Source organism: Cupressus sempervirens, chromosome 10 (assembly GCF_028749045.1).
Source record: "Cupressus sempervirens isolate cs-2001-9-10 chromosome 10, ASM2874904v1, whole genome shotgun sequence".
NCBI classification, from domain to species: Eukaryota; Viridiplantae; Streptophyta; class Pinopsida; order Cupressales; family Cupressaceae; genus Cupressus; species Cupressus sempervirens.
In genome coordinates this window covers 331,344,596-331,416,684 of record NC_143127.1, presented here as the reverse complement: position 1 = coordinate 331,416,684, position 72,089 = coordinate 331,344,596, and the positions used below count along the sequence as shown (strand labels likewise).

The window sequence follows — 72,089 nt, the reverse complement described above, 5'->3', positions numbered from 1 at the left end:
GTTCATTAACACAATTATACCATTATCATTCTTATTCTTATTTTAGAGACTTTTTATTCATGTGTTGTATCTATGTATTCATGTATTTTGCATGTTGATATTATATGGGATGATTTATTTTATTTTCATGTATTTATATTTATTATTACATACACTACAACATGTCTAGTGGATGTGCTTCATTACGTTAGTTGTGCTTATATATCTTCTTATGATATTATGTCTATGTTTTGATCATGGCTATGGACATTATACTTAAGATCAAAACTAATTAATAAAAATTTCTTAAATGTGACTCAACATTAAGGAACCCTTGAGGAAAGGAAACTATATTTGTAATTTCTTATGTGTATTTGATGTGTGTGCATATGTTTCTTCTGCATTGTTATCTTATGTTGTATAAACTTTAAAAGAAATGTTCACTAAAACATTGTAAAATAGTAGGTTAACTTCTCATGGGATTTTGAGAGGAGTGCTACAATCACCAAATAACCTAGCCTATACATACATAGTGAGCTTATAAGAAACAAATAAGAACATATACCTTTATTGATAAAGGAATGATCTTATATCTAACATGAACACATTATAAGCCTTATAAATATAGATGATAGCTATGATATTTTTGATCTCATAATGAAGAAATGGAAGTAATAGAGAAATAAGTATTTCTACCTTTGATCTTCATAGCTGTCAATATTAAAATTATTTAAAGTATAGTAACATTTGTGAATTCCTTTTTTGTAGGATTTTTCATTTTCTTAACCTTAGCTTATTAGATTATAATAGTTGATTGATAGAATAAAACTTGTATTGTGTGTATTCATCGTGTATGTTTTGTATCTATAGGTGCTTATGTATTTACTATGTGTACACTTCACATTTTGATTCATTAATATATAAACTCCATGCACACATGATGGATTCTTACATCTTAGTCTACACCTTGTATGTGACTTTACAAGAAGATGTAGGTGTAAACATTCATTTCTTTAGGACAAGAAATTAGAGAATGGGTGGTTTTTCATGTCCCCTAAGTGTGACAATATAGATAAATAGATATATGAGGCAAAATACTCATAAAAATCATTTTAATGAATATATAATGAGATTCTATATCTAATAATAACTATTATATAATAAATTTTAGTAGGATTAAATAACTATATATAAATCATATTATCATTTCATTGTCAATAACTATAATTCTACCAATTATATATCAGTTAAAGAATAAATAATGATATATTAGTAATATAATAATAATTATAGATTATAAATAATATAATAAGGTCAATTAACTATAATAATAAGTAAAGATATAATATAGTAAATAATAATCAAGATTACCATTATTTTGCATATATTAATAATATTTCAATCTTAGTAAAAGAAAAATATCTTAATATAATAATTAGGCTTAATTGATAATAAGTATATTGTCAAATATATTAATTAAATCACGATGAGTCATGACTCATGGGTAAAAAGATATAAGTATCAAGAGTAGATTACACATCAAGGGGATATATGCGAAAAAAGGAGGATAATATGAAGGAATTTTGATGTAGTTCATACCTTATTAAGGTGGATGAGAAAATACATATAAAAATGGAAAGATATAATGAGCATAGCATACATCTATTAATGAGAAATAATAAAAGAAAACATATTTAAATGATAATTTTAATAGAGATTGTCTTAAGGACATTAACCTTAGCTTATTAGATTATAAGAGTTGATTGATAGAATAAAACTTGTATTATGTGTATGCATCATGTATGTTTTGTATATGCAAGTGCTCATGTATTTACTTTGTGTACACTTCGCATTTTGATTCATTAATATATAAACTACATGCACACATGATGGATTCTTACATCTTATTCTACACCTTGTATGTGATTTTACAAGAAGACTTAGGTGTAAACATTCATTTCTTTAGGACAAGGAATTAGAGTAAGGGTAGTTTGTCATGTACCATAAGTGTGACAATATAGATAAATAGATATATGAGGACAAATACTCATAAAAATCATTTTAATGAATATATAATGAGATTCTATATCTAATAATAACTATTAGATAATAAATTTTATTAGGAGTAAATAACTATACATAAATCATATTATAAGTTCATTGTTAATAAATATAATTCTACCAATATAGATTGGTTAAAGAATAAATAATAATATATTAGTAATATAATAATAAATTATTTTTTTGGAGAAACATTATATTTATAATAATAATAATAACTGGTTCAAAAGAGCTCCTGAAGAAAAGAACCAGAAAAGAAAAACTCTGATCATTGCTTCATACAAAAAAAGGAATGCAAAAGAAGAAATACTTCATCAAGAGAGAGTATCTATCCACACTAATGAGTCTTGTCATAGAGATTCTCAGATTGAGAATATAGTAACTACAAAGAGCCAAAAACTCATATGAATACAATTCATTAATTGGTGCTAGAGACAAGCCCCAGAGCCCAACAAAAAATGTCACAGAGATTACCATCCCTATGCTACATCCAAAACTTCAATTAAGACCATGATATTAGAAAGCCATTTGATGCAAGTGTAATCCAAGACCTTGACCTACATATAATGTCTCAAAAGAGCAAATGAGATCCATAAAGAAAAAACATATGAAATCATAGAGAATTCATGGTTTACTATCAAATAAAAAATGAGGAGGACTCAACCTTATTCTAAACATATTTTTTTGTCATAATAGTCACCAAATTGGGGAGATCAACGAGGTTAAGTGGGGAAAGTAAAGAGTTAATATAAACCCCATCAATACCCAAATTAGCCAGACAATCAGCTAGAAGATTGCCTCTCTATAAGTATGCATGATGCAAAATTCAAAGATTGAATCAAGAAGAGACCATACTTGATGTAATATATATTGTATGGACCAATTACATACATGACAGTTAATACATGTATTAATAATAATTGATGAATCTCCTTCAACATGTAGCTTAGATATAGAAAGTGATTTTGCAAGTTCCAAATCAAAAAGCAAGGCCAAGGCCTCAGCTTTGTTATTAGTACACTAAGGGAGAGAAGAAGATTTTGGTGCAATCACATGACCTTTAAAATCTCTAATGACTATGCCATAGCTAGAGCTGCCTAGATTTCCTTTAGAGGCCCCATCGAAATTGAGTTTGAAAAAACCCTCATTTGGAGGAATCCACTTGGTTTGTGCTCAGATAAGAGGAATCGTGGATGGACACAATGGAGAAGGAAGATGAGGGAAAAGTAAACCCTTCCACCACTGAATAATATAGCCATCCCAAGGAGAAAAAACATGTTTACCCTTATATTTACTTATTGAAGCATTATAAAGCTCAACAATTGATCTCTCTAATCCTTCCAAAAATTGAGATATTACAAATGATATCTATCTAAAAATTCTCTTATTTCTTTCCCACCAAATAGCCCATCCTAAAAATGATGGGATGCACTTCCAAAGACATGAAAACATTGATTTAGAGTATAAGATTGGCCGTGCTTGGAATAAATCCCAAAGAGAATTAGGTAATGACATATAGAAATTAAGCTTATCAAGGAAAAAATGCCAACAATCTTGGGCAAAAGGTTAGTTTAAGAGGAGATGGTCTATTGATTCTATAGCTTGCAATCAAAGTACATAGTTAAAGGGATCAAAAATGTTCAATCTATGAAGATGATCACTAGCTAAAACTTGGTTCTTAAGTGCAAGCCATGCAAAGCATCTAGCTTTTGGTAGAACTGAGCTATTCCAACAGAATTCAAAAGTATGATATGTGGTATGATTATACTAGTTGTATTGGAGAGCCAAGTATCCTAGTTTAATAGAGTATTTACCATCTTTAGCTAGAGCCCAAAAGAGGCAATCTGGATGATTAGACATAAAGACATTCCTTTTAGCAAGAGCTTGTTTAAAAGAAGTGGCCTAGTTGTGGGATATAGGAAGAGATGAGAGACAATAAATAATATAATAAGGTCAATGAACTATAATAATAAGTAAAGATAGAATATAGTAAATAATAATCAAGATTACCATTATTTTACATATATTAATAATATTCCAATCTTAGTAAAATAAAAATATCATAATATAACAAATAGACTTAATTGATAATAAGTATAGTGTTGAATATATTAATTAAATGGCAATGAGTCATGACTCATGGGTAAAAAGATACAAGTATCAAGAGCAGATTACACGTCAAGGGGATATATGGAAAAAAATGAGGACAATATGAAGGAATTTTGATGAAGTTCATACCTTTATTAAGGTGGATGAGAAAATACATATAAAAATCAAAGGATATAATGAGCATAGCATACATCTATTAATGAGAAATTATAATAGAATGCATATTTAAATGAGAATTTTAATAGAGATTGTCTAAGGACATTATAGGCATAATGGATACATGTGTAGCTATGAGAGGGAGAGTTGACATTCTTCCTAAAGAAGATGGTCCATAAAATGAGTCAATATTATTTTAAGAGATAATTGATGTAGCCCAAACCCCTTTCAAAACAATACTCAAAAAACAATAACACAACACATATTTTGAAAATATCATATTCTTCATTCAACTTCTCCAACTCTATTATACCTTACAATGAAATAAAGCACATACTTATTACAATTCATAAAATTACCATATTTGTAGATTTTGAGAAAAAACTAAAATTTTCCATTTTTGGTAATTTCCAAAATCCATCCTATGAATCTCGATTTCTCCCAAGAAAAGCCCTCAACTAAGGCAAGATGAATTGACAACTAATCTATGAAATAAAGAGTATGATTTAAGATTTATTATAAAAAACAAAAATTAAAATAATAATAATAATAATAATAACTAGAAAAAAATACAAAAGCTCAATTTTGGAGGTCAAGACAAAATTTTGGGCTCCTAGAAAAATGTCAAAATGGCTAACTCAAATAACTCCCACTCATGTGACTGCCTATAAAATTTCAGCCAAAAGCCATATTTGAGTCAAAAGCTATGACTTCCAGAACTTGATGCATCAATAATGAATGATGCATCCTCCACAAAATCATAAAGTTTATGTAGAGTCACACACCTTTTACTTAGAGGTTGAACATGCCTAGCCTAGAAGAGAAATCATACAAAGAAAAGGAAAATATGTGCAGGTAAGAATGTCCTAAATTTAAACTCTCAAACTACATTCTATTTGTCATTAACGATAATTATATACGTATCCTTTGAAAAGAAAGGAAACAATCATTTAAGGGTAATGCAAATCCTTAAATATAGCTAAATGAAGATAGAAAAGAGAGTATCATTTTATTTTTTTGGTTCAAAAATTGAATAACCCACTCTAAAGAAGGTGGTATCCAAAGTTTGTCAAGATATGCTAGCTCAAACACACCAACACCCAAAAGATGAAAAGGAAGGTAAAAGAATTGATCAAAGTTATAAAATAAAAGGGTTTATGACCCATAAATCAAGCTACATCAATTATGTGGCATTCATATAACACTGAATATAGGGTGGACACATTTGTTAAAACAAAATAAATGTGAAAGGAATTGATAAGAGCCAATGAAATATATTCATTATATATTAGTCCCTGTTAGGAGACTTTGAATCCTTGTTAAGTGATTCCAACCCTATTAGGACTTAAAATAAGGCATATGGACCCACTGTTCAAAAAAATTTAGGGGAAACACCACTGAAGTCAATTTCTAACCAGCCTCTATATTAATCCTTTCATAATAATAGAAATATAACTATCTCAAAAACTCAAACTCTTTTTATATCCTCTTTCCATACCTCTACTACACCAAAACACTTCTCAAATCTCAATTCAACATATGCAAACTTGCATCATAATAATCCCTTTGATCACTTACTCAAATTTATCAGTACACTTATCACATACACTTGATCGCTCATTCACCAATTTTATTATCTCAAGGAAAATAACTTTCCTTTATACCACGTCCTCAAAATAATTTATTGGTTTAGCCTTGAGGCTTTCCTAATTACAATTATAATAGGACCTCATTAAGATAATACAATACATTACATCTTTTCTAATTACAAAACATAGTTGTCTGATAGTCTTCAAAAGTTCTCACATGTGTGACCTCAAACTTCATGCACAAGCACTGACATCATCATTAGGTTGTCCTCTATCTTTTTCTAACTATGCTCATTTAGATCCTATCCCTATTAGGAGATATAATCTAAACATCAAAAAAAAAAAATCTCAAGAACTTTGTTTGTAAGTTATCTTCTATAAATTTTGAATAATTGCTAACAATCTTTGACTTTTTATATGTTCTCTTACCCATGTCATCATGACACAGTGTAGAACATGTCCCCAACTACACTTGATCTCATCTTCAATACTCGATCTATGTGACCTCAATCTCTATTTTATAGTCTATCAATCTTCTTAGTATGTTAACATCAATGACAAATATAGTAATGAATGCAACATACATATACACTACCAATCCCTCCAATATTCTACAAATTCTAGTATAGCCCCCCATAAAAATATAATCATTATTCATGCTAACAAGTATATAGAATAAAAGTTACACACCAAGACCATATATTATGGGGTTCATTAAAGGTGATGGACCTTGATCCCACCAAGGTAAGTTGGGTAGTATGTTGATTTTCTTTATATATTATTATTGAATTATATATGTATATAAATATTTTCCTTTATCTTTTCCTCTAAGAAATTCCTTATAGGAAAAGGGAGATTAATATCAAATTCAAAGGGAGTTTGACACTTCTTCACAAACAACTTCGGATAAGGAGCTCGGAGGGAGTTGGAGAGTCATGTGTGTCACTGTATGATTTTAATGGGCCTACTCCTTATGTACACCATGAGGAAGTGATGACTTCCAAATGATTATCACTTTTATTTGCAAAAGTTATTGGAAGGTGACGATCTTAGAATAATTTAAATCATGAGATACATTTTATGTAAATGTTCAAATATATTATGATGGATTATATCTTGTAAATCAACATCTAAGTGTTAGATATCATTCACTTGACGATTTATGAGTTGTTTGAAGGAATTCGATGAATATCATGTGTTGATGTTTTTCAGCCCATTACCTAAAGTATTTGGCAAATATCATTAGTTGATATTTTGGAGGCCAATAATTATGATATCAAAATTATGGAAATCTTCTAATCAATGATATCCTTAAAAAAATTCTTTCCTAATATTCCCAATAGTGTGGTATGTTTATCATCCCAAGCTAAGAGGGATTGTTGATGTTTTATAGCTTTAGTTGAATATGACAAAACATAGAGAATATCAACACTTGTGCGCACGCGCGCCCACACACACACACACACACACACACATGCACATGCACACACACCCACCCACACACACACACACACAATCACATGATACACGATATGTTATGTACCAACACACTTATGAAAGGACACATCTCTTGAAAATACATGTCTTGTTAAATCATATATTTTATTCTCATTAGGTTGCTCTTATAACATATTGTAAAATACTGCAATACTATTATAAGTAGAAACCCTCTCTATCATACCACATCTGATATAAGATCCTCAAAACAATACACAAACACACATCCCCAATAATAGAAAATATTCAAACAACAAAGGTAGAGAAAACCAACACTTAAACTTATGTAGAACATTATGTTTGACATCAATGAAAAAAAATAGTATAAAATAGATGTCTCTTTTGTTAATATATACAATGAAAATATCCATAGGAATAATATCTTGATTTATGAAAATATAAATTAAATACTATACTAAGACACCAACATATACAAGCACCCTCATATAAAGAAACTATAGATATTTTCTTACATAGCTTTGAAATATGTAGAGGATATTGAGTGTGAACAATAACAATTTGAAATGAATTTGGCATAGGAAACTCCTCTTATAAAATCACCTAAGTGTGAAAATAAATGCAATAAGCTTTTTTTGTTCATTTTGAACTCAAAAATGTAGAGGGAAAAAATCAATCATGTCAAGCTGCATTTATTGGCCATTTATTACTTATTTTTATGATGGAATGAGCACTATAGTTCTAAATTTAATTTTATAACTTTATTTATTTACTAGTACAAATGCATGAAGATGTAATACAATGTGTGGGAGAATGTATATACTAGAATATACATAGCTTTTACAACTATTGGTATTGTACCATATATTAAACCAATCATTGTAATGATGTCTATTGGGATGTACTCATGAGAGCACATAAAATTTATCATTATTTTTTTATTATAACAAACAATTTGATAGACTTTGTGCACATTGGCATTTAAATTGGGCATATCATAAAATTTGAGACCCTATTGAATAAGAATTTGAACACTTTAATCCAACTTGGTGTATATTATAAACACAAATATACTAGTAGTTGGTCAATTATATTATTCAACTATGTCATAATGGAATGAATGTCTATATAAGTGTATGATGCAATTATCTATTGTGTACCTTGTGTAACAAGAACTCTAATAGAGCTTGAGTCCTTGCATTTTGGTTTGATTCTTAAATTGTAGTTATGAATAGTGAAAAGTATAAAAAATAATAAAACGACTTTAAGCATCAAATATTTGTTGTAGGATTAATGCTATCAAAAAAAAAATTAAGTTGCTCAACATTCTATCAATCAAGCTTCATCCAAGAAGAGAAGGGTGCATGTGAATCATTTTTCAATTTTTTTTTTTAGCAATTACCTGTGTTTCTCATTAGTTGTTCTTAACTTCAGTTAAGTTATTATAATTTTTCTATGACAAATAAAGATACCACTCATAATATTGTATGAAATTATTTATGAATATTTTTCTTTTGTCCTTTAATAAGTAATATAAAAATGAGTCTTCTGGATGTTTCTTAACAAAATTGTGTTTATTAGTTTGTTAGTAATAAATTTGGAAAGATATGTGAATTGTTTTTTTATAGATTCAATTTATATTAAATCATCTATTTAGAAATAATTATTTTGGTTATCTCATTAAGATACATACAACATGTGTGTGTGTGTGTGTGTGTGTGTGTGTGTGTGTGTGTGTGTGTGTGTGTGTGTGTGTGTGTGTTTAAAGATGCATTACAATTTCATTCTTCCTAATAAAAATTATTTTTTATTATTATTTATAAGCAAGAGGTTGAGGCCATATATTAAACATAAAAAGAGTACAACCCAACACTTGAGGTACTGAAAGGATGAAATTGGATGACGGTCCATTAGTTTCACCCAAATTTCAAAATATATCCTTTTTTCCAAATATAATGGTTATATTTTTTCATCTTCTCCAAAGAGATCCAATCTTGTGTCTTAAATTACCTGAAACATTATAGAAACATTAACCGAAACAGATAACTCCATATCTCCTTGCTAAAGGTCAAAAAACTTAAATAAACATACTATTAAAAAGATTAAAACAAGAAACTATAGAAGGCTATCAATCACAGATTGAGGAGAAGAAACCCATCAAGTCTTAAAGGAGTATTTAAATAGAAAAGAAACATCAAATAGAATAAAGTTCAACACACCCAAAGCTTATTAATAAAATCAAGAAATATCCTTTGAAAAGAATTCTACAAAACAATCAGACTGATACATCTCAAAACATTATCAGATAAAGAGTAAGAATGGTAGGAATCTTTAAAGAGGGGAGGATTCTACCAATTACTTGAATGGAGTAATAAAATCCTCCCTTATGACCTCATATTTCCAAATTTACAAAGAGTTAGAACTTGTGGATGTAATCATGACTCAATAAGGGGAAGAGCGCAAAAACTAATGGTATTTTTGTTGGTGTAAATAAGTATTTACTATTTACACTTTACTTAAGTTTATTTAGGTTAATGTATTATTTTATTATATTACTTTATTTTATTATTTATTTAGGTGAGACACTTAGGATTTTGCGTACTCTCATGAGTTGTCATGTTGACAACACTAGAGTAAGCAACTCTAATTCAGCACATGGTGTCTACAACATTGGAGTTTGCATCATTTTTTGAGTTGTTGTGTAGACAACATAGTTATTTGCACTCCCATTTTAGCACATATTATCTACAACATTATTTTGCATGCTACACCATTGTAGGCTTATCTTCTCATCATCGCACTTACTCCCGTGCTTAATGGAGGATAATCCATAGCTGGTGAACATGTCCTTGGTTGTATGACTTATCATGTTGTTGAATTCTATACATTCTAGAAGCTTTCTAGAGGCCTTTATATATAGGCACTCCTAGTGTACTTTCACATTGAATATTGAATGAATATATCATCATTCTGATCATACTCTCTTTTGGTCTACTGTTGTGCTTGTGTTTGAGTTCCTCCGTCTTAGGTGAATTTTTCCCTAAGGAAAATTCTTGCATGGTATTAGAGCCATCGGAGATTCTCTTCACATAGCCATTTGAGACCGTTCATGCTTCAACACATCAACCCGAATCTAAAGAATTTGCAGAAATTGGGTGCATCTAGAGCCAAAGCAGACCTTGCCATTGCATCTAGAATGTCGATTTGGTGAAAATTGGCTATAAATTTGCCTATCCCAAGCTAAATTTAATTGTGAGGAATTTTTGTTTTGCAAACTAGCACCCAAAGGCACTAATTTGTGAACCAACTATGGTCATTTTTAGATCTATTTAATTATTTTTTTGAATTTGATAATTCTCTTCTTTTTTGAATTTTTATTTTTGATATTTTTTACAACCAGTTAGGCTAGCAGGTATTATATTCCTAATTAGTTGGTGGGCAACACTTTACAAATTTTCAATAGCAACATTTGGCTCACAAATTATAGCTTCAGATTTTTTTAATCTGACCACAACCCTGCCATCTTTCGACTTCCACTATACAAGACTGATGGCTTGTTATTTGGTTCATGTTGTTGTTTTATTTTATACACTATGCAAACTCTCCTACCCATGAATGTGGGATTAAAACAAAGCCCTGGCCACCGATAAAAACTTCCTAGTCCTCACAAAAGTGTTTCTTGGCGACAGTGTTTAAAGTTTCCAACAACTGTAGAGAAGATTCTAGCCCAATGAATCCCTAGCTTCTCGCTGACATGTGGCCCACTTGCAGTATGCCATGCAATACTTCTCCCCATTGCTAGTTCACTAGGACATGCGTCTTTCATGCGGTAGGGTGATAGTGTACACAGTTAGCCAGTGACTATACATCCACCTACATAGATCCATACACCACTTTAGCAATCCATATTACTGAGCCATACCTTGAATAGTCAACATTGTTTGTACAGTAGTACCCATCTATACAGAGTTGTACATGATGATGTTATGTTGACATCATCATAAGGTGTGGGTACATTGACATCATTGGTTCCTGAGCCTAAATTTGATAGCTATATAACTGTCATTCAGGGCCAAATTTGAACTATTGTGATGACCATATGACCATCAAATTTAACCCTGTCTTTTGCTGATCTAACCCCTCTTTAGATTAGTTTTTGATTTTGCAGTCTGACTTTGGGAGGCCATATCTCAGTCTTCCAAACTCCAAATTAGGTGTGATTTTTTTGAAATTGGGTAGAATTTCTTGAACCTTTCAGTGGTATAGCTCTTTTCTAGTTTTGGTGCATGGATTTCTCAAAAATTGCATCTTTTGGTGACTATACCTGTCCAATCTTGCATTTTACAACTTCAAATGCTTCGTACGAGCTCATCTAGACATGAAAACAAGTTCCATTTTTTTTGAAAGTGCATTATTTTTCATCTACTTTCCAAATATGCAATTAGATTATAGGGTTTTGTGAAAAAAAGTAGCACTTTTGGAATTAGGTCCTTTTCTACATTATAATACTTTGATATATCTTCAGAGTTGTATATCTGAGATACATTGTAATATTCCAGTTTTGAACTCCATAAAGACGTTGTAAAAGGAAAAATCAAATGTCCACTAAGGCCAAAATTGGCAAGTGACCATTGTAATCGCACTAAATATAAAGTGCGAAAAGCATATTTGTTGGGCCGATTTCTTGATTGAGTGAAAATAGGGGGTGTTCTTGGTGCTATGTTCCTCCTTTTTCTGTAGTTTTCTTTCATTTTTTGCATCATGGGACATTTTAAGTTTCCAAAATTAACACCACATAACTATGCTATATGGCCCATTAAAATGTGGTGTCATTTGATGCATAAAGGAGTTTCTCAATATGTAGACGGTACCCTTCCTAAACCAACAGGCGATCAAGTATCTACCAGTGAAACCATTGATTGGAAAACTATGGATAAGAAAGCCCTAGGTGATATTTGTTTGGGTGTTGATGACAAGATCATTTATTAGATCCAAAAGTCTCATACATCCAAGGAAGCTCGAGATACCCTCCAAAACCTATATGGTAAAGTGTCTGAAGAAGATGTTTTCAAAATTGACGATAGGCTTGTCTCCTTAGATCCTAAGGCATTTGATTCCATATGGGATTTTATCATAAAGGTAAATGAATTAAGAACAAAACTTAATGATTGTGGGAGTCCTATTAAAGATGATAGGTTAATCTATCTCATTCATAATAAGTTTCCATCTGAGTACTCCACATTTGTTTCTACTTATAACATGTCAAAGACTACTTTAGGGTCTACCTATTAGAAAGCCTCTTTTGATGATTATGTTTATTTGTTGGATAAAGAAGAGAAGAAATTGAAATCAATGGGGATTCTCAATTCACCAAAGTCTAAGGCATTGGTGGCCAATAATGAGGGTTCTCAACATTTAGCTAGTCAATCTTCAAATAAAGGAAAGGGAAAAAATAAGAAATGGAAGAATAACATATCAAAGGATGCAGAAAACACAACACCATAATAAAATCAACAAGGCAAGTCTTCAAATTCAAATAAGAACGAGGACAGTAATAATGACAAGAAAAACTGTGCTTATTGCAAGAAGTTGGGTCATGAAGAACATGAGTGTTACCATAAAAAGATTGATGAGTTGATGACCATCATGAAAAAAAATAATGTTCCATTGTCTAATGCTTATAAGGAGAAAGGGTCTTCTTCATATTCAAAGCGCAAAGGGAAAGCACTCAAGGTAAATTCAAGATCTTCAACAAAATGAATTATTGAGTCAAGTGCCTCATATCATATGGGTTCTTCAAATGGATATTTTTCTTCATTGAAGGAGTCTATGGTATCACACATCTTTGTGGGAGATGATACAAAAATGGAAGTTGAAGGAAAAGGAAATTTCAAGATGGAAAATGGAGAGTTTAAAGATGTCCTCTATGTTCCAAACCTAAGTTCTAATCTCCTCTCAATTTACCAAATCACTCACCTTGGAGATGGTCATAAAGTTGAGTTCCTTCTTGACTCAGTAATGGTCCACAATCTAAAAGATGATTCATTGGTTATAGTGGGGAAAGTTAATCATGAAAAAAGGTTGTTTTCTTTCTCCCACTTTGTGCCGAAGTCTCCTTCACAAGCCTTGTTGAATCAATCCAATTCACACATCCAATTATGGCATGAGTGGTTTGGTCATCTTGCCTTCTGCTCTCTTCAGAAACTTTTCTCAAACAAAATGGTCTAAGGTCTATCTACAATCAACATTTCCCAAGGTGAATGTTCAACAAGTTTAGTAGATATGCATCTAGAGGAGAAGTTACATAAAGGGAAGTCTTCAAGAGCACCAGTTGTTCTTCAGTTGGTTCACATGGTTTTAGCAAGTCCTTTTACAGTGACATCAGTCAACCAAGGTCACTACATACTTACTTTCATTGATGACTTTTCGAGATATACTTGGGTCTACTTTCTTCATAGCAAGAATGAAGTGTTGGACAAGTTTCTAGCCTTCAAGACTAATGTTGAATAGAAATCAAGGAAATCCATCAAATTTCTAAGGATGGACAATGAAAGCAGATATGTGAACAAAAGACTTAAAGACTTTTGCAAAGTTGAGGGAATTGACCTTCAAAATCCACAAGCATTCAGTGTGCACAAGACAGATATTGCAGCATTGAGGATTCGAACTCTTAAGTCTATGGCAAGTAACATGATACGAGACAAGTCTCTAGATCCATCACTTGAAGTCAAAGCAATCAATAGTGCCAATCACATACTTAATAGGTCTCCTCATCTTGCCTTAGATAGAAAGAAACCTTTTGAGATATGGTGTGGCGGAAAACTGGTAGTGACACACTTCAGAGTCTTCGATTGTCTAGCATGGGCAAACATTTCTTCTAGGGGATGCAAGGCACCACCACCTAGGCCTTGTAACTTCATCGGATATGAAGACGATGTGAAAGCATACAGACTTATGGATCCAGAGACATATGAGATCTTTGTGGAGAAGGATGTACACTTTGAGGAAAGTTCACCCAGCTTATCCTCTATTCCTCTCTGCACATCATACATTGTGGATATTGATAGTGACACCAGCGATAGCACTTCAACAGATTCAGATACATGTGGTTCTATCGATAGTATTAGTGAGAGGTTACCATATTAGCATATTCCACATGCATAAATAGCCACAATGATAGTTCTAGTAAAGTAGGGTATACCCAGTCTTCCAGCTCCAGCAACACGGGATGACTTCTTGGTAGACATTTCAAGTTTGTTCATGGAGTCACACATAGAAAACTTGGGGTACATCATTGATGATGTACATCTTCTCTTTGATGGAGAAGATCCTTTTATAGTTGTTGTGAGGGCTCACTCTAACCCTCATGTTCATTCTCTGCACAATTGATCTTCATATTCATAGGTTGATATGATTGTCGATACTTATGTACAATAGTTGCAAGACGTCCCTTTATCAATTGAGGAGACGGTAGATTCTTTCAGACAAGTTCTACATTCATCCTTCACAAGGATAGTTGAACAGATTTTAGAGGCATCAGTGATTATTAGGATTCTTTCCACACATAGCAAAAGCATCTCAATTGTACATAGGGTATTGTTTCTTCCAAAGGGGAGGAACACTATTTTGTAGTCTTGGATCAGCTTCTACATTGGAGCAGCTATCACTGATTGGCACTCTTCATTTGGGGGGGAGACTATCATGTCTCTCTACTTCTTCTCTCTTGCGTGGGGAACCTTTTCCTTTGGGATAGTTTTCTTCTCACATTTCTCTATTGTATATACTTGATGTATGTCGTAATGGGGGTGTCTTGATTACTCTATCCATCCATGCATCTAGTTTTTTCATCTCCTTTTTTGGGGGAGGGTTTTTCCCATGAGGTTTTCTCTCTTTTTATGCTTTATGAGAGATTACATTTCATCATGTACATGGGTACCTAACATGGCCTAGTAGTTGGGACCCATTATGCATTTCATCCTAGTTCTTGTGAACTTAAGTGCATTCCCCTAAGTTGCACTTAAGGGGCGTGTTGGTGTAATTAATTATTTACTATTTACACTTTACTTAAGTTTACTTAGGTTAATGCATTATTTTATTATTTATTTAGGTGAGACACTTAGGAGTTTGCATACTCTCATGAGTTATCATGTTGACAACACTGGAGTAAGAAACTCTAATTCAGCACATGGTGGCTATAATATTGGAGTTTGCATCATTCACTAAGTTGTCATGTAGACAACACAATTATTCACACTCTCATTTTAGCACATGTTGTTGGTAGCCTCACCTATGTATTTGGATAACTTAGCTACTTCAATCCCTTGATCATTATAAATTTAACACCCTATACCTACTTGACCCAAATTTCCTCTAGAGGCTCCAACAAAATTGAGCTTGAACTAGCCATCCTATGGAGCCTACCAAACACATTCTAATCTCTTTAATTTACCTAGAGTCCCTCCATCACCCAAAAAGGGAGTAATTTTGAGACCAATCCATATGCCTATCATCCTTTCATCCCAATTAGTCATCTTAGTATGTTTGGAGAGAGAATTAAGAAATTTGTTGTTAGTGAACTCAATGATGGACATTGGAGTACGTCATTCTAGGTTGATTTTCACTTTCTTTGGGTTCATTTTGAGTCATTCAACTAATACAACAAATCCCAAATAGACTAACTTCTTTTCAATAAAGCTACACTTCTTCAAATTAATCAACAATTTCTCTTCCCTTGACTTTTCAAGGACACTATGAATGTGCAATAAATTTTCATCCAGAGACTTAGAAAAATTCAAAATATCATCCAAATACAAAAATAACAAATTTTCCCAAAAATTTCTTTTGTTCCTCATTCATAAGTAGAATGAAGGCTCTTAGCACATTGGTTAATCCAAAGGGCAAGAATAACCAGTCATACAAACCCTCATTGGTCTTGAATATAGTCTTCCACTCATCTCCTTCTCTTATATGTATCTAGTGATACCCACTCTTGAGATCTTTCTTTGTGAAGTATTGAGCTCCACTCAAGTAGTCCATAAGATTATCCATCCTTGGTAAATGAAATTAGTACTTGATAGTTATCTTGTTTATAGCCTAATATTGTGTACACATCCTCCACTCTCCATCCTTATTTAGTACCAATATTATAGGTACTACACATGGACTTAGGCTCTCTTGAATCAAAGCTTTCCTCAATAGCTCCTAAAATTATCTGTTCGGCTCCTTAGTCTTAGTAGGAGTCATCTTATGAGCAACCTTGTTAGGAAAACTTGCTCCAAGGACTAAATTTATTTGATGATTGAATTGCCTTAGTGGTGGAAACCCTTTTGGGACATCATCAAATATTACATGTCCATGCTCACTTAATAGACCTAAAACTTCACTACTACCGTCCTTATTCTTTCTAGGAATTAAAGTATAACACATGTTGATGTTTCATGCTATTGAGAAAATTTCTTTCATCAACAAGAAATACCCTAGCACTACTACATAACTTTTCACCCTCCTTTATCAAGGGCTTCAACTTGTGACAAACTCAATCCTTTTTCGTAGAATATGTATTTGTATGATAATCATGCATAGCATACCTATCAAACTATCATGACCTTCCAAATTTAACAAATGGAATATATCCATTAGGATGATTTCATAGTGAACCGCATAATGGTAACTCCCAATATTGAACTTTACCAAACATTGTTCACTAACCAAGACCTTATGATCATCCTAGACTTAAACAATGTAATATGGATGGGGGTGTTTCTCCCTCTCTAACCTTAGCTTTGAGACAATCTCCATTGACATCAAGTTGCTAGTGCTCCCACCATCAATAATCACATCACAGTATTTACCCTCACACTTGCACTGGTATTGAACAAACTCCTCCTTGTTTAGGTTCAATCTCACTACTTGGCAAGACCCTTTCATTAATTAGAACTTCTCCTCTTTCTGCATGATTTCATAGAGAACCTCATCATGGTAACTCCCAATCTTGAACTTTGTACAAAACATTAGTTGCTAACCAGGACCTTATGATCATACTGCACTCGGGCAATCTAATATGGATAGGGTTGTTTCTCCCTCTTCAACCTTAACTTTGAGACCATCTCCTCTTTCATAAACAACCTCATCATGGTAACTCCCAATCTTAAACTTTACCAAACATTGTTTGCTAAACAAGACCTTATGATCATCCTATACTCATACAATCTAATATGGGTGGATGTATTTCTCCCTCTTCAATCTTATCTTTGAGACCATCTCCTTTGACATCAAGTTGGTACTGCTCCCACCATCAACAATCACATCACAACATTTACCCTCACACTTGCACCTAGTATGAAACAAACTCCTTGTTCAGGTTCAGTCTCACCACTCAGCAAGATCCTTTCATTAACTGGAACTTATTCTCTTTCTGCATCCTCTAAATGTAATGACTTAGCATCATCATCCACATGAGTAACCCTTTCTTGAGCATAAACTCTCCTATCTTTCCTTCATTACAATTGAGGACACTCATAACAGTGATGACCTTCTTCATTGCAATGAAAATAGATACCACAGAAGCCTCTATTGAAGTTGATGGAACATCAACTCCATAGCTCCCAAGAATCACCTATATGGAAACACTTGTTACATAAGAGAGAAGCAAAGGCTATGGAGGTAAAAATCACTAGATCCATAGTTAAGACATTCTTTATGAGAAAAAAAATAGATTACTATAATCAACAATGAATTAATCTCAGTTCTTAAAAAAAACTTTAATGTTTAGAATGAAAGATTATCCTTATATAGGAGATTGAAACCCTAAAAAGGTCTAACCTAGGTTGCATGAAAATAATTAATAAAAGAATTAATTATTAGATGCCTAAAGTTTAGCTTAAGCAGACTAGGCTTAATTAGAAAATATCCAATTACTCTAGCACCCACCCCTTAAGAAAATCTTAGGGAGTAGCTAAAAACCTAGAAACTACTACTGAAAGTAAAATTGGGTCAAGCTAAACAAGGCCTGATGAGGTACCCAAGCTTAACCAAATCTCTAAAAAGAGGAGAAATAGAGAAAACCACATGGGAAAAACCCTACTCCAAAAAGAGATAGAAATAATGCTAAAAGAACTAGTGAAGGACTGAAGAAGCCTCCAAACTAGAGAATGTCCTAGAAGATGGGAACAAAAGATGATCATGAAGAACATCACTGAAGCATGTAGAAGTTGCAAAGCTTTGTCAATAGTAATTGCTGATCTGAAAAAACCACCACTGAAATAGAATCTGACTAGGTAGAGAAGACTATAATCTACATTGAATTAGGAGGCACACAAAGGAAAACAACTAAACTCAAAGATACAGATGGCATGAAACACCAAAGCCTGAAGAGCTAATCAATCAAACCAAGGAAGCATGAAAGACAATAGAAGAATCGCCACTAATGCAAACAAGGGTGAGGTGATGGCAACTGGAAAAGTGGGCCAAAAGAACTGCATGTCAAGGAACCATGATCAAGATGCACAAAATAGTATATGTGTGCGTACTGAGGTGATCAATCTTAGACACATCGTGAGGCTAATGTCACAAAAGGGACACTCACTGGAAAAAGGAAGATGGAAAACAAAGGCAAAAAATCAACCCCCCATGGCACTTTATCGGAGTAGTGCATGCACAATAAGGCACAAGGTATAATTAACCCCAAGAATAAAATAATCTACATGAGTGCCCTCAAATGACACTACTCAAAGCAGAAGGAAAAATAAGGAAAAACAACTGAAACAAAAGTAAAAATGCAGTATGGCACTTTATCTTAGTGTGTTTGCAATAATGCACACAAATGATGTCTAAATAGACCAAAAGAGACATAAGAATGATACAATAGATAGTACAAGTCATGACGAATCATCTGAAGCAAACAAATCGATCCCTGGAAGTTATCCACTAGAATGCAAACATGTAGAAGTTTGAATAGAATGTGCCTAAGGAAGACTCTAGAAACAACCAACATCATTGATAAGAAGTTAGAAAGACCTTTTCAATGATATAGAGAATTCCCAAATCAGAGATTGGATGATCAAGATAGGTCTCCTAGAGTGTAAAAAGGAACTCTAAACTTTGATAGTAGAAAAAGCCATAAAATTGTATCAAAACTAAAAACTAATTGTACCACTATAATGGCCTTAGAACTATATTTCCAGCAATATCTTGTTTGCAAAAAATGGAGTCTGTATGCCCAAGATATGAGCAAAAATGTGACGGTAAGTCCAAACAGAGGCTGAGGAGGTGACAATATATGTTGATGCAGTGCTGATGTTAGCAAGTGACAAGCCCAAATTTGATGTTCAAATGTACGTCAAGGAAAAAAATACCAGAAAATGACCCCTATCTGAGAAAATTACTGATCACCAGAAACATAGAGTCAGGCAAAGGGCCAATGCCAGATTAAAAACTAGTGGCCAAAATATAGAGTTAGAAAAGATACATAGGTGTCATGAAATGCATTATGGCCAGTAAATAAGCATGTGATAAAAAATATATTTGTGATAATATTGCCAAAAAATGACAATCCACCATGCAAATCCAAATCAATAGCTTAAAATTTGCTAAAGAAAGGAAATCACATATGATGTGATAGAATGAGTGGTCGTTGACTAAGTGTATGAGGCCAAGAATATTGCATGCACATTGAGAGCTAATGGGACCCAAAAAATCTTTAGCACAACACCACTGATAAAGAAAATTCTACCTATTAATATCCAAAATGTCACCATGTGCAAGTATAGGGAGCGATAAGTCATGGGGACCACAAAATGGGTGGCCCAAGATGAGTGGATGAATGTATGTAGCCCTCAAAAGAAACCATTACTATTAATCCTTCCAAAAGGAGAGTGTTTAAAAAATGAAGGTGTTGACTAGGACTGAAACCACTAGTGGAATTACAAACCACTGAGAAGTGTTGCCAAAATACTATCAAAGTGAATGGTAAAGGCCATAAACATGGGCCTCAAATCGCTACTCAAAACTATCTCACATGGGATCCTTCCCACTCCACAAACCATCTCCCACAAAAAAATTCAAAGTCTAAAGCACAAAGAAGCATTGAAGGTTCATGTTGGTAGGTAGTACTAATGAACATTGTCATGCCATCATAAAGAGCAAGCACCAATAATATAGCACAGGGCCTGTTGGCTGGTCTAGATTAAAGGCATGTGCATATTAAAAGATCTCTGACTTCCAAAGACCTTCGCCAAAACCTTTTCAATAGTGTCAAGTGCAGCATCGTGTCCTCCAATGAACTATCAATCAAAAATGCAAAGGTTACTGACTTGGAGCACATAGACTTTCACATGGAGCCCGAGGTGCCAACCCATTAAGGTAACATGCAACCTTCTCCTTGTTGTCTTATTCATGCCCTATCTTAATAAGGACTTGGTAAAACTCATCTGTATATTCTAGGATATATTTTCCCTCTTACTTTAACCCTTGCATATTCTTTAACAAATGAAGCACATAGGCAACGAGAATGAAATGCTGCTTTAGTTTGTCCACCATGCGATCCCATCTTGTTACTTTCTCCTTCTCTCTTCTATTCCTTTCTATTTGAATCTCTTTCCACCAGATTTTGGCATGGCATTTTAGTCTGGCCTTCGCAAACTTAACCCTATCATGTTCTTCTATATCCTTATACTCAAAATATTCCTTCAACTCATTGATCCAATTAATCAACTCATCGAGGTTTAAATTTCCTGGAAACATTCTAGCTTCAAGTTTAGGTCTTTTGCCCAGATTGGTAATGGCCTTAAAAGGCTTCTCCTCTTCTTGGTTCAAGACTTCTCCTTCTTCTTCCTGGGTAAAAGCACAAAGTCACATCACCCTTTTACAAAGGAAAAGGATAACATAACTATAGTTGTCCACCTTCAGTGACATATAGTTCTAGTATTATTATTTAGAATTTTAAAATGAAGTAAACTAATGAAATGTGTAGAAATAGATGAAGTTTAGGATTATAATTTTTAATAATTATTTGGAATAATATTTTATATATTTTCCTATTTTTGAAAGATAACTTTTTTGTTTTTGAAAAATGTTGAAAGTTAGGGGTCTAGTTCCCACCACAAAACTATATGGAAATAAAATTATTTCCCTTTGATCTCAGATTATGTTATAGATAACATATGTAGCTAGAACAATCAAAAATGAAAATAGGCTTTAGACCTATATATTCTCTTTTATAATGATTCAAATTTCAATTCACCTAAAATCAATAATTTCCATCTCCCACCATATTTTTCAAAATAAATCTATTGCAACGAAAAGAAAAATTATACATTCTTGAAGAGGACTCTCTCTCCTCTAGAATATTATATAATTTTAATTTTTTCTTTCTCAAAATTCACATCTTCTCAAGTGTTAAAGTACACACTTGCAAAATTTTTTAATTTCAATATAATATATCTAATTAAAACACTATAAAAGCTATATGAGATTATTCTATACTTTGAGATCTATAAAATGGTGTTTATATGTTATTAAATTTTTTCATAAAAACTAGTAAGAGATATTGAAATATCAGTTTTCTTAAATAATTTTATTTCTTTAGTAATTAGATACAAACTAGTATAAAAAAATGTATTTAATAAACATTTCCAATTGGAAAAGTGCGAGACCATATATAACTTAGCTAGAATAAATTTATCAAGATCATATATTTGAACAAAAATGGTTTTTAGATAGAAATACACAAATTTAATCATTCTGATAAGTCATCCTAAAAGGTGACATAGTTTTGTACTTTTACCCTCCCCTTCCTACACAACATTTCCATCTTCTTTATTTTCATCCTCACTTTCATCCCTTACGACAAGATTCATCCCTCTATGGATCTCTTATTTCAATACATAAAATCATCTTTGTAGGGCTCTAACCTCAAGTGGAACACCTCTAGCCCTTCCACCATGCTCTCTTCATGGAGGCATCTTCTCACTATCTTAAAATCCACAACCACATAGTCCTAGTGCAAACTCCCTCATAATCAGCACTCTGTCTGCACACTCAGGGACCTCCTACTCTTATACCACTTGATGAGGGCACAACCCAAGACAAAATGAACACAACAAGAAAAGGATAATTTTATTATCAAATATGATAAGCTATTAAATTCAATATAGTGGAAGTAGACTCAACTACATGCCTTAGAGGCTTAGAATGCTATCACAATCTAGACAAAAATCCTTCTCATAGTACCCTCTCCCAAACTCTGCAAAATCTGCCTTTACAATGCAAGAAATGACCTAAAGTAACCTAAACTAGGTTTAGGGTTAGGAATACATTTTAGAATATCCCATTTGGCATCCACTGTCAAAGAAGAAGGTTCTACAAGACATGTAAGAACTTGGTGCAAAATATGAAGAATTTAAAAATGGTAGTCCAACTTTCGAGAGGCATAACTTTTGATCCAAGACTCTGATTGATGAATTGTTTATATTTTTAGAAATTTCTACAAGTGTTATATAGTCCAATGTACGAGCTTAGCTTGTTCCCCATTTTTTGGCACGTACAAAGTTGTTTAGTGGCTCAAATTCAACTTTGAAACATTCTTAGGGGTCTCTAGGCAACTTAAAATGAAAATAACTTTCAAACTATAAAGCCTTTTGACCTTATTCTATTTCTAAAATGCTTTAAATTACAAGTACAATCCCTCCAACTTACACCCTCTAGCTCTATTGGAATTCTTTAGAATAACTAAGGGGGGGTGAATTGGTTATCCAAGGTCTAGATGTACAAATAAAACTTTTCACAACTTAGTAAACCCATGTCTATAAAACATATTCATCATGCATGCATCCATTAGATCATATAATCACTCAAACTTTTTAGGTCACTATCAAATCAACTTTGCAAAAATATAAGCATGAAAAATAATAGATTCAATAACACTTTTGACATAATGATTTTACATGGAAATCCAATTTGGGAAAAACCATTAGTAACATGCTACTCATTCTCACTCTTTTGAAGTGATGTCCCATGAAAGGCCAACCCTCTTAAAGGTTACAATGCACACTATTAAATGTGACCTAGTTAGAGGATTTCAATAACCCTCTTACAAGTGAGTCTTGTTAGAGGACTTTAAATCATTCACTTGGAATTTTACCTAGTTAAAGGATTTACAAATGACTATTAGGTCAACCTTAATCCAAAGGATTTACCCTAGACTTATACAATGATTAGAAAGTAACGGTAAGGATTGGTCCAATAGCAACTTACAACTTCACTTTGTAGATTACAAATGTTTGTTTTAGTCCTCCATTTTTCTTAGCTTTCAAACACTTCAACTCTGATAGCTTGTCCACCCTTCAAGCATTCATACCCTTAAGCCTTCTTTCTTTTATTTCCCATAGTAGTCTCTTTTCTTTGGTCACTAAATGAAGCAATACCTTAGACTTCTTGTATTCCTTACATTCACACACATGATAACCTTTGAAATTGACCAAATATCTTTATAATAGAAAATTTAGATCTTTTATCGTTCATCCTCTATCATCCATTTCAGGATTAGGTAGGATTCAATGAATCTACCCATCTTTTTATTTTGTTCCCTTCTAGAAAATTCTCCTTCAATCCTCTTTGAATTCTCTTCAAAATGGTTCATCTTGAATTATGTGCCATAGGCTCATCAAATTTATCTTTAACATGTTTCACACAATCTATGAAATCAAACTTGTCACCTCAGATTCATCAAATTCATGATTTTTTTCATAATGTCATCACTTGGTATTAACTTACTTCTAATACTTGGCACATGTACTGTGTTGCTTAGTATCCACTATCAAATCACTTGACATGAAATAATATTTATTGGTGGTCAAAATCAACTAAACTTTACTTGGCTAACATTGTATCACTCGACTCCAACTAATTTTCTGCTTGACTTACACTAACTTTTTTCAGCACCTACTTGTGCAGATTGTTAAGCTTGATAGACATAATTCGTTTTACTTGTTCATTTGAAGTTAATCAGCGTATCCATCCTTTTCAACCTTAAGTAGATAATCAATGTACTATAATATCACTATCTTAACTAATCTTTGTACTCCTTTTCCATATCATAACTCAACCTTTCCTTTAGGTGCTATTGTTACCTCATTTGATTAAATCCTCATCATTAATCAAACAAATGATAGTACTCAAATTATCTAAGCAATTGTCTTACAAGGAAGTAGTAGGTTTGACATCAGTGATAAAATAATGATTGAAACACATTTTCATACCAGTATATATCTATTTTCAACTATCTCCCTCTTTGACATTGATGACAAATCAAATTTAATCAATATAACCAACAATGATACAAAAAAGAAAATAATTCCTTGTATTGAAGTATCTCCCTCTATTAGAAACTTTCATCTTCTATATAAGGTACATAATTATGTTTTGATAAAAAAAAATTAACTTCATCCTTATGACTCCCTATTGATCGCTTCTTATATCTGCCTTAACACTATCATCCTATATCTTCTATAATCTCCTCTTTCTGGATTTCTAGATTTCTTTGGATTTTCCCTTTATTTTTCTTTCTCCCTCTTTGACAAAAATGCCAAAGATTTGTCATCTTAATATGTAAATATTAAAATTTTTAGTTTCTCCCTCTGTCACCTAGCTTGTGACTAATTTGTAGCTCCAACTCTTTAATTACTTTAGGCATCTCCTAAAGTAAGATCCACTACATCAATGTATGACATATGTCAATCATCTTATTTGATGCAAGGCATTTCTCATACTTCTTAAGTAGCCTTGGATAGGGTATCACCCCTACTTTACTTCTTAGATACTCATGAACATCCTTAGGTAATTCTTTTGTGAAGATATTAACTATTTTCTCTTTTGTGTTAACATATTCCATCTTCACCTCTTTATCTTGAACTATCTCTCTCAAGTAATAATACTTGATCGCAATGTGTTTAGTCTTTGTATGCATCAAAAAATTCTTTGATATTTTTATAACACTTGTATTATTACAATAAAGTATCATAGGTTTAGTGATTTCCTCCTTCATACATTTGAGTAGTTGTTTGATTCATACAATGTTTATACAATTTACTACAGTAGCAACATATTCAGCTTCAACAATAGATTGAGATATGCAATTATTTTTCTTCCTAGTGCATCTAACCAATATTTTTCCTAAGAAAAATGCTCCTCCTCTAGTTCTCTTTTTGTTATTAATATTTTCAGCCCAATCAGCATTAATGTAGGCTCTCAATTCAAATTTCTCATTTTTATTATAGTATAGACCATAGTCTTTTGTGCCTTTTAGATATCTCATTATTCTCCTAACAACCATCAACTGATTCTCCCTGGGATTACTAGAGAATCTTGCAACTATTCCAACAAATAATGCAATATCACGTCTGATGTGTACTACATATTGTAATTTTTAATCATAGGCCAATATAGTGTTTCCTGGCTTGGAATCCTCCAATCCAAAAGTTTTTAGTATCTCCTTTACATAATTTGACCGAGTGATGTGTATACTATATTTCATTTGATGTACTTGCAAACCCACAAAGGACTTTATCTCTCCAAATAAAGACATCTCAAATTATTTCTTCATTTTATTTGCAAAAGCTTTAAATAAAGTATCTTGATCTCCAAATATGATATCATCAACAAAAAATTCATACAGTAAAATACCTTTGCCTTTCTCTATCTTCAAGTAAGAATTGTTATTATCATCAGTCCTCTCAATTCCAATTTTCACAAGATAATTGTGAAGCCTTTGACACCATGCTCATGGTGCTTACTTCAAACCGTATAAAGCTTTGTGTAGTCTACGTACCATGTTCTTGTTGTTAGCATCAACAAATCCTTTTTGTTGTTCTATATAAACCTCCTCTTCCAAGATACCATTTAGAGATGTAGATTTGACATCCATTTGATAAAATTTTAAACCTTTGTATGCAGAGTAAGCAAGAAGAGTTATACTCCTTCCAATCTTGTGTATATCTTTTACAAAATAATCTTGCCTTGTTCCTTGTGACTTCACCGTTTTCATCTAACTTGTTTAGTACACCCACTTGGTGTCAATCACATTTTTATCTCCTAGTCTAGGAAGTAGAGTCCATGTTTTATTTTTCTCAATTTGTTCAATATCTTATTTCATAGCTTTACTCCAGTCCACATCTTCTAGGGAACATTTCACTATTTCATGCATGCTAAGAAAACATGTATTATTTCTTAGCTTGTTCCTTGTCATTGGTCTTGTATCTTTATCTCCAATGATTTGTGTTGTACGGTGATGTCTCTTGACATACTTTGACAATCTTGGTTCTGCTCAGTTTTCCTCATTTGGTCTCTCAACATCTAAATCACTATGTACATCTATATTAGGTACTTTGACATTTCTTGTATTTACACTAATCTCAAAATCAAAATGTGCCTTAACTTCATTATGTAACTCAACACCTAAATGTACCTTGGTTCCTAAATGCAGCTTGACATTCATAATATGTGACTCAACAATCATTGGAACTTACTATTGATTTGTAACTTTATTTACAACATCTTCATTAGTAGACATACCTTCATAAAAATATACAAATGATTTGTATTCCTCCGGTTGCTTGATAGGTTTAGCCTCATGTACTTTTGTATATTCATCAAATTTCACATTTGCACTTTCAATAACTTTGTTAATGTTAGTATTTAAACACTTATAAGCTTTGTCTCTTGTAAATAGCCAAAGAATATACCTTCTTCACTTTTTGCATCTAGTCTACCATTCCTAAAATCCTTGAGAATATAACACTTGCTTCCAAATATCTTCAAATATTTTACATTAGGTGAGTATCCATACCACAATTCAAAAGGTGTTGAATGAGTATCTTTCTTAACTTTCACAAAGTTCAAGGTATAGAAAGATGTACTTACAACTTCTCTCTAGTATTTCAAAGCAACGTTTTTATCCATCATGAGTGTCCTATCATAGTCCATTGCAAATATGTTCCTCCTTTTAGCAATTCCTTTTTGTGGAGGGGTCCTAAAGTTAGATGTTTTTCATTACAAAACATCTCAAACTTATTTGATGTAAATTCTCCTCCTCTGTCAGATCTCAAAAACTTTAAACCTTTACATGTTTCCTTCTCAACTCTTTCTAAGCACCACTTAAACATTTAGAAGGGATACGATTTCTATTTCAGAAACATAACTGTCATTATTCTAGAATAATCATCAACAAATAACATAATGTAGGTATCTCCTTTGTAGCTTTGCACATCAATTGGTCCACACAAGTCAGTATGAACAATCTCTAATATTTCTTTAGAGGTATGGGTCTTCCTCTTAAAACTTGATTTTGTTATTTTACCTAACTGACATTGTTTGCAAATTATATTGTCAGGTATCTTCATCTTAGCCAAACCTCTGACTCTTCTCATATTAATAATACTAACCAAGTTATCAAAAGTAACATGACATAACCTCTTGTGCTATAGTTACACATCATCAAATTTTATAACTAAATAAGTAGCTTTCTCCATATCAGGGTACAATAGATTACCTCTAATTTGATCACCTTTCCCAAATATTTTTCGATCAGTATCATATATCTTAGCAACATTTTGTTCTCAAACTCAACCTTACAACCTAAACTATTCAGTTATTACACACTCAACAAATTATAGTTAGGTCCTTCAACATAATAAGCATTTTCACATAAAATATTTTCCATGAGTTTGATAGAAACTCTTCCTTTTATTAGACAAGGTGCTTCATTACCAAACCTTACCCTATTTCCATCATAATAATTCAAGGTAATGAACTTACTTTTATCTCTAGTCCTGTGATGTTGAACACCCACTATTAATGATCCATTTGTCATTCTTGTTCACATAGGACACCAGTGCAATTGTCTCATCCTCATCAGAATCATCCTTCATTGCAACATAAACTACTTCATCATCATGACCATCAGATCCATCTTTAGATTCCTCCTCAACAATGTAGCAGGACTTCTTGCATTTCTCTTTGTAATCTTTGTTCTCTTCATCTCTTCTACTTTTGTCCTTGTCTCCAGCTTTATAATTTTTCTTCTCTAGACATCTAGCAGCATTATGACCAACCTCATTGCAATCGAAATATGTGATAGGTAACTTACCTTTGAATTTTTATTTACCTGTATGAAATCTCCTTGTTAGTAGTGCTTCAAGTTGTTCTACATCTTCCTCATCTGTATCATTGCCACTGGAAACATATTTTACCTTTTTCTTCTTCTTCTCATTAGGTTCCTTCAATGATAGCTTGGCTTTGAAAGTAGATTCAACATTGTCATATTTGAAATTATCAAAATTATACAGCTCAAAATTTGTTACCCTACCTACCAGACCTTCAAGAGCCAGATTAGAACCTGGTATGCATCTCAGTTCTTGTATTGCAAAAACTCTAATAGCATAAATGGGCAAGAGTGTTCTCAAAACTTTGCATAGTACAATCTCATCATCTATCTTACTAGTAGCTCCTCTTATTGTATTAACAACATCTTTTATCCTAGAGCAACATTGAGCAATATTATCACCTTCTTGCATTTTCATATCATAGAACTTACCTCTAAGAATTTCAAGTTTGACTCTTAGAACATTTGTGTCTCCTTCATAAATAGTGTGAAGAGCATCCAACATTTTCATTGCATTATCACAATCCTTGATGTTATCAAACTTGACAATCTCCAACATTGCCTGGTTGTGTTCTTTTTTGTTTCTTCAATAGTTAGGGTTGCAACAAGATCAACATGCTTTGTGGTGATGGTAGATTGTGCATGATCTCCAAGACCTCCTAAGTGTAGCTTCATTAGACTTTCCCATGCATGGAAGTTATTTCTATTAAGCTTGGGCACCTCTCTTTTTTACATCTTGATCTTTTTCTTCTAGTACCTTCAAACTAGTCCTCTCTCTAATGCCAATTATTAGAATTCTATAGAATAACTAAGAGAGGGGTGAATTAGTTATCCAAGGTTTATATGTACAAATAAAACTTTTCATAGCTTAGTGAACCTATATCTATAGAACATATTCATCATACAAGAATGCATTTGTTAGATCACACAGTCACTCAAACTTTGTAGGTTACTATGAAATCAACTTTACAAAAATGTAAGCATGAAACATAAGAGATTTGATAATATATTTGACACAATGATTTTATGCAGAAACCCAATTTGGAAAAAACCACTAGTAACATGCTACTCATTCTCACTCTTTAGAAGTGATTCCCTATGAAACACAAACTTGTTAAAGGTTACAATGCACACTATTAAATGTGACCTAGTTAGAGGATTCAAATCACCCTATTAGGAGAGAGCCTTGTTAAAAGACATTAGGTCATTCCCTTGGAATACATCACCTAGTTAAAGGATTTACAAATGATTGTTAGGTCAACCTTAATCCGAAGCATTTACCCTAGACTGATACAATGATTAGAAACTAACAGTAAGGATTAAGGATTGATCTGATAACAACTTACAACTTCACTTTGTAGATTATAGATCTCTATTTCAATCCTCCATTATGCTTGGCTTTCAAACAATTCAATTCTAATAGTTTTTCCACCCTTCAAGCATCCTAACCCTTAAGCCTTCATACTTTGCTTGCCAATATCAGTCTCTTCTCTTTGGTCATTGAATGAAGCAATACCTTAGACTTCTTATCTTCCTTAAATCCTAGCACATGACAAACTTTTCTTCTAACCAATCATCTCTACAAATAGAAAATTTAGATAATTTATCATTCATCCTCTATCATCCATTTTAGGGTTAGGTAGGATTAGGTAGGACTCAATGAATTCACCCATCATTTCATTTTATTCCCTTCTAGAAACTTCTCCTTCAATCCTCTTTGAATTTGCTTCAAAACAGTTCATCTTGAATTTTGTGCCACCAGCTCATCAAGCTTATCATCCACATGGCTCACACAATCCAAGAAATCAAACTTGTTAGCTCAAATTCATTAAGTTCATGATCTTTCTCATAATGTTGTCACTCGGCATTAACTTACTTCTGATGTTCAATAGATATTGTGTTGCTTAACATCCACTATCAAATCACTCAGCATGAACTAAAGTTTACTGGTGCTTGGCATTAACTAAAGTTTACTTGGCTAACACTATATCACTCGACATGCACTGAAATTTGACTTTGCTTGACTCCAACTAAGTTTTTGCTCAAATTACACTAACTTTTCTCGGCACCTACTATGTGGATTGTTATGCTTAACATACATAATTTGTTTTACTTGTTCTTCTGAACTTAATCAGTGTATCCATCCTTTGCAACCTTAAGTAGATAATCAATGCACTATAATATCATTGTCTTAACTAATAATTGTACTCTTTTTCCATATCATAACTCAACCTATTCTTTAGGTGCTATTGTTACCTCATTTGATCAAATCCTCTTCATTAATTTAAAAAAAAAATAGTACTCAAATCATCTAAGCAATTGTCTTACCAACAAGTAGCAGGTTTGACATCAGTGACAAAACAATGATTGAAACACATTCTCATACTTGTATCAATATGTTTTCAACAAACTCATCATAATAATGAATCAATTACAAAACAACCTATTTTTTGCACTAGCACATATCCCAAGGTGCTAAAAAACACTAATGCAAAAAAACTAATAGTGGAACAATGAGAGTTGGATCCTTTATTTGGCCAAAATGGGTATCCAAAAATACAAAAACATTGAATAGAAACTAACAGTAAGCATATGTTTGGGCAATATAGGTTTGTCCTTACACTATTGGATGCTCCTGCATTAATTACCTTAACAAAAAAAGGTTCTAAGTAGCTGACTTTAATTTTCATCACTTTTCTATTTAGGAGATCCAAACATGAAAGGTGGTAAACAGGTTGTGCTGAAAAAATAGTACAAACCATAGTCTTCTTTCCTACTGAGGAAAGTCACCTACCTTTCCATGAAGAGATTTTTACTTTTAATTTTTGTACTAGGGCATCTCGTAGTTTAGAAACATTGTAACCTGAATTGAGAGAGAGACCCAAGTCTCTACAAGGCAAGATACTTTTGTTAAAATTTAAAATGGCACAAATTTGAGCTTCCAAATTGGTGGAAGTGTTGAAGAAAGTGATCTTCAATTTATCTCTATTAATCTCCTGACCTAATGCTTTGGTATAGTTACCCAGAATATCCTTTTAGGCTTGGGCTTCACTAGTCAATCCTTCTCCAAATTACATTGTAGCATCTAAAAAAATGCATCTGTGTTGATGGTTCCTCCCCATTGGTTACTGAGATAGCATTGATGGCTCCTTCCATTCTTGCTTGTGAAATTGAGCTCCATAATGCATCAACCATAAGAATAAACAAAAAAGGGAGAAATAGGGTTTCCCTATCTTATTCCATGAGATATGCTAAAAATGCCTACCAAGGTGCTATTTATTAATATATAATTTTTTTTGGAGTAGATATACATTCTAAAATCAACTCTATCCATTGTTTAGGGAAACCATAACCTTCAAAACTTTTGCATAAAAAGTGCTACTCTACCCTGTCATAGCTTTCATAATATCCAACTTGATGAGCATATTGGGTAACTTATTATTTTCAACCAAATGAGCAACCTCGTGGACTAGAATGGAGCTGTCATATTTTCAATCTTCTCGGGAGAAAAATTGTTTGTTCCTCACTTATTAAGACTATACAACATCTTTTGAAGTTTGCTGGCCAAAATTTTAGTAAACAACTTATAGAGTGTATTACATAAAGCTATGGGTCTAAAATCATTAAAAGATTCCACCTTATCCGTTTTTGGAATAATGGCTATAAAAATATTATTGACTTCTCTCATTTGTTTTCTAAAGTTGCTGACTCCTTCCAAGACTTTTGTAACATCTTCTCCTATGAAGTCCCAATATTTCTAAAAGAAAAAGGTTAAAAAACCATTGGAGACTTGTCTAGATTCATTTTTTTTATTCCTTATTTTTCAAATTTACAAATTTGAATGTAAATTATTCTATTGAAAAATATTTATACAAATATTGATAGACTACAAATCCAAGAACAATTTCATTAACAATTTTAAAATAATTAAAAATAATTTAAATACACTATTTAAAAACAAATAAATTTAATTTATAATTAATTTATAACAACTAAAAATCAAAGTAAATGAAAAGACTTTTAATTAATTAATATAGGGTCGATCATAACTCTAATATGTCAGTGTCTTTTTAAGTCTGACATACATTGATAGGGGGCTAATGAGAAAATTAGTTGTGTCTTATATAAAACAAGAACTAATAAATTATTAGACATCTATGAAATATTTTTAGAAGATTGAAAGTGTATATGAAGTATGTGCTTATTAGAATACATTCACTTACTAGTACTCTTCTCCTAATTATAAGAAATTAAATATTACAAACATATTTCAAAATTATTTTAAGACATAAAAGAAATATTTTTAGGCCACTGCAATTCTAAAATGTAAAACTAAACGCCCAATTATTATTTGTTTAGAACTTTTTACCATAAGCCATTGTTTAACTACAACTATAACTACTAGCGAGAGGCAACGAATTCGTGGATCCACGAGAAGAAAACGAATCATTTCAGATCCATTTCACATTGTCGCTTAGAGGGCTTCCTTAAACGGTTTTCTCCACGAAAGGCCAGTCAATGGACGAAGCAAACGTCTAATCAGAATGGCTCTCGCGTTCTGAAAGGGCGTTCACATTTAGTTCACACGTACTTCGGAATGCATTGTCACATTCATCTCACAAGGATTAAATCAATCATTTCAATTGCCGTATTTCATTGCGAAGGAACCGATGTAATCGAGGGGAACATCTGAATGTGTACTTATCGACAAATAACAATAATTCCTCTCAGACATTAATTCCACTTCATTTTGAGGGTAAACCGACTGCGCCTATTAACAGATGAAGCCTCCCTCGCATATCATCTTCTTCTCTGCCGTCAACTGAGTCCATGTATTCTCTTTTCGGCCGTCAATTGAATGCGCCCATTTCCTATCTTGGAAGGCCACGATTCAATCCGGAAAGCTTGGAGTCCATTTTGTAGACCTCGAGATTCTTGTTTTCATCATTCCGTACAACACTTTCCAAAGAAAATTTGGGCAACTTTATTCCATCAGAGGAGAAAACCTAAAACCTAAAACCTAACTTAGGGCTGCGTTTAAGAGGTTAGGGATCATAACCAGTCCCTGTATTTAACCTGGTTTCTGCGATTTCTTTCATATTCTCTGTAATTTCACAAGTATTCCTCAGGGTCATATCACAAGCTCTTTGTATTTTTCAGCATTTCTAAGGATTCTAATGTTACAAACTTTTTAAAGGTTATTTTCATATCCTCTTTCTATTTTTCATTTTTTTCCCTTGCCCTAAGCGGCCCCTGTAAAATTCTGTGTAAATTCACAAGCTTTTCTTGAAGACTAATTTTACAAGCTCTTTGTATTTTTCAAAATTTAACTGAGGCTTTGCGATATTTTCATAGGATCTTTCTATTTTTCAGTATTTTCCTTATGCTTTGTGATTTCTTCATAATAATATGTAATTTCATAAGGTCTTTGAAACATTTTATCACAAGATCTTTTGTTTTTCAGTATTTTCCGTAATTTCTACAATTTGTGTAACTTCATAGGCTTTTAATAGTTTTCATTATTTTGACTTAGTTTCACCGTGTTCTGTAAATCTCTCTGTAAGGTTAGGATTTTGAGATTTCAGATGGACAGAGAAAGAATAGAGCTGAACAAAATAGCGAAAGCGACGGCTAGGCGGAGGAAAGGTTTGATAAATAAAAGCGCATGAGCTCTCCATTTATGCGGTGCAGATGTCGAGCTTCATCATTTTTCCAGGGATTTTCTTCGAGTTCTCCAATACCGGGTACGCATTGTAGTGCTCTTCTCTTTCCCCGAGTTTATTTGTTCAGTGAAAAATGTGCAGTTTTTTAGATAGATCTACTTGTATGGAAGTGCGTTGGCATCTACCAGGAGATATCGAATTCCCGACTGAATAGCGTTTCTAAATATTTGCTCACATTAATCACCCTACAAAGCAACTAGATTTTCTGCCCTTTTAGACTAGTTAGGGTTTTTCCCTTCTTCAGACTCGTATCAAAATTAATCTTTTTAAAATTATTCACAAGTGATTTAAATTCAGTATTTTTTATTTATTTTTTGGATAATTTGTGTTTGAACTATTAAATCTAATGATATTTAGGCCCTGCTTAAAGGTTTTGATAGCAATTTGAGTCTTAGTTTGTTCTTCAAAAATTGTGCACTACTAATCTAAACAATGGTCTGATGAAATAATTGTATTAAAATAGTTTTTAAATATTTAAGTTTCTTATTCTCATTGGCTTACTACATTTTTTTTAGTTGTCTTTTCTATTTATTCATCAAAATATTAGAGAAATTAACAAAGGTTTGACAAATGCCATTTCTAAGACAATCCACTTGCCCCGTGTATTTATTCACATCTTCTATAAGGAGGGTTTTCATAGAGATTTCTAGATTTTTTTTCCCTAAGTTTCTCCATGCTGTTATATTGCTATGGGCATCCACCTGTCTGTGCATCTCATGTCATAGCATGAAAAAGAGGAAAATTTGGCAATTAGAGTTTGGTTGCATGTTCTGAGGTGTACATTCGTAAAAGATTTTAGTGCATAGATCATCATGTAAGGTCTTTTAAGCTAATTTTCGTAGAATACTTAGAAACCATAGAAGAGTTGGGGTTGGTTCAATGTTTGTACTAATTTAAAATGCTGTGATTTTTTTTTTTTTTCTAAATATCTGACCTCGCATTTTGCTTATGGTCTACTTTTGGTACTTGCATCAAATTGAGTTTGGTAGTACAACGCTAATTAGGGCACATCCCATACATTCTAAAATAAATTTTTATTTATAGCAATCTGTGTAGGAAATACAATGATCCTCTACTATGAGAGAGATTGATTATTTGTGAAAAAAAAATTTATAATAGGACTGCACGAGAGAAGATAGTCAAGATTTTACATTCGCTTCTTAAACATTTTTCTTGTTCTGTATTTGACCTACTGCAAGAAAAATCTTTAGACCAATGAAAGAGAGGCAGAGAGATTGTGCAGGTAGCCAAAATTTTGATTTCCTAATATTTGACATGTAGTTTCATTTGGATAACATCCCTATTTCAGCATTCATAAAGCAGTTCATATGCAATATCTATTTTTCTAAGATGACAGTAGGCTTTGATAATGAAATTAACATAACTCATTTTTTGGAGATATGGCAATCTCAGGAGCCCATAGGTACATTTTATAAGCTTTTAAAAAAATCTTTAGTACTAAAAAACACATTAAGAACATAATTGAAAATCTTAGTGTAGGTCAGCATTTGAAATAACACATTACCAATAACAATTTTAGTGCTCCATTACAATTCTGAGTTTTGTGCATAAACATTTTCATTAGTTCTTGAAAAAAAACAATCACAAAAAACATTTCCTAGTGAAAGTACACTACAGTTAAAGTACACCTCAGAACATGCAACCAGAGTTACTTAGAACAAATTATACACTAGTTAATTAGAGGTGTACTTTCACTAGCAATATTCTGAGTTTGGTCGAGGTGTTCTAAGGTGTGCACTAGAGTTACTTAGAACAAATTATACACTTCTCACGATACTAGTCAATACATTAAGAAAATACTTCCAAAATTTATGACCTCTATATGCAGTCACTGTAAATCTAAGGTTTTGAGCAATATTATTATGGAATTGAAAATTGTCAGACCAAATTTCTATTTTACTTTTACTTTTTTTTATATTATAATCTTTTCTATTTTAACCAAAGATAATTATCATAATTATATCCATCATGCTTGAGACATCTTCAAGTTTGCTGTATGTACCTATTAGTAGTCACCTTCAAGAGAGGGTAGATGTTGCAACTATTTCATGATCAGTTTGTGGTCATTTTCCATTTCCCCTTGTCATATAAGTTTCATTTTTTGTATCATGGTATTTACATTGCTAATTTTAAAACCCTTAACTATAGGTAGTAATTTTTTTTTAACTCATTGGCACTCTGCTAAAATTTATTCATAGAATTGTTAGATGATGAGGATTGTTTTTACTTCAATTGAGCATTGGAGGGATGAGAGCATTTGAGGGATGAGAGTCAAAGGCACGATTTAGGATGTATGCATTTTTCTTATTTTCAGAGTTGTTTTATGCTATGTTATTAAAGTTTTTTCCTACTTTCACTAGCAATACATTACTTGTACTTGTGTAATTCTATATGTTTCATATTTGGTCAAGGGCACATCCTTTCCATTATTTGACCATGTTAGGGGTAATTTATCATTTTAGTTTTCTACCACCAATATTTTTGTGTAATTCTATATGTTTTGTATTTGGTCTAGGGCACATCCTTTCTAATATTTGATGATAATATTTGACAATGTAATGGATTTATCATTTTAGTTTTCTACCACCAATATTATTGTAAGTTATAACAATATTATTCTTGTTTGAAGTAAACACTACCTCTTTGTTTAGTTATATTGTTTTTACCCTACATCATTTACAACATTTTCAATTTATATTAATACTTGTGTCATTCATCACAACAATACATCTCAATTCCTCTAGCACTACTAAAGACAATGCATATTCTAAGTCTTTGATAGTGACTATTTTGTAGAATGTGAAATCCTTAAAAACCTAAAGTACATTGATAGCTACTCAGACTGATTTACGAATACCATAAGCTATAATACAACTAACTACCAAGGTTCATCTTACAATTTTGTTTATTATTAGTGACTCTTGTTCTCCAAAAATAGAAGGCTAAGCACATTATTGACACTCTTTTGGGCTCTATTTCTTATGACGAAACTCTCTAATTCACAATTCACATGGTGTCCCTCAATATTTATTATTGGAATAGGTATTTCTTTTGAACATAATTTCCACTATGCTATCTTCTACCCTTGTTTAGGAATCAGGGTTTGTCGCTTATATTTGGCATGATTCCACACAACACGCTTCTTTCAATAGCTATATCCATTGCAAGGAATTGACATTTTATCGCACTAATAAGCTCATAGAAGTTATAGATAGCCCTACAAAATTGATGCCAAAATAGTAGGAGTTTCTCTTTCAATTTTTAAACTTGTAACATTCTCATTGTTCCTTGTCTTTGTGAGGGATTAGGAAGAGTTATTTACAAAATTTTTATTCCATGCTATTAAAAACATCAAATATGTTAATAAGTTTCTATCCATATTTTCCCCTGGTCCCCTTGAATGAGCATACACAGCTATAAGAAAGCTTTTGAAAAAATTGTTAATGCCTTCTCTAGTAAATATAGATTGGATGTAAAATGTTGAAATATGTTATTGTTGATCTATAAGTAAGATTGAAAAATGAGTGTCAACACACTTAATCATCTTCACTATACATGCCGAGTATACAAAGGAAGCCGAGCTAGAATTTCTTTATGTGCTGAGTGACTCAGGATCCAACAGGAGCCGAGCAAAGCAGGAATTCAATAGGTGTCGAGTGACATAGTAATCCTATATGAGCCAAGTAATTTAGGAATCAATAGAAGCTAAGTAATGCAAAAACTACAGTAGATGCCGAGCAATCTAAAATAGATGGTGTCGAGCATCAGTATTACTTCATGTGTTGAGAAATGCAGGATCAACATAAGAGTTTGTGCAATCACAAGCCAAGTTAAAAAATGGTTATGCATGACTCATAGACAGGATAAAAGGATAAGATCAAATCCTCACAATCACCTATGCGATCCTCATGGAACTAATCAGAAACTTGGAGATTGCATGTAGCCAATGGGTGAATTTCAAGGATTTGAGCGGGAACACTTTAATCAAGGATGCATGACGGAGAACTAATCTTTATAAGGGAGTTTTGACGCCATTGAACATGTAGAGGTGAAAGGAATCATAAGAAGAAGAAAAAGCAGAGCCTATTAAGGTCACTGCAGCACATTGGTGTCAAATATTTAGAGGAAAGGACAACATTTACACATCCAGTTGATCAGAACAAAACAAAGAACACAATCAGTAGATCAGGTCTAGCAGAGATTAGTTAATAGTAGAGTAGATCAAGTACCTAAGATCAGCATTAGAGATTGCATTAGATTAGGTGTATTATTCTAATACTCAATACTCTCTCACAATTTTATTAGGAACTTGGAAATCTCATGGACTTGGGTAGGTTTAACAACCTTATGTAAATCCTTTAATAGGGTGGCATTCTAAGTTGAATGTTCTTAAGTCCTCTAACAAGGCATACTCCTAACAGGGTGTAGAAATCCTTTAATAGGGCCACATTTAACAGTGTGTTGTAGCCTTTAATAGGGCAAACCATCAGAAGTGATTGAAATCAATTGCTACAGTAATTTTGTGGGTATCCTAGTTTTACCTTCTTATTCCTGGAGGGTTTCTGGGTTACCAAAATCTCAAGTGTTATGTGGTGATGCATGTTTATTTCTCATGATTTTTTAATGTTTATATGCATGCATGTTAATTTTAGTTATATGTTATTAAGGGTTTAAAAGTGGTTAAAAGGCTAGTACTTCTGATTCACCCCCCCTCTCAGAAGCATTCTTCCCATTAAGACATTCCAATAGTTATATGCATACTCAGGCTTCGCAATCTATCACAATCCATGATATATAAGTGTACATAAATTTAACAAAGGTGTTTTTCAAAAAAAATAAATCCAGAGAGCCATGGTGTTTTAAAATAATACATGGGTTTTTCTTTTTAAGCCAAAAAGATATTTTCAACTTGGGATATTTGACCCATGCATATGCAACCTATTGGAAAAATAGTAGAAGCCTGCTAGAACTGTAGTAGAACATTAAACTTGTTTTGCTTGGTTGATGGAAGATATGTCTTTGTACTTTAGTGTCACCTAGGGGTTGATTAAAATTTTCAAATCAAATTCTCTCTTCTTTAAGGATGTCTTGCTCGCAAACTACATAGTCTCTAAATCATGTGATATGCCTAATTTCATCCATGAAGTTCAAGTTTCAGTATTTTCAAACTTCTTCCAAATCTTATGGTATTTAATATAATATTATTATTCATAGCAATACTATTTTATTTTAAATAATATGGAGTTATTTAGTTTAATTGTTTAGCAATGACAAACTATTTTGACAACTTTTTTGGATATATTATTTATATTTAATAATAAGTAAACTTGTATAAGTTAAATTTAATTTTAATTTTTCCAAAAGTTGTACTCTTGTGGAATTTTATGATGAACTCAAATTTGAATTTGAACCTTGTGACTTAGCATAGTATGGATATAGGCAACTTAATAAGTTAGGCCTAAGAAGTATTGGTACCATGAAGGTTGCCAAAAAAAAAATGATTCTCTTTATAAAGAAAAAGATTAGGTCAAGCCTGAACCATCTGCTACCTAACCTATCTATTACTCCTATTTTTTATTTTTTATGGAGGGTTCATACATGCAAGGGAACCTAGCGAGGCATGAAACCTGCGAGCTACCAACCTATAAAGGCCACCACGTAGACAATTTTGATGACGTGGATGCCCCTCAATCTTTGGCTCTAAGTCAAAGGGGAGGTTTGAGGTCCTATTTTTTATTATTAATGTGTTGAAAAAAACTATTTCATCTATTTAATACACAACTTGTTGTCTTTTATCAGAAGCTTTAGAATAATATGAGCTTTCATTGGGCAGTCACTTACACTATTTAAAATTTAAAACTTGTTTTTACGAATTAATTTTTGGAAGATAAAAAAGTTGTAAAAAAGTTGCGCCACATTGTGCCTTGAATATGTATTTGAAAAAATGCAAGAAAAATATTTTAACAAAGATTTATCCAAATATCCCTCTTTTCTTATTATTCCAAATTATGCTTCTAGATATTCTCATTTATTAAATTAGTAGATTACATCAATTAGTTACATATGACTTTATAAAAAATGTTTTAAAAAGTTTTCATGAGCCTCAATAGTATAATAAACTAGAGTAAAACACTAATGTTTCTTTAATATTAAAAAAAACTCACAATGTCAACTGTTATTGAAGAAGTTACTTTTAGATATTTGATAAGATAATTTATATACTATATGATGGGTGGGTATAGGCACACAAAAATAAAAACACACAAAAACACAACGTGCTATGATACGATAAAAATATATTGTATTCAATTCACCATGATTTCAAATGAATGCATAGTGCCTTTTTGTAGGCAGGTGTACAATATTCTAGGGAGATCTAGCATTAGCTGACAAGAAAAAATATCTACAAACTTCAAGAAAATACTTCTGCTAATTCAAACTTCTAGAAAATACTTTACCCAACACAACATAAACCTAAATCAAATAATCTATAAACATCTAATGACAGATAATAAATTCTTAGTAGAAATTACTATTTCTAACACTCCCCCCTAATTTCTACTATCAAATATTGTTGCATACAAATTCCAATGTGTCATGTAATCTTCATATTTGTTAATGCACGAGTACTATCTTTCAAGGTTGTAGCCTTTAATTTCTACAAACATTTTGTAAGCGATTGGCTACCAATGATTTCCTCTTTTCACTAGATCCATTGATAATCTTGCCTCATTTGTCACAAATGCCAGTAACCTTTTGCCTCTTTGATGCCTTGCTCTAATCTGTTTACCAATGCTGTTGCATTTCGTCTCATACTTGAACATTTGTACCTGAATAAACCTCTGATCATTCCAGAAATTCTTTTCCAATTCGATCCATAGCTCTATCCACAATCCAATTTGATGTAACCTGCCATAAAATCTTTACTGCTCTCTTTATTCCAACATGTCTTATAATAATGATTTTTCAAGCCACAAATATTACAAGGATGTATATCCCAACATCTATCCTTTGTATGCCCTTTCCTATTATAGTGTGAACATTGCACAATATTTATGCTTTCAATTGATTCTCTTGAACCTCTATTCATCTTTCCACTACCTGCATCATATCCAAGACCTTCATATTTTGGCCTAATTGTATCTCAGTCGGATTCCTCAATCCTTGTTCATCATTTCCTAGACCTTTACCTTTGAAACCCGCTCTTTCCATAATCTTCAAACCAATATTGTCATTATAACAGCTAGAAGTTCTATCAATATAATTTTCATGTTCATCATTACACTACTTTTTGCAAACAACTTTAGCAAAATCACATTTCTTGATCTCATAATCACTCAAATCATTTGTTTCATCACATACAAATGGTTTCACATTCAAACATTCTTTTGCTTGTTTCAAAGTAGATAGTTCCTTCTTTGACATATAATTTTTCTCTTTCATTTTTTTCACATTTTCTTCCAAAACTTTGTTCTTTTTTCTCAGCATCATCAAACAATTTCAACTTTTCTTCCAATTCTTTTTTCTGCTCTCTAAGTTTGCATGTTTCCTTCACCTGCCAATTATGTACTTCTTCCACAAATTGTAGCCTATCCTCTAGATCTTTAATTGCCTCTATATGGACACTAATTTCATTTAACAATTTAGACTTTTCTTGTCCCATTTCATTTCTTACTTTTCCCAATTCCTTTTGCAAAATATCTTTTTCACACAATAATCTTGCATTTTCTTTCTTCACCATCACTAATTCTTCTTCTAACTTATTTATCTTCTCTTTCTAAACTCTACCAGCTTTTCAAATTGTGATAAAAGAGCAAGTGGTGTGTTGGTACTGCTAAATGGTGGAGGATTGTTTCTGTCGTGAGAAAGATAGTTGTTTTGAAGAAGATCACACATCAAGTATTGAGCAGGAAAGAGAGCAAGTCGGCAACAAAGCACATTCTTGAGAACAACAAAATCAGTGGAAAGATCTGTTAACGGAAGAAATGACAGAGAAAAGAATAAAAGGTATGGTGTGAATTCTTATAATTATTTAATGGCATTTGAGAAATTATGATAGCTAAAGAATATTGTGAGGAGTCTAGCTGTTTAAAGAGTTTGTTTCAAGTTGTTTGAAGATTTAATTAAAAATCTGGAAGTAAAAAGACATTTAGAATTATCTAAAAGAAAGAGTAAAGTGTGTTAAATTGTTGATTTCAATGGGAAAAACTTTTAGAGTTCAAAAATAGAAGAGAAATAATTTTGAAGAAGAATTAGTGATGGTGAAGAAAGAAAATGCAAGATTATTGTGTGGAAAAGATATTTTGCAAAAGGAATTTGAAAAAGTAAGAAATGAAATGAGAGAAGAAAAATCTAAATTTTTAAATGAAATTAGTGTCCATATAGAGGCAATTGAAGAGCTAGAGGATAGGCTAAAATTTGTGGAAGAAGTGCATAATTGGCAGGTGAAGGAAACATGTAAGCTTAGAGAAAAAATAAAGAATTAGAAGAAAAGTTAAATTTGTTTGATGATGCTAAGAAAAACAACAAAGTTTTAGAAGATAATGTGAAGAAATTGGATGAGGAAAATAGTATGTTAAAGAAGGAATTATCTATTATGAAGCAAGATAAAGAATGTTTGAATGTGAAACCATTTGTATGCAATGTATCATATGACACAAATGATTTGAGTGATTATAGGATTGAGAAATGTGATTTTGGTGAAGTTGTTTGCAAAACAGAGTGTAATGATGAACATGAAAATTGTATTGACAAAACTTCTAGCTATTATAATGACAATATTGGTTTGAAGATTATGGAAAGAATAAGTTTCAAAGGTAAAGATCTAGGAAAGGATGAGGAATCTAATTGAGACAATAGTCAGGCCAAAATGTGTAGGTATTGGATATGATACAGGCAGTGGAAAGATGAATAAAGGTTCAAGAGAATTTATTGAAGACAAAAAGATTGTGCAATATTCACACTATAATAGGAAAGGGCATACAAAGGATAGATGTTGGGATATACATCATTGTAATATTTGTGGCTTCAAAAATCATTGTTATGAGACATGTTTGAATAGAGAGTGCAAAAAGATTTTATGTCAAATTTTATAAAAATAGATTGTGGATGGAGCTATGGATCAAATTGGCAAAGAATTACAGGAGTGATCAAAGGCTTATTTAGGTACAAATGTTCAAGTGTAAGAAGGAATGCAGTAGCATTGGGAAACATATTAGAGCAAAACATCAAAGAGGCAAAAAGTTGTTAGTGAACCCTGTCATCAGCATTTGTGATAGAGGAGGCAAAATTATCAATGGATCTTGTGAAAAGAGGAAATCGTTGGTAAAGGCCGCAACCTTGGAAGACACTATTCATGAAGGCATTAATGGATAAGAAAATTATTGGAAATTAGCTTTTAGCTTTTGGCATCAAACAAAAGAAAGGATTTGGATTTGTATCCAACAACATTTGAGGTTGAAATTAGGGGGGAGTGTTGGAATGTGTAATTTCCCCTCAAATGAAATGTAAAGGCATAATAGATGATTCTAGAAATTTTAAGAGGATTACCAAATAGGGTTAGGCTATAGAAGACATTTATGTTTAGATAATTTTAGAAAATTCTATTTGTCTTATGTTGGCTAATACCACTTATAGAAACCTAGGACAACTCCGATACACCTTGTGAAAGGTGGATGGACAAAATAAACTAAAATGGAAAAATACTCCATGTGTTGTGACACTAATATATTTTATGAACCCTTTTGTCCATTGAAATAAAAGAGATTAAACACACTTTATCCTTTTTCAACAACTCACTATTGTATTCTTTCAAGATTTATTTATGAACTTCTTCAATGCTTTTGTCACAAATAAATATTTACCTCTTTTAGAAATTAATACACATGAAACTTCTTTCATTCATTTTCTGCAAACTAGTATAATAACACATCTGAAACAAATTGAGTCACGCATTTTCCTCTTCATAAAATTACAACTATAAAAAACCATTCATTTTCAGCCTTATCTACATTTCCATTTTCTATCTTTACTTCTCAAGACAAAATATTAACAAAGCTTCACACAAGCTCAAACCTTAGCAGCATTTTTCAGCCATTGACTTTGTAGTCTTCAACTCTCTAGGATTTGACCCTTGTGCTCTGAAATCTTTATCTTCCCATGATCTTTAACCTTGGGCTTTGATACCACTTTGATGGATGGGCAGAGACATACAAAAATAAGAACACACAGAACACAATGTGCTACAGCACAATAAAAATATATTGTATTCAATTCACCCTTATAGGCAAGTGTACAATATTCTAAAGAGATCTAACATTAGCCGACAAGACAAAATATCTATGAACTTTTGGAAAATACTACAGCTGACTCAAATTTCTGAAAAATACTTAAGCCAACACAACCTAAACCTAGACCTAATAATCTAAAAACAATTACTATTTTTAACATTGTATTTGTTCTTATAGTATATTACTCCACACAAGATACGAACCCCAAAAATATTGTAAAATGTGAATTCTTTTTATATGCATTTAAAACCCTTTGGTAGAATTTGGAATTTTTAACTGCACGTAATATTGAGTACTTGATTCACATTATCATTTTCTACCCTAACTCCATTGTGGCATTCTAATACAATATTCTTATTTATGCTGGTAAAAATCAATAGGAAAGGGAAAGCGAAGAGGTGGATTATTAGTTAACAGAATTGCAGATTCTATTGGTATGTTTCTACATGGCATTTAGTTAGTGTAATATCCCCTCTCACTATATTAGCTAAATTACTTGAATTTTGCACTCTTATGTTATCTAATATAATAGCTTATGATGGAAGGTTGATCGATATTACCTGTGTTGTTTCCTTCTCAAAATAATATTCTTCTAAATATTGGATGACTATATGAATGAGTTGTAGAAGGGTATTAACTTGGTAGCTCTCTAATCCTTACCTGGTATTATAAACTTGTATATATTCTCTTTCTTTGAAGATATAGTGAACAAATAGATAAATCAAATCATTGTTGTTTTTGATCTTTTGAGTATGTACTTCTGTTACAACCTCAGTGTGTACTGAGAGTGATACAAATATATCTACCATCATGTATTCTATTCCATTTATTGTTCATGATATGTCCCACTTTTTGATGTTTCAGTATAAGTATTTTAGGTCAATGCGTGGTGATAAAATCTCGTAAGTTTTTGATCTCTACAGCTACCGATATCTTTGTTCCACTATTCTATTGGATGGTAACATTACCAGATTGTTTGATGATGAACCCTTTTACTTGTCATTTCACATATTGGATTATATTTTTTTTTTCTTCACTATTTCCTGTAGCCAATATGTTGGATGATGAATCTTTATATTGGTTTATGATAGTAATTATTAGTTTTATCGTAAGCATAACTCTATCTTATCGCTAATGAAGATATCCCTATGTTGAGTTATAGCCTTGTGTTGAGATGTTTTCTATCTAAATGATGATTGGGATAAGTATCTAAATATGTCAGCGGTTCTATTATGATTCATTTTGACTTTAACCTTCTTCATATACGATGGAAGTTAATTGAATAATCTTTCTAATCTTTGTCGTCAAACCTGCTGACGACCTTCCACTCACAATACATGCTCTATACTCTTCCTTTATTTTATATGTTGCCTGTATCTCTATGTTCATTTATATATTTCGTTGAACATATATCTATTCCTACTTATGACTAAAATATGTGTGTTCTTCTCTCCAGTCAATGTTCTTATCTAGATATGGCTATGGCTTTGAGCGTTTGTAGCTAGTTTACTCACGCAGTTCAATATTGATAGAGAGAATATGGAATCAATCTTCTGTTTAACGAATACCTTACTGTAACTTCTCCGCTGATATATAATATTGAATGTAACATATGTATTCTTCACAATGTCCACTTCATTTTGGGCTTTTTATTCTCCTAATGCATGACGCCCTTTTCTTTCTGAACATTTTGAGTAGTTGAATGCATGTAAGGAATGAAAGATATATATTTTCCGATACGATTCTAAGTCCTTGTTAATATAATCTCTTGGTATACTTATGACCCTATGTATTGGTAGTTCTTCCTATTGATTTGGGCTCTAAGAATTGTAAAATTTATTATAAGGAAATAGTTTTTGACAACACTATTCTTATTTTTTACTAATTAGAGTTGTATAAATGCTAATTGTATATCTTTTATATTATATAATCTTTTCTACATTATTGCTAGACTTTTTTTTATCAATAGATCTTTCCTATTAATTACATATTAAAAATACATATATACAAAAGAGGGGCCACTATCGACAGACAATCAAATAAGACAACTATCCATCAAAAAATATTTTAATAAAATAAATAAAGCCCTTAGGCGGCAAGCTAGTCGAGGCTGAGTCTTTATCATCAGAATCCCAGAATTTTGTGGGTTTGGTAGATGGTTTAGGAAGAGCCCAACCATCAGCAAAGGTGATAGTAGCATCATCTGTCACTTTCACTCCCTCTGACTTGCGTAGAGAAATAGCTAAATCCAAGTAAGGGAAACACCATTTAGGGTCTTTGTGTACAAAAGGTCAGTGTGCATCAAGGGTAGCAAGAAGAGCCACTAGGGACCAACCCAAACCCATCCTTTATGGAGGCGAGGCCAAGAAGATTGCAACATGGGAGTATGCGAGTGTCGTGTTGAACTATTTTGGCCTCTCCCATTGACTTCAAGGAGCACGAACACCAGAAAAGATATATGGTGGTACACTAGAAGGATCGTACAAGGGGCATTACCCAATGATTAGCAAACTTAATATTGCCAAACTTTGAAAGTATTGTCTACTGTGATTAACAATTCCTAAAATCATAGTATTGTAGACCTATAGATTTTTCTTCCCCTTTCGTCGGAATGAGTTTGAACGCCATATAAGATGAAAAGGTTTCCTTTTAGAGACACTTCTCCTTATCGAACAATTAGATAATTCAATATAGCAATAATCAAATAGAGTTGATTTGTTATTTAATATTTGAATACTCTATCAATAATTATCTACTAGGATGTTATGTTTATCGATCCCCTCAAATTGACACATCAGTTATATATATACTAATTTGTATTGAGTTTGGGGCATCTATAGTTGGATGTTGGAGATTGATTATAGAACTCCATGGTTCAATTTAAAGATTTAGTTATTATTAGTGTGACTATTGGATTCGTTTGATCGAATATTAGTTTGAAGGTGCCAATCAGATTTGCAATTTTTTTAAGTCTACTTGTATTAACCAGTGTTTGATAATTTTAACATATTTGTAAAATTTAAAAAATACTATATATTGAAAATCTTATTTGCTATGAGGGAAAAAGGCAATGAAAAAATAATTTTTGTTTGAAAAAATTCAATAAAATTGTAAAGATACAAACATGACCACTTGTCATTAATTGTCCTGCAGTACTGCAGTATGTCATTAATGTAATTACTGGATACAAATATTAAGTTTAATAATAATAATAACCGTCGCAATTGAGGAGTTCTTTCTATTCTCGTTACAGGCATTTGGTCTTTGTCAATGGTGTTTTCGGGCTGACTACCAGCAGAACGAAGCACTGAAAGGGCTAGTGCCATTCTTCTAGTGTTGTTGGATTTGTTGTTGTGGCTCAAACAGTAGAATTTGTGAGTGATAATCGACACTAATGATTTCTCTTGTTGCTTTATAGCCGTGTCAGCATTTCTTCTCCATTTCAAATTTTCAGAGTATATATTTGTCTTTCCATTGACGCATTAGCCGTTCACGGATGTTGCAGATATTCCTACCCATATCCTTGCAATTGGACAGCTCGATCATTTCTTAAAACTGCAAAAGTGATGGCTTCATATTTGGGGATTTACCATTTGCTTATGCTGATAAAAATGTTTTCTCCTCAACAATTTCTATTTCAAATTTAGTGTTTTTCCAAATACATATGTAGGGGAAATATTAATCAAATCTTCTGCAGGAGCTAGCCATTCCCTCTCCATTTAACTGCCTGCTGTTAGCATTTTTCATGCCTGGAGATATTCTTCTTCCTTCCACGGAATCACGCCATGCTTATCTAGATACAAATAGTATGCGTACATTTGAGCAGCACAATTTGTGGCACCGACTTTTTTGGGATGACTTCCTCTCAGCACTAAGTTGCAGCACAAACAAAACCCTCTTCCCCCATCTGTACAAAATGCCCATTCCATGGCCAGAAGAAGGGTCTATAATGGCCAATTTTTTGGTGAGCAATTAAGGCATTTTTATTCTGGTACTGTCCACTCCAGTCGGGGCCTCTACGCGTCAGCCTGCACTAAAACAAAACAAAAATTTAGTTTACTTCCCCACCAAAACTCCGAGCCCTACTATCTACCTCAAAATTCATCATTTAATCGCATCTCGAGCATAAAAAATACAGTATCTTATCTATAATGGATGTGTCCTGTGTCATATTGCCTACCAAATTTCCAAACTACTTTGAGAAGAAAGATAAAACGGACAAACGTTTGGCAGCCAAGGAATTCGCTGATTCAGCATCTCAATTTTTCTCTTCAAGAAGCGTAGGATTGAGTGGGCTGCAGACAAAGCAAAAAAACTTTCGAATTTCTATTTTAAAATAGAAATATTTTCGTGGTCAAGATATGCTTAGTTGTACTACTAACGTATTCATTTATTATATCCTCTAACCTGATCCAGACAGCGTGGATACATGTAATTGCACAATGTATATAATTAAAAAAAAACATATATGCATGCCCTAGCCCATGGTCATATGTCCGTTCTCTTCGCTACCTATAACTCCATCTGTTGATTGTGATGCATTCTTTCTGCAAATCGTACAACAGTTTGCCAAACAAATAGAATATAAATCATTTTTATCGACAGTCAGGGGATTTGATTGCACAAAAATAAATATAACTCCACCCTGAAAGTTCTGTTCACCCACCCTCAAAATTCATAATTTCTACCACCGAATACACAGATAGTGAAGGTATATGTTGAAACAACATAATCCAATGACACTTATACCTGTTGGTATATGTTGGAAAAAAAATTATGCGAAACAATAATTGTATTCGTACTTCCCTTGCTACAGAGATTTTGTAGGTTGATCAATTATGTTGTAATTTTGCATTAAAAATGGTTACTATAAGACTGAATTTTCTATTATCATGGATTTACCTATGAGCTTCTTCACACTTGCCATGTTAACTTCAAGTCACAGAGACAGACACTTGATGCAGACAATTGCAAGTAGCGAAGTTATTGAACATTTTGTATGTCTCTTTGCAGAGTTAATTATATGGATTTATTATTATCTATTATTATATTTGATCAGATTTGGAGTAGGACATGTCATTATCTTTGAATTAATAGGAAGATATTAGTATGAATTTGTGTTGGTAAGGGCTCTGATTGAGTTCCTTTGTTCAGGTGGTAGAATGCTCTTCTTTAGGCTCTTTTTTCAAAAGAGCAGTTGCAGAGGTTCGATGGGAACTCAAAGATTTTTGTGACACTAAAATGTGGCCTTATAATGTTTGATACCAGGTCACTTAAAATTTCCATTGGACGAACTGCCTATGGCAATCCTTGGAGGTTGTTGGGGGATTACTTGGTAGCCTTTTTAATTACCTTAAGATCTTGACAATTTTAAGCCTCATTAAAGAGTATGTGATTCTCCTATTCTTTTATTCTAGTCAAGATGGATAATATGATTTCCAATAAAATCTTTGGGGTCACTGAATCTTGCGCAGAATTTTATTGCTCTACGGATAAAAGCATACGAGTACATAGACAAAAACCCAATGCCCACTATTCAGAAAACTCAAAACACTTGATGTTTGCTTAGAAAGAATATCAAGTGTTCAGCTAAGAATCCATCCAACGGATCTCGCCACAATTTTAATAGAGGTAGATGCTTTCCAAGAGAAGTAACATGTTTCACTACAAGAAAATGTCTTGCATACAACCAAAAAGATGATTTATTGCGAATCTTTGTGCCCTGAAATAAGACTTCCTATAATTAAAGTGTGTGTTAGTCGGATTTTTTAAATCATGCAACAAAATTGTATTTCCAGCAAGAATTCCTTCATTGTTTCTTCAATTTAACTTATATTTTGGATTGTAGTATAGAGACCAAAAAAACTTTAAGAAGGTAGACAACTTAAATGTGATCCCATTTTCATTTCTCAATCAAAAAGCACTTCAAATTAGTCTGAAATTTAAAGGAAAACAAAGCGGCTACATAACAACCCAAACTATTTTTTAAAACTTGAGAAGCTTTTTAAAAAAATGTATAAGTTAGAGAATTGGACATATGTATAATGGTGCTTGTAGATGGAAAGTAAGAAGTACTTGCAGAATATGCACTACAATTGCAAATATGAGAGAAGATTTGAAGAAAATGTGATTTCTATGGGTAGCATCACCATCCAAAAATTATGCCAACATCCTCCTTGCTTGCCCTATTATGGGCTTAAGATGGAAATCCATTTTTAAAGAGTTTGTTGATCCTCTTAGACATGCAAATACAATTACTATGAGCTCTGAATTATTGGATACAAAAACTTCAAGCATGTTTGCACTTGCATGTGTTGTAGACATTTGTCCAAAACTCTATGCACATATAGGGCATGTAGACTATCTGCCAAGATTTCTAAAAGAAACGTAGATTTCTAGAGTGAGACTTTGAAAAAATAAAATGGAAGCAAGGTTTTCAAAACCTATGCCAAACTGGGACAATTGTTTAGAGATAAAGTAAACACCTACTAACAAAAGAAATAATGAATCCTTTTGTCATAAAAGTTTGATAGATCGGAAGTTAAGCCATGAACAGTTGTTTTATTTGTTTTACTGACATCATTATTTGCATAATTTCATAAAATTAATATTATAATTTTGCATATATATTGATTATATGGTATAACACATCATTTTAATTATCTATTTTTACAAATAATAATGTTGTTTTAATTTTGGTTTAATTTTATAAGTTGTTCTTATTAAATTTATTGGTTGATTTTAGTTTTCATTTATTTTTATTTCAATTACATTTAGTAATGGTCAATAAGATAATAACTCATAAATTATAGAAAAAGTTTATCCATTTGGAGATCATATTATTGTTTTTACATTATTAAAAAATTAAATAAAAATCAGGTTATTAAATTTTCAAAACGGCGAGATGCGAGCAACGAGTTTTCATAGTAGAGGAGGGTGTGGGTTTAGCAGAGGTAATAGAGGCAAAAGATTCACACAGGGGGGATAGGTTCCACCAACAACCTCTCCCATATGCAGATTTTAATCAACTTAGGAGGAACGAGATCTTTGACATTTGCAGAGATTCCCAAGCCTCAGGTTCTTCATCTAGATCATTGCCTTATGAGCCAAGTGATCATCATCCATCCAAATCAATTCATACATAATGGCTACTCTCATTCATTTCGTCTCCCAATAATAGATCTATTAAAAGACCTAGGCTTTTAACTTTTCCAAATAATATCTCCATTGGAAGGAAAAAGCAAGTGCACTATCCAATGAAGTAGCAAGGGATGGACTCTTCTGGGATGCCATGGCACGGATTTGGGGTTACAAGTAATGTTGATTCCTTTAAGGGAAACCGACATAGACATGAACATGATCGATATTATCTAAACAATAGCTTGGGCAAGGATTGCCGATTTGAATGGAGAAAGAAGGAATCTCAATTAGAATAAAACAATGCTTCCCCCATGAAGCCTTTATTTCTGTCTATAATATTTTTTGATCATTACCTTGAGGTGCATATTGCTCTCCTTAAAGACATTGCATTAATAGGTATGTTTGGCCGTAACCTGCTACCATTATCAACTATTTTGGATTGGGCTAGATCCATCTAAGAGGGAGTCAAGGAAGATTTTTTCATTGATTTGCAATGCAATTACTTTATAAGTTTGTTTGATTCCATGGCATGTAGGGACTCTATGCATAAACATTAGCATTTGTTTTATAAAGGGCAAGGATTATTCACCATTTCCAGGATGCCAAATTTCAAATCTAATGATGCCCTAGGCCAATTTAAGCACTTTTGGATCTGCCTACTGGCTTCACCATTGGAGTAGAAGGATCCCAACACTATTGAAATTATAGCCAATCAGATTGGAATTTTTATCAAGCATGATTTAATCTCCTACGAAAATTTTCAGAGAGATGTTTGAGTTTGTTTGTTACTTAACATGTCTAAGCCCAAACTGATAGGTGTCATGATCAAATCTAAGTGGGATGCCTTCAATTAGCTCATTGTGGTTCAAAGTCCAGAGGTTGTTGACAAATATTTGACTGTTTTAGGTCACTTTACATTGGACCGTTTGTAAGATCAAATCCCAAATGTTGAGATATGTTCTGATCATTCCATGGATCCCCTAAAATGTGCATGAGAAAATGCGAATCTCTTCCAAGCATATATGCAGGATTCAGTGGTTTTCGATAAGGTTTTTCTTAGTCAGGGCATGGTTCCTTTTCAAAAAGATTTTATTCCCACTAATGATTTTAGTTTTTTAATTCAAGTTCTGACATTATTGTGCTTCTTTAGGCACTATTGGAGGAAGAATACAAATGTGAGCACAAGCTCTATCAGTGCATTACTGTTGATGGGTCTAGATGATTCAGAGCCTAATGAAATCCCTTCATTACTGCTGGACATGATAGTGCATGATCTCATCTATCATAACAAACCTATTCATTTCTTACACATTTTCAATGAATTGAAAGGTAAGAAGATCCCCCAGCATTAACTTTTAAAAGTGGCCACAACTCTGTCAACAGCTTTTGCATCTAACTTTATTGATGAAATTGCAATTGAGGAAGAAGTTTTTATAAAGGAAATTATTCACTTGGACGATGTAATGTCTCTTAATCAATCTAATTGTCCAAATAGGACTCAATTGGTCAATGTGGAAAATACCTAGGGTTTAAATGTAGTATTGGAAGGAACAATTGATTCCTTATATCCAATACCATTCGACAGTTGTCAGATGAATGCTCTCATTCAACCTAAATTGTTAGCATGTAATAATCTTGAAGAAGTTAAAAATTTGAATGATCTGAATAAGTTGGAGCTTCCTTTAGATTACTATTAGATCAATGAGTTTGTAGAACCTCACATGAAGACAAGTAATCTCTCTGAAGAAGGCCATCTTCTTTTGAATGAATTGAATATGCAGATGTGATGGATCTAACTAGTAAAGAATTAGAAATTAGTCAACAAAATGGTAATAACATGGATAGAGAGTATTTTGGCCTCTCAATTCATTTTTCATTAGATCAATCCCCTACTATTGTCACCATAGTGAAGAAGACTCCAAAAAAGAGAGGTAGAAATCTGAAATATGAAAAGACAATATTGGAAGTGGATGTTGGTATTCAATCCACTCTTGATGATAACTTTTCATTAGTCAAAAGATTTGACAAGGAGAATGAGAGGTTCTCCTTGTCAACAATGAAGATCATTATGTGGAACATCAAAGGCATCAATGCCTCTGAGAAAAGAGGTAGAATCAAGCAGTTGCTCAATTCCACAAAAGGACATATTATTATTCTTCAAGAAACTAAACTATTAGAGAAAATTTTTGATAAGACATTGTTTAAATGGACTAATTGGCTTTCAATTCATGTAGCGGGGCATGGGGCCTCTAAGGGTTTAGAAATGTTATGGAATGCTAAAAGTATTCATGGTCATCTTATTGGGCAAGATTCTAATTGGTAGCTATTGAAAGTTGAACATTTTGATTTGAAATTTCTTCTCTTCAACATATATGGTCCCACATGGACAAATGATAAGAGGATCCTTTGGGCTGTACTGATGGATTTTATCCAGCAAGAAAGAGAGATGCATTTTATCTTGGGTGCAAATTTCAATGCACTACTATCCATGTCTGAAAAGAAAGGGGGAATTTGTTTGCCTATTAAAACTATCCAAGATTTTTCTTCGTTTGTGGAAGATAATAACTTAAGTGACATTTTTCTTGAGAATGGATTATACACATGGATTAATTGACATATTGGTTTTTTAGAAATTGCTAAGAGATTGGATATGTACTTGTTTTCACAATCATGGAAGCTATTGAGTTTTAGTTTTAAATCTAAAATCTTACCTTTTGTTGTATCAGATCATTTTTTAGTTCAGTTATTGATATCAAAGAACAACATGCCGCAAGGTCTTTATTGGTCTAGTTCTTTTAAGTTTGAACACATGTGGTTCAGGCATCCTAATTTTATTATGTTTTTAAACAATGGTGGATAAATTCTCTAACCTATAGGGATCCTAAAATGCTTCAGTTCTCTAAAAAGCATCATTAGATGAAAGGGATGATTAAAGAGTGGAATGCAAAGGTTTCCAAAAATGTGTTCAAATAAAAACAAGATGTCTCAAGAAAACTTGAGAAGGTAAATTCAGTCATCATTCAAAAAGGTCTTAGTCCGAATTTATACCATGAACAAAAATCCTTGAAAGAAGAATGAGAGGAGCTTTGCAAAAGGGAGGAGATTTATTGGAGACAAAAGACTCGTGAACTATGGTTAAAAGATGGAGATAAAAACACGAAATCTTTTCATGAATCTGCAAGAGTTAAAAGGGCTATTAATACTATTTTTTCAGTTAAGCTCTCAAAATTTGGTCATCTTATAGAAGAAGACAATCGTATTAAAGAGGAAGGTAATCACTTTTTTACAAATCTCTTGGCTCACCCCCATTTGGATCTTATTGATGATAGTTTGATTAATGAATTTATTGGTTGTATTCCCCCTCTTATTATAGAAGATCATAATAGGATGTTACTTGCCCCTTTCACATTGGAAGAAATTAAAAAAGTAGTATCTTCATTCCCACCCAACAAAGCCCTAGGTCCAGATGGATTTACAGGTCTTTTTTATCAAAAATGTTGGGATTTTATTAGTTCTAATTTATTAGCAGTGGTAAAAGAGTCGAGAAGGAATGCCAAGATAATTAGGAGCTTCAATTCAACTAATAGTCCAAAAGTTAAGTAGTTGGCCTCTTTTGCTGATTTTAGGCCTATTTCATTATGTAACATGATTTATAAATTGATTACCAAAGCTATATACATGAGGATTAGAAATTGTATTTTCGGTGCCTAGTTATCAGTCATTATTAACGACAAGTCAATTGGTTTTTTACCCTCTTCTCAAGGGATTCGTCAGGGTGATCCGATATCTCCAATTTTATTTATTCTTATGGATGATGGTTTCAAAAGATTTGTCAATAGATCTTCACAATTGGGCTTATGGCAAGGAATTTTGATTCCTCATACATCTATTACAGTTACCCATTCCTGTTTTGTTGATGATACTCTTCTTTTTGGTAAGTCAAATGTAAAGGAAGCTACCCATATTAAGTAAGCCTTGGACCTATATTCAAAAGTTTCTAGTCAGAGAATCAATGCCAACAAATCTAAAATTTTCATTTTCAACACTAATGGTGTAGTAGTACAGAGGATTTCTTCAACTTTGGGCTTCCTTGTGGATCAACTCCTGTCAGTTTATCTAGGCATTCCTTTTTTTATGGGAAGCAACAAGATGACTTTTTGGCTTCCTATCATTGACAGAATTGGGGCTAGGATCTTAGCCTAGAAAGCTAGATGATTATCTTTGTCAGGCCATATTTTGCTAGTTAAAGTTGTCCTAATAGCTATCCAAAACTATTACTTGTCAATTCTTAATGCTCCCTCTTTTATAGTCTTGCAAATCCAAAAGATTATTCGAGATTTTATATGGAAAGGAAATTAATTAGATAAAAAGAAGCTTCCTCTTGTTTCTTTGCTTGAAATGGCTCATGACAAGGCATCTAGGGGTGTTGGGTTGCATGATATTTGTACTAGAAATAAGGCTTTGGAGGCAAGCTTGTGTGGCAAATATATATGAAATCTGATGCAAAATGGTGTTCAATCATGCAAGAAAAATACTTAGATTCTCCAAGTCCTCCCAGAATCTTTACTTTGTCTAATCCTCCTTTAGGTTCAGCCATATGGAATTTTATGATGTCTTCAAAGGATAATGTTTGTAATTATGTTACTTGGGAAATCCATGGTGCGGAGAAAGTAAAGTTTTGGGAACATTCATGGAATGGATTCCCCACTCTATGTAGACAAGAAAAGTTGGATGAAGCATGCCAAGTCCTAAAAGCTGAGTGTGGCTCCTCTTTTTGGGATTATGTTTTGGTAGTTGAAATTCATTCAAGAAGTGTTATGTGGAAAGAACCTCCAACACATCTTCTTATTCAGCCAAGTCTCCTTTCTTTGAGGGACTTTCTTGTTGAAAGAATTGTTTTCATTTCTAATAGGGAAGATATAGTTAGATGAACCCCATCCAAATGTGGTGATTACTTAATTTAGGAAGGTTATTGTCTTCGACAAATAGATAATTCAAGCAAGAAGTGTAGAGCTTTTTCCTTTTGTTGGAATTCTATTGTGTTGCCAAAGGCTAGATGTTTTCCTTGGCTAGCCCTTAGAAAAAGGATACTCACTAGCAAACGATCATTCAGGCTAGGTATTGTTGAATCTTTTGTTTGCAAATTATGTAACAAGGAGCTAGAAACTACATATCACCTTCTTCTTCAGTGTCCTTTTTCTTATCAATGTTGGGTTTTTGTGTTGAACAAGCTTCAAATGTCTTTACCTCTTCCAAAAAGTCTTTGGGTCCTATTTCAATCTTGGCCAGTTGCATTTTTGGGATCTCTATTTACATGTATTTTGAAGTGCATCTCGATTGTTGTGCTCTGGGCCATCTGGTGGGAGCACAACGAGATCATTTTTTGTAATGAAAAATTATACCTAGAATCTGTGGATTGAGAATGCAATTTCAGAAAGAGTGAGTGCAAATATATCCAATTGTGTGAATAATATTGCAGTATCTGCTTGGGATTATCTACTTTTAAAATTGTGGAAACAAATAAAGTTGCCTCCAATTTTCTCCCCAAACTTGAATTCTAATCATCAATCTAATCGACTTCATATCAAATAGTCTCCACCTTCTAGAAATTTTCTAAAGTTAAATTTTGATGTTTGCTCTCATGGGAACCATGGTAAGTCAGGCTTGGGTGCTTGTATTAGGAATTGGCAATGTGAAGTAGTTGCAATCGAAGTAGTTGTTTTACCAAATTGCGCTAACAACCTTGCAGAAACTCAAGCCCTATTGGCATGTCTAGTTCTGGCTAAGAGATCATCCATATCAAAGGTGATTATCAGGTAATTATAAATTCTTTTTCCTCTCGCTGTCTTCTCATGCCTGGAAACTAACCTATATCCTTCAACAATGTTGGGATTTAATTGACTCTTTTCATGCTACTTGTTTCTCTGGTACTCTGAGGGAGGGCAATAAACTAGCTAATTACCTAGCTAATCTTGGTTGTGAAGGCTCCATGTTTGAATCTTGTCATTCAAAGGTTATTTTTTTGAAATTCCCATGCTTAGCAGAGTGTCATATTTGGGACACAGAGAAGATGAATGAAGCTTTATAGAAACTAGTGCAATAGTTGTTTGATACACTTATCACTTATTTGGCTATTAGTTTTCACACTTTTTGTTCATGAGGATTCATCTCTTTGCTGAAAATGGAAAGTATGGAGTTGGCCTTCATGGTTCATGTCCTAGATGTTGATTTGGATGGTATTTTTCTATTTCACAAATGCTCCGATTAGACAGGTAGTTCAATGTTCTCTTGATTTTAGTTAAATCTTTCAGAAGGAGAGGCTCATTGGCATAATTGGACCTTGCTCATTTCAAATTATTTGTATATACCATGTTTTGGGAACTCTTGCTCAATGCAGAGTAATTGTATTTCACTATAGGTATGTCTGTTATAACCTATTAGCCTTTAGCTCTTTTGTACTTTGTCAAGGATTCATAGTTTTCTTGATAGTTCTTTCTTTAATGAGCCCTTGAACTAGTTTATTAATAAATATAATATTTAAGTGGCTATATAACCTTTTGTTAAAAATAAATAAATTATATGAATATATGTTTAATTTTTATTTATACTATATGAAGTAAAATTTATGATTTGTTAGAGATCATTTTTCAATCTTTCATAGTTGAAGTCAAAATAATATTAAAAAGTCTTTGAAAATAACAAATTTTAAAAGAATGATTGAAATTATTAATATATATGCTTTTGTATATTTATTCTTTGTACTAGGCCAGAGTGCTACAAGATAGAGCCTCTAATGGAACACCAAAATATCCTCAAATAAGTTGACAATTTTTCCCATCACATTTAACTATTATTCAAATTTAGGAAAGGTAGGAACTTTGGCACTTGCGTTGCTTGTTGTATGCACTTTAGGTTCAATGGAAAATATATCATCAATTCGATGATAGTAATGCTTCTATCTTTTAATAAGTTTTCTCTCTCCAGTGTTGTGGCCTTTCTATTTGACTTGGTAAGTCAATATTAAGTTGTTCTTATAGTCATGTATCTTAATGTTCTTTAGTATAATAGTATATTAATTGATAATTTTTTTTATTATATTATGGATGATAATTATCAATGCTATTATTTTGATTAAATATTAATTATTATAATTTTATAACATTATAATATATAATTAAGATAAATAATATAATTTCAATTATAATAGTTGATGATTATATTCTTAATTGTAATAATAACTATTTGTAATTAATTATTTTATTTTATATATATTTTTGTTTCATTGAATCAATAGAATTATAAATATTTTCTCATTCGTTAATTATGTAATCTTGGACTTAATTCTTTTTATTATAATTTTTTTTCTCGAAAATGGGATATTACAACAAGATTGTATTTTCAAAATTTTAAAGCTAAGTATGCTAAACTTTGCTACATGTGCTATCTATTATATAGTAGGAAACAACTTTCAGTGCTCTTAGAAAACACACAGACAATATTCATGTCTAGCGGTTTCTCTAATTAGATACAACTTGTTAAAATATGAATTAGAAAATTTAGACTTTTTAGAGTGATTACTAAATATAATTTAAAAACAAAAAAACAAAAGGCAAGAAGTGTATATATAAGTATATAAAGAAAAGAAAAAAGTAAAGATAGGTACAATAAGAGAAAATGGCAAGAAAGCCATCAATATCTGTAAAGAGAAGAAAGAGTAAGATTAGTAATATATGCATTAGCATTCACAACATCCATCATCTAGTCAAAATTTAGATACATTAACTTTATCCAATTTTAGTACTTTTGAGATACCATGAAACTCTGTCAGATTAGGAGAATCTTGAAAGAGTGAAATGCTATATCCACAACATGCCAAGTTGGCAAACATATCAGCCAAAGCATTACCCTCTCGATAAGTATGACAAATATGGAAGTCATGAACTTGGTGCAACATAAACCAAGCTTTTAGAAGAACATAAAGCGACAATCTATTAGGACAAGATTTGGAAATGGTGGCTTGAATAATAATCATGGAATCACTTTCAATAATCAAATGTCTAAAACCTTTGTAAAGAGCAGTTTTGAGACCTAGCAACAAAGCCATAGATTCAGAGTGATTGTTTGTTGAATTTAGTAGTGATATTGAAGACCCCAACAAAAAATTACATGTGTGATCTCTAATGACAAAACCAAATGTAATTCTATTAAAAGTTTATCTTTCTCTATTTTTATGGCAATATTATATCTACCTCTGAATTTATTCATATGGTGGATGTGAAGTGTTGCTAGTACACTGCACATTTTCTTCTGTGACGAGGACTATATTTTTCTCATTAAAAAGTGTTTACCTGGATGTATATGGGACACAATTTCCATAATGCTGGTGTAGTCTTTGTTGTGATATTTTTTCTACTTGAATAATTGTTTTTTATAACAACCATAAATTTTAACTATAAATATAGTATATGTTGGGATACATGGTAGAGATAGAGAAGGAATATGTGTCTTACATTAATCAAATCTTTTCTCTTCACTTATGTGTTACAGGATTTTCTGATTTTAATTCATGACACTTAATGTTAACATCTATTTAATGGGATTGGGGGTCTGTGTTGTGCAAGTTTGTGTCTTGTGTGAGTTTTAAAAGTATTTATTATTTATAGTTATGGCCATTGGTATTTGATAGCCTAGTGTCAAGTGTTTTTTTAACTTCGTGGCATCTTTGGTGTAGTAAAAGAATGTTTTTGTTCATTTTTTCAAAGTTGGTGAAGAATTGAAGATTTCTGCAATAAAATTCTAAATAAGCTTAAAAGATATACTCCCTATGGCCATGGACATGAAATGTTTTGCATTTCTATTTATTATTATTGAGATAAAAATACCAATCACTAGATGATTGCATAAATTAAATATTGTAGATGGCAAGGACTCCAACTAAGCTCTTGTTATATTTTAATTTATGATTTTTTTTTTGTTTTATTTGAAAAAAATAGTCTTTTATGGGTAGAAGAAACAAAATTATTGCTTAATTATTTTTTATTAATTAATTATTTTTATTTAAATTATTTAAGTATTTTATAGATTTATAATAATCACTAAATTTAATTATTATACATTCCATTAGTTCCTAATATTGTTGTATTGAATTTTAGATTTTAAAAATAAACAAAAGAAAACTATTTATCTTAAATTTCATTTATTTAATAAAATATAATAAGAAAGAAAATGATTTAATTTAGTTATTGTACATTTCATTAGTTCATAATACTAATATATTGATTTTTTAAGTTTTTCAAATAAAAGAAACTATTTATCTGAAATTTCATTGATTTAATAAAACATTATAAATAAAAATAATTCAAAAATTAAAAAAATAAAATCCAAACTTTTAACATGAATGGTATGACTGTTAACGCTTAACAACCTTTCAGTGAACACCCTCTTTCTAGAAAGAAAGACTAGAATAGAAGATGCTCATTTTATATTACGTATTTACAATATTGTAGGTTGTGTGCAATAATTTTCTAGGACAACATGGACAGGATTGTTATTGTTTGTATAGTTTTATTTCTCAGGTACATGTTATAATTTAAAAATATTGTGAACTCTTTCTTCTTTTAACTTGTTTCCTTCAATTTTGCTCATCTCCCTGTGATTTTTTGAAAATGTTCATCAGAAGCTTATTATTTCCCAGCTCCGTTAGTGTTAATCACAAATTAGTTTGACATAGAAGAAATTCAACAATTGGTTCGTGGTTCGGTGAGTCACCTTATTGTTGTCTAACAATTCCGTAATTATTTCAAGTTCATTTCTTTATACTCATTAATTTTATTGCTTTATGGCTAACCTTTTCAGGAGAAGATTTCTATGCTTGATTGTAAAAAAGTAACATCTAATTTAGCTTATTAAATTTTCATATCCCCTCACTCATTTTTTATTCTCCCACTGTTTTTGCACAAAACTATAACTTGTATTAATCTTTGTATCTATGTTAGTTGAGCATTTTGTTTGTAGTTTTCTTCCATGTGATTTGTCAGCCTTTAGATTAAAAGAGAAATTCCAATTTGTAGAACTCTTTCCTGCTTTTCAAGTAGGCATATGCTACATTTAGTGGGTCTACATGTGCATTTATGCACAATGACATGTTTTGATTTTGATTCTCTAAGAAGAATACATCTATTTCTATATCAATACACTGACGCCCATCTAAGTGTGTGTACCAGCTTCTAGCTTACACATTCTTATAGATTTTTTTCGCATATATATGGTTCAGTTGCACAAATTGGAGACTAACACTGATTTATACAATGTATTCTTATTTCCCTTAGGGGTCTTCAAATGCTTAAGTGAATTTATCTATGAAATATTATAACACACATATTGAACTCATAGACATCGTCATAACCAGTTTATAGTAGCAAAAAAATAAATAGTTTAATACTATTTTGTTGGTTTAGCGTATCGAAAGGGTGACTTCTTATTTTTGTTTTTGATTAAAGGAGGGAGGAAAAGGGTCCTAAACCTAGGGAACAAAAGAATATAGATCGTCTCTTCTCTGAGCCATTATAACCAAGCCTTAGAAAAGACCATCCTAAAACTTTGTGTTAGAGAATCACCAACATACAAAACTTAATTAAAAACTAGAGTTATAACTACTAATGCTAAAGTCTAACTTATCGGCCAAAATATTGTTGATAATCACAAAAAAAAGGATTCGTAGAGTACTATGGATTAACATAATTTAATTTGAACATAACAGTATTGTCCCAAGATTACGAGTAGGGACATAGTAACCCACATCAATGTTAAAGAGAAAAAACAAAATATTAAAAAAAAGAGCATGAAAAACCGAACGCTGAGAAAGCTAGGCGTGCTTTATATTCTCCCTATCCTCGACCAAGTACCTATAGTCTTCCCTCGAGTTCTGTGCTTTTCATTTCCACCGGAACATTGTTCTTCTACATTCCAACTTTTTAAGTTTTATATGATTAATAACAATACCAAGGATAACCTTCCACAACATCTCTTTCTAGACTCTGCATAAAGTTGAAATGGCCACACCCATTTCAATACCAGTTAACATTTCTTATTTTTGTTGATGTTGACTAATGTTAAACCTATAAAATAATAGAATTTATTTTCATTGTCTTTCCATAGTGAATAAATCATTATCTACAATACTTTAAACTATAAATAATGCCAATGCAAAAAATTCTACACTGATACTAGCAACTCATTATAAAATAATATATTTGATCTGTAGCATCCTTACATTAGAATTTCCTTCACCAAAGTAACTTGAAATAAAAGGCTGATCTTTTGTTTCTTCAAACTACAAATTAGAATTTTCTTTGGACGAAAAACACAAATGGTCATATCATAAAAACTTTGATATTCAGTACCATACTCTTGGGGTTCACATAATCTCATCTAGCTTTCTTACCCTAATAAACAATTGTGTGTAAAGTATTTTATTTGATAAAAGACTATGTACCTACCAAGTGCACACACAATTTTACAATACTTCTGGTAGAACATTATGTAGCTACGAAGTGCATTTTCTATAAGTTTTCAATGTCTCCAGCTCAGAATGAAAGGGATTTTCTTATAAGTTTTCAATGGCGCCAGTTCAGATTAAAATGAATTATTTGAACCTTGCTTTTTAGCAATGAGGATTCCTTGTTGGAGTGAACGACCACTTTGTTCCTTTTTAAGTTCTTTGACCATCTGTTTCATAATGGCTTCTCAAATTGAGCAAAAGGATTTATGTCTATTGTGCTTCATGAAAACCTTAAGAGTCAATCCAGTTCATGAAGATGTGAGCAATTCTATCCAACTTAGTGTTTATAATGTTTTAGTAGTCATTCAATTTCATTGATCAACTATACATAATATAATTATGAATTTTAGGGTATATGGTGCAATTATATATTAGATCCCTTACGTACCAATTATTTAACCATTTCACTGAATATTTTGGAAGATTGAAATTTTATATGAAGTATATAATTAATAGAACACATTTGATGCTTTTCTCCTAATTATAAGAAAATTAACACAGACATTTTTGTGATATTGCTATCAAGATTTCACTGTGTGATTTTGAGTCAAACTCGTTGACCCATGTTTCATGAGTAGTGATTCAACATGAATCCATCTCTCATGAGAATAAATGGAAGACTCCAAAATTATATTAGAATTAAAAAGAGATTTTTTTGAGCCCACTAGGTGCAACCCTAAAAGATAAAATTGAACGCCCAATTATTATTTTCTAAAAACTTTTTCCCAAAAGCAACTGCTGAACTACTATGGACTTTACCCTGTAAAAGATGTTGGACACAGTCAACAACTACACCCAGGCTATTATAACTTAATTGTCTATCTGTCACACATTTCCTATTATGTTGCTAATAGATATGGATGATGTCCTTGATACTAGGTCATACAGTCTTATCATCTTAGCCTCTAGAAACATCTTCTATTAATGCCCTCATCTCATAGGCTCTCTATATATAGATGCCATTGCATAGGTTGTAATCAATCAGTTTGTGAATAAATTTTTTTTTGAGGTGTTGCTGTTCTATTCTGTGTTGTTTATGTTTTCATCATGGTAACAGAGCAAGGTTTAGCCAAGTTCAGTTGGAGATTCATTTAGACATTCAGCTAGAAATATTGCTAGAGGGTTTTGCTGCAGGCAAATATATTACTAGAAATGGTTTGTTTGTAGGGCTGATATATTTTTGGAGTGATACTTTGTTGTTGCGCTGTTATGCTTTTGGAGTATTGCTAGATTTTTTTGAAAGCTGATTTTTTTGCTAACATGGGTTCTTCAAATGAAATTTTTCCTATTTTTGATGGAAGTGGTTTTGCAGATTGGAAGATTGCACTCAAGAATGCTCTAAGAGAGAAGGCTTTATGGAGGATAGTAAATAAAAAAATTGGGGAACCTCAACAAACTGATAGAGAAAAGGAGTTGTGGAAATGCAAGTTGGAGCAAGCTAGAGGTATTATTGGTAAAGCTTTGAGCCCCAATCTAAATAGAAGATTTGTTGATATTGATAACCCAATAGAGCTGTGAGAGACTTTAGAAAAAGATTATAAAGATGCAGACATTGCTAGCATGTTTAGTATAGAAGAAAAATTGATGAATTTAGATCCATCTGATTTTGGAAAAAGTCTGATTACTTCAATGAAGCTACCTTTTTAAATGCTCAACTAAAAAAAATAGGTGTTGAATATGCAAAAAAATATTTTCAGTTGATTGCAATGGTTGAAAGTAAGCTTCCCCAGCCATATAAAGTCTTTAAGGAATCAAGGAAAAGGGTTCTTTAACTAAATCCCAATACCCCCCAGCAAACTTTTGATCAATTTTGCAAATCTGTTTTAGATGAAGAAGTTTAGTTTATTAAAGAAGGGCATGTTAAGAAGAATCATGCATATACAACCAAAAGTAAATTTTTTAGAAATGATGAAAAAAAGAATTGGAAAAGAAATAATAAATTTTGAAATCATGAGAGTTCTAATCATTTTTCTAGAAATGATGGTGTAGAAAAGCAAGCTGGAAGAAAGCCCTTTATTTGTAGGTATTGTGGAGGTGAGAATCACATGGAGAAGTTTTGTTTGAAGAAGAGGGACAATGAAAGGCAGCGATATAAGCCCAAGCAAGAAAGGTTTAATGATGGAAAGAAGGATAATCATAGTGTTGTAGCTATCTCTTAAAAAAGGCAAGAGAAATCAAATGAGGAGGTAATTGCTACACCCAAAAGTATATCTAGTGTTAAGGGGGGATACTTTGCTTTAGATTCTAATAAAGAATGGATTTTAGATTCAGAGGCATCATCTCACATGACTAGGGATAGATCTTTGTTTATTGATTTTTATGAAGGGAAGAATTAAGATCAAGAAATTTCTATTGGCAATAAAATGAAACTTCTAGTTTTAGGAACAAGAACTATTAATGTAACACATGGGTCTTTGAAAAATGTTTTATTGGTTGAAGGATTGGGGGTGAATCTTATTTCAGTATGCAAAATAGTTCAAGTTGGATATGATTTTGTTGTCAATATTGATCAAGTTATTGTTAGAGATAGAAAAGACCCAAGCAATATAATTGCTATTGGTAGAGCTTATCATGAAGAGAATCTATTTAAAATTGTGGGGTTTCTTGATGATAAATATACACTCTCTCATGATTTTATTGCTCAGACTTATTATATGTCACAACTTTGGCATGCTAGAGTTGGACATTTAAATTATAGAAAATTACAAGATATGGTTAGAATGGATATGGTAAGAGGATTAACAAAAAATTCAGCTTGTGAAGGTGTGTGTGAAGGTTGTGTGTTAGGGAAACATCATCGAGATCCTTTTGACTTAGGTAAAGCATGGAGAGCTAATCATCCACTACAACTCATTCATAGTGATTTATGTGAACCAGTATATCCTTCACTTTTAGGTGCCAAGTACCTTCTCACTTTTATTGATGATTACAGCAAGAGAGTATGGGTTTATTTCTTGAAAGGAAAAAAAAAGTGTTTGAAGTGTTTGAAACGTTTAAGGCATTAGTTGAAAATCAAAGTGGCAAAACAATTAAATGTTTAAGGACGGATAATGGGGGTGAATATTGCAATTATGCATTTGAGTCATTTTGTGAAAATTATGGTATTAAGGTGCAAAGAATAGTTCCTTATACTCCTCAACAAAATGGGTTGGCCGAAAGAATGAATAAAACTCTTTTAGAAATAGCTCATTCTATGTTGCATTTTAAAAGTTTGCATAATAAATTTTTGGGGTTTGGCTGTTTCCTATGCTTCACATATTATAAATAGAATCCCCACCAAATCTCTCACAAATATTACCCCTGAAGAAGCATGGAGTGGTAAGAAACCTCACAATGGATATTTTAAAGTATTTGGGTGTATTGCTTGGGCACACATTCCTAATGCACAAAGGGAAAAGTTAGAACCAAACAGTCATAAGTGTTTGTTTATGCATTTTAGTGAAGAATCAAAGGCTTATAGGTTATATGATTTGACAACAAATAAGGTCTTTGTTAGTAGAGATGTGAAGTTTGATGAGCATTCACAACTTACAACCACTCTTTCTCGCTCTACAACAACAAATGCTTCTCATTTTTTAGATATTTTAGAAGGAAATGGAGACTACATTGATGAGGATGAGTTGTGCACTTCTACAAATGATGAAAATACTAGTGAAAATAACACTACTAATGCTTGTAATCAGACATTTTCTGCAAGTAGTGATGATGAAGAAGATGACTTTTTAGCTAGCCAATAGACAAGGAGTGTTGAAGAAATATATAGGCAAGGCTCAAAGATCCAAGGGAGGAATGGTAGTGCTCTCATGGCCAAAGTATTACAAGTTAATGACCCAAGATCATGTGAAGAAGCTAGAGGGAAGAAAGAATGGGAGCAACCTATGGAAGAAGAATATGATGCTTTGGTAAAAAATAGAACTTGGAAACTTGTGCCACTTCCGAAGGGTAAGAATTTCATTGGTTGCAAATGGGTTTATAAAACAAAATTTAAATCATATGGTGCTATAGAAAAATTTAAAGCTAGATTGGTTGCTAAGGGATTTAATCAAAAAGAGGGTGTTGATTATGAAGAAACTTTTGCTCCTGTCGTTAAAATGAATATAGTTAGAATTATTCTTTCTTTGGTTGCAAGTCTTGGGTGGCATATTCATCAAATGGATGTAAAAAATGCTTTCTTAAATGGAGATTTATATGAGGAAATATATATGGATCAGCCACTAGGTTTTGTAGATCAGCAACATCCTAATCTTGTTTGCATATTAAAGAAGTCACTTTATGGGCTTAAACAAGCACCAAGAGCATGGAATGAGAAGATTGATAGGTATTTTAACCTTCATGGGTTTCAAAAATGCAAATCAGATCCAAATCTTTATGTGAAGAGAGTGTAAAATGAAATTCTTCTTGTTGCAGTTTATGTGGATGATTTACTCATAGCTAGACCAAATATTGGGTTAATTAATGATTTGAAATTAGATCTTAAAGGGAAATTTCATATGAGTGATTTGGGTGAATTGAATTATTTTCTTGGCTTGCAAATTAGTAGACTTCATGATGGGTTATTTATCTCTCAAGCAAAATATGCTTTGGATCTTTTAGAAAAATTTAACATGCTTGAATGTAAGCCAACCACTACTCCTTTTCAATCTAGAATTAAGGTTACTAAAGAATGTATTTCCAAGAAGGTGGATGCTACTTTATATGGACAGCTTGTTGGTAGCTTGGTTTATCTAACACAGTCTAGACCAGACATTTGTTTTGCAGTCAATTTGGTATCTAGATTTATGTAGGAACCAAAAGAAACTCATTGGTTGGCTGCCAAAAGAATTTTACGATACATTCGTGGCACCATTTACTATGGAATTCATTATAGTTACAAGTGCTTAGTTTCTTTGATTGGTTTTATAGATTCAGAGTGGGGAGGTGATATAGATGATAGGAAATCTACTGGTGGTTATATTTTTCAGCTTGGGTCAGGTCCAATTACATGGAGCAGCAAAAAAAAAACTACTACATCATTGTCCTCATCTGAAGCAGAATATAGAGCAACAAAAGAAGCTGGAAAGGAAGTAGTTTGGATTCACAACCTTTTATTTGAGCTTGGTTTTGCACAAAGTTCAGCTACTCCTTTATATTGTGATAATCAAAGTGCTATCCAAATTGCAAATAATCCTATAATTCATGCTAAAATAAAACACATTGAGATTGATGTTCACTATATTCGGGATCTTGTTCAAGCAAATTTTGTTAATCTCCAATTTTGTCCAAGTGAAAACCAAGCAGCAGATATATTTAGTAAGAGTATGCTTGAGGTCAAATTTCTGAAACTACAAGGCATGTTAGGCATGATTGAGGTGAACATTAAGGGGGGATAGTCTTATAATGTTCCCCTCTCTCTTTTTATGTTGTAAAAAGGTACCTAACAAGGCTCAATGCCAGGACCTATCCTATCTATATATTTTATTGTAATTTCTCCCACACATTATCATTAGTGGTAGAAATTAAGGGAGGATGTTAGACATAGTCAACAACTACACCCAGGCTGTTATAATTGAATTGTCAGTCTATCACACATTTCCTATTATGTTGCTAATAGATATGGATGTTGTCCTTGATACTAGGTCATACAACCTTATCATCTTAGCCTCTGGAAACATCTTCTATTAATGCCCTCATCTCATAGGTTCTCTATATATAGAGGCCATTGCATAGGTTGTAATCAATCAGTTTGTGAATAAAAATTTGTTTGAGGTGTTGTTCTTAATTTTTTTCTATGCTGCTGTTATATTCTATGTTGTTTATGTTTTTATCAAAAGAGACAAAACATAACTACGGACTTTGCGTGTTTTAACCTGGATTGAAAATGTAGAGCTACATTTTAGAGGTTAGGGATCATAAACAGTCCCTGTTTATTACTTTCTCTGTAATTCCATAAGCTCTTTGCAAGTTCATACTACAAGCTGTGTTTTTTTCAGTATTTTGTGTAGGCTTCTGTGATTTCTGTATTATTTTTCTAATGTTACAAACTCTTCGAAGGTTATTTTCACAAGCTCTTTCTATTTTTCAGTATTTCCCTTAATTTAATCAGTCTCTATAAAATTCTGCTTAATATCATAAGCTCTTTGTAAGTTCATACTACAAGCTATGTATTTTTCAATATTTTGTGTAGGCTTTTGTGATTTCCGTATATTTTTTTCTAATCTTACAAGATCTTTCTATTATTCAGTAATTTCCTTAAGCTCTATGATTTCTACACAAAAAAGTGTAAATTCACATGATATTTATAAGTTATTTTCACACATCTTTATATATTTCAGCATTTTCCGTAAGTTCTACGATTTTTATAATTTTTTGTGTAATTTCATAGGAACTTTATATTTTTCAATATTTTGACTTAGGTCTAGTGTGTTTTGTAATTCTTTCAAGAATTTCGAGGTTTTTTGCAGGCAGATAAGGTTTTAAAGATTTCATATGAGGAGAGGAAAAATGAAGCTGAACAAGATAGCGAAAGCGTCGGCGAGGGGGAGGAAGAGTTTGATTGAAAAAAAAACACATGAGTTATCCTTTGAAGCGGCCCAGGTGTCTAGCTTTAGCATTTTTTTGGTAACAGGGAACTTATTAGCTCCCGTCGTGCAGGAAACTAATGCATCAGTTAAAGTGCAATTAAATACAATATTTTAATGAACTAACCAAAATTAAGAATTTATTTTTAAATTTTTAAAATTTTCATTTATTTAAAAATTGAAAATAATTGTATTTTTCTACTTTGTGATTGGCTACAACTATTTATAAAATTTTTACTTATTTAAAAATTGAAAATAATTGTATTTTTCTACTTCGTCATTAGCTACAGCTATTTATGGTAACCAAATAAATGAATTTTGGAACATCATTATTTGCAAAAATTAAGGGAACTTTAGAGATGGAAATACATATCTCGATATTTTTGCCTGCTACAATTGTAGAAATTTCTACATTATCAAAGAGGTCTACACTTCAACCATTAAAATTGCCACCATACATTTTAATGTGACAAAACCTTTACCAAAAGTTTCAAGTTTCAGGTATGCTCATTGAATTCAGTTTCAGGCGCGCTCATTAGATTTCGTCCGGTGATCTTTTTAGAGCTACTTCTGCAAGTTTTTTTTGCTAAATAACTCCTTTGGGCACCTTCTTACTAAGAAATATTCGTTCAAAACATTGCTAGCTTTTTTTGGTACCTGTAAACTTAGCTTACAAAATTGAGTGAGGAATTTTGTCAATTTTTATAGCCTTGTAAGAGCCCTTATTTTTTGGTTGCGCTTTTAAGTGAAACATTTTGTTAAATAGTTTTCGTAGCATGAAGATCTTTCTTTAAGTTAGCTTAATCGATTTTGCAAATAGTTGTCTCTACTTCATGTTGTTTAAACCCTTTTTTGAATTTTGGCTTACACATTTCATTTTCCTAATAGGTGTCACACATCCTTGTAAAACCTTTTATTGCTCTTTTTATTTTAGATTAGTTTTTTTCCTTAAACGATTGGTAAATTCATGTTGATATTATTACTTTGATGGGTTCTTCGGCAAAGAACAACAATGCAGGAGGCTATGATATGGAAAACTGTTTCAAGCGAGGAAACTCAGTGAATTTAACCCCTCCTAGTAGTTTTCAATAGCAAACTCCAAAACTATATCATTCCCTTTTCCTATTGCCATGTCTCAAGATAATAATATCTATTTTGTATGAATTATTCCTTAGCTCCCTTGCAATCCGCATTTCCTCTACACATTGCCTCCTATTTTGGTTTGCACATAGTGAAGGTGGGATGTTGATGGTTAGTAGCGTATCATAGGTGGGTTGTTGATGGTCTGCAGCATAGAAATTATGCATGCCAACACTCCCCCTTAATTTCTACCATTAATTACATCAAAGTTTACAATATTCATTTGGTCTCTTAAATATTCAAAGTATTCTTTTGATAATGCCTTTGTAAATATATATGCCAATTGATCTTCGGATCTGCAATACTCCAAGTTGATTTCTCCATTATTGACTAATTCTCGAATAATATGATATCTAGTATCAATGTCCTTTTTCCTCTTGTGAAAAACATGATTCTTTGATAGTGTGATGGTGGATTTGTTATCACAATAGATTGTAGTAGATTGATCTTGCTCATGCATTAGATCTTTCAAGACTCTTCACATCCATACTGCTTGACATGTTGCTGATGTACTGGCTACATATTCTGTTTCAGCTGAAGAAATAGTCATGATAGGCTACTTCTTTGATGCCCATGCCAGAATACCTATTCCAAGAGGAAATGCATGTCCAAATGTGCTCTTTCTATCATCAATACTTTCTGCAAACCCATTGTTAGTATACGCAACTAGCTGAAAATCATCTGAAGAAGAATACATAATGCCATAATTTAGAGTTCCTACAATGTATCTCAATATTCTCTTTCCTGCTTGCCAATTTGAGCTCTTAGGTGAATCCATAAATCTAGAAATTACACTCACTACATACATAATATCAGGCCTAGTTGTTGTGAGAGACATCAAACTGCCAACCAACTTTCTGAATTGAGTAGAATCAAATTCATTTTCACTGTCTTCTCTACTTAATTTTGTGCCCATTGTCATAGGTGTAGAGATTGGACTACAATTTACCATTCTAAATTATCTCAGAACATCTTGTGCATATTTGTTTTGACAAATAAAAATTACCTTGTCATTTTATGGTACTTGAATACCAACAAATTATTTCATCAAACCCAAATCTGTCATTTCAAATTCTTTCTTCATTGCTGATCTGAACATATCAATGGAAAGATTACCAGTAAAGATCAAATCATCAACATACAAGGAAACACTCAA

The 72,089-nt window shown here is 32.3% G+C and overlaps 1 long non-coding RNA gene across 7 annotated transcripts; it reads left to right on the top strand.

Moving 5' to 3' along the window:
• Positions 1-33,097: 33,097 nt before the first annotated feature.
• Positions 33,098-69,863, top strand: LOC149533962 (uncharacterized). 7 transcript variants are annotated; one of them, XR_016356939.1, is made up of 4 exons: positions 33,098-33,700; positions 34,073-34,247; positions 44,917-44,970; positions 49,691-50,248. It is a non-coding gene; the product is annotated as an uncharacterized LOC149533962 (long non-coding RNA). The 7 variants fall into 7 exon arrangements; XR_016356941.1 differs by having other exon boundaries at positions 33,257-33,547; positions 49,691-49,796; XR_016356940.1 differs by having other exon boundaries at positions 33,257-33,547; positions 34,068-34,247; positions 49,691-49,796.
• Positions 69,864-72,089: the final 2,226 nt, after the last annotated feature.